General features: G+C 34.0%; 4 protein-coding genes and 3 long non-coding RNA genes across 7 annotated transcripts in view; 2 read left to right on the top strand and 5 right to left on the bottom strand.

The window, feature by feature from the left end:
* The first annotated feature begins 21 nt into the window (after positions 1-21).
* LOC138337876 (uncharacterized) lies at positions 22-513 on the top strand. Its single transcript, XM_069288313.1, has 2 exons — positions 22-277; positions 392-513. Exons 1-2 carry the CDS (start codon positions 22-24, stop codon positions 511-513), a joined length of 378 nt encoding a protein of 125 aa, XP_069144414.1.
* Positions 514-16,376: 15,863 nt separating this feature from the next.
* Positions 16,377-18,395, bottom strand: LOC101264539 (U-box domain-containing protein 4-like). Its single transcript, XM_004244902.4, has 2 exons — positions 17,589-18,395; positions 16,377-17,504 (listed from the first exon to the last, which is right to left on the bottom strand). Exons 1-2 carry the CDS (start codon positions 18,128-18,130, stop codon positions 16,604-16,606), a joined length of 1,443 nt encoding a protein of 480 aa, XP_004244950.1. The 5' UTR covers positions 18,131-18,395; the 3' UTR covers positions 16,377-16,603.
* Positions 18,396-33,100: 14,705 nt separating this feature from the next.
* LOC104648735 (uncharacterized) lies at positions 33,101-36,539 on the bottom strand. Its single transcript, XR_742699.4, has 2 exons — positions 35,992-36,539; positions 33,101-33,989 (listed from the first exon to the last, which is right to left on the bottom strand). It is a non-coding gene; the product is annotated as an uncharacterized lncRNA (long non-coding RNA).
* A 3,584-nt stretch (positions 36,540-40,123) lies between these two features.
* On the bottom strand, positions 40,124-40,553 carry LOC138337877 (uncharacterized). Its single transcript, XM_069288314.1, has 2 exons — positions 40,284-40,553; positions 40,124-40,231 (listed from the first exon to the last, which is right to left on the bottom strand). Exons 1-2 carry the CDS (start codon positions 40,551-40,553, stop codon positions 40,124-40,126), a joined length of 378 nt encoding a protein of 125 aa, XP_069144415.1.
* Positions 40,554-56,033: 15,480 nt separating this feature from the next.
* LOC138337726 (uncharacterized) lies at positions 56,034-57,942 on the bottom strand. Its single transcript, XR_011211115.1, has 2 exons — positions 57,400-57,942; positions 56,034-56,192 (listed from the first exon to the last, which is right to left on the bottom strand). It is a non-coding gene; the product is annotated as an uncharacterized lncRNA (long non-coding RNA).
* An 8,797-nt stretch (positions 57,943-66,739) lies between these two features.
* Positions 66,740-70,102, bottom strand: LOC101264351 (uncharacterized). Its single transcript, XR_742697.4, has 2 exons — positions 69,942-70,102; positions 66,740-67,020 (listed from the first exon to the last, which is right to left on the bottom strand). It is a non-coding gene; the product is annotated as an uncharacterized lncRNA (long non-coding RNA).
* A 1,921-nt stretch (positions 70,103-72,023) lies between these two features.
* LOC101264041 (protein MULTIPLE CHLOROPLAST DIVISION SITE 1) overlaps positions 72,024-72,089 on the top strand; it is an 8,847-nt gene continuing 8,781 nt past the window's right edge. The window contains exon 1 of the mRNA XM_004244901.5: positions 72,024-72,089. This exon is cut by the window's right edge and continues 406 nt beyond it. The gene's annotated coding sequence lies outside the window, so the exon portion shown is untranslated.

The raw sequence follows: 72,089 nt of genomic DNA on the forward strand, positions 1-72,089 counted from the left end.
AACTACCATTAGAGCATCCAAATGGCTATATATGAAGCTCTTTACAAGAGAAGATGCAGATCTCCTACTGGGTCATTCGAAGTCGGTGAAGCAGGATTGATAGGACCAGATCTAGTTCACCTAGCCACGGAGAAGGTGAAGGTGATTCAAGAGAGATTGAAGACAGCCCAAAGTCATCAAAATTCCTACACATATGTGAGGAAAAGGCCATTGAAGTTTGAAGTGGATGACTGGGTATATCTGCAAGTTTCACCCATGAAGGGTGTTGTGAGGTTCGGTAAGAAGGGAAAACTTAGTCCCCGGTATATTGGACCCTATAGAATATCCAAGAGAATTGGAAATGTAGTTTATTAGATGGAGCTACCACTAGAGTTAGCTGTGGTTTATCCAGAATTTCATGTCTCCGCGTTGAAGAAGTGCATGGGTGATCCTTCATTGATTGTGCCGACTGAGAATGTTAGGGTTGATGATAACTTATCCTATCAAGAGATTCTAGTTCAGATTTTAAATTGACAAGTTCGCAAGTTAAGAACAAAGAAGGTTGCAGCAGTCAAGGTCCTTTAGAGGAACCAATTTGTTAAAGAGGCGACTTGGGAAGCTGAGGAGGATATGAAGAAGCGATATCCACGTATCTTTAAATCTGAGGAAAATGAATATCAAGTTACTAATTATCTCCTTTGTACTTTATAAACCATGAGTAAACATCATTGTTATTTGCTTTTGGATTGTTGAGTGTTAAACTTGATGTTACCCTTCTTAACATAGTAAAAGAAATTTCATTCGAGGATGAATATTACTAAGGGGGAGATTTATAACATTTCATAACTCGTAATACCTAAGAATAAGCTAAGAAACTAAAATTTATCACTGGTGGAAAGGAAAAGGAAAATCTGGAAAATTTCCTAAGTTTAAAAAGATGATTTTTGATCATTTTCAAACCGTCGTAACTTCTAGCTCAGAAAGAGTTAGAGTTAGTTCTTTATATGATTCAAAAGCACTTGGAAATATCTTTCCGGCGGTGCCAATTTTGCATATTTCGATATTGTATGAGAGAGATATGCCTCCCGAAAGTTGGTATATTGAAGTATGAAAAGTCCAATTCTGTATTTTAGTAAGGGCAGACTTGTCTTTTCACCCATCTATTTCCTCTTTCGTTATAAAGATTTATTTGGGGTTAAAATAAGTTGGAAATTCAGAATAGAAAGATTGTTTAGGCTTAGCGCTTGGAGAAGAGAAAAATGAAGAAGGAAAAGGGAGAAAGACCAAGGATTCATCAAGAACGCCAAGATCTTCTATTAGAATTCGCCAGGGGTGATCCCTATTAAGGTATGTGAGATCTTTCTGTTTTGGGTTAGTTCAGCAACACATCAAATTGATTAAATTCAGAGAATTTTGAGCAGATTGAATAATGAACACTGAAATTCTTGAAGAACAATGGTTGAATTTTAGTTGGTTGGGTTATAGTATGCCTTTAGTTGATTTGATTCGTTTTTTGGGTTGTTTCTTGAGTCTAATCTATTGGGTATTAAATTTATTAGTGATTAAGCGTTTGTGGAAAGATCCATGGATGTTTAAAAGGTTTAGAGATGAAAAACAGAGAAGAAAAGTTGAAATTCCCATCTCACTGACCCTGGGGCGCCGTGCCTGCTAGATACCTTCAAGTTAGGCTCTATACGACAAGCTCTGGCATGCCACGCAAGCCAAAACTCCTCTAGAAAGCCTCTGCCGTCAGGCTCTGGCGCTCCATGCCTCTCAGAGCGCAAAGGACGCCCGAAGAACCCATTCTTTCCCCATCTTTTCGTACAAGTTCCTAAGTGTAGCACTCATATTACTTAGTTGATTCTAACACTATAAGATATAACTAAACATCATGAAATCATCCATAAACATGAGATCATGAATCTTGAATCCATGATTCAGTTCATAGAAACTAAAGATCAAAGTCAAAGAAGTTAAGAGTCAAGTCTAAAAGTTAAGAAGCAAGTTAAAGTATATTCTGAAAAGTTGTCAAGAGTCTTAAAAAAATATTTTAACTTTGTTTTAAGGCTCCAGCTACACTTGAGCTAAGAGTAATGACTTTAGTAAAATTCTCAAAATTTATAAGGGAACTAAGTATTCCTTAAGAGTTAAGTTACAAACTGAGCAAACAGTAAGAGTTGAGTCCATTTCTCAAAAGTTATAAGGGAACTAAGTATTCTCTAAGAGTTACAAATGTTTTCACATTTTTTCGCAAGAAAGGAATCTAGACATCTAACAAAGCCTTTGGCTAGTTCAGTAAAGAGGAAACTATAATTTACAAGAGTTTAAAAAGCTATGTTTGAGCAAATTATCTCAAACTAGAGAAGAAGTTTTTTTTAAAATCATATGACCTAAGTATTTTGGGAGTAATATAGAGCACCCATATGGGGACGCGAGTTCATATTAACTCAAGCCCCCATAAACCATGTATACAACATGGAAATATGAAGGGTCATACATTTTAGATGATTCCTTAGTGCTTTTTAACATAGACTAGTGGATCCACGTAGTAGTTCAGGTTCTACACTGACGACATGGTACCAGACGGTCCTTTTACAACGTGAGTTAAGACATTTCACCATCATTTAGGCTCATAGTGATGATTGTCGATTAGAGATTCTCCTACAGAATTATATTACTTTCTTATATAAGAAAAGTTGAGTTTGTTATTGCATTTTTTTTAACAAACTAAGCTGTTTTACTAATTTACTATTTTACAAAGCTTTATATATATCGCATGTGTTTATTTGCCCCATATATATACATACATATATATATATATGTATTGAGTTTATTGTTCAGGAGTTGAGCAGAGCCAAGATAAGTTCTTTCTTATTCTTATCAAGCTTAAGTTGTTCTTAGCATTCCAGCTCGCTTACCAGTGTATTAAATGTGCTAATGTCAGTTGGTATGCATCATTTTATGATGCATACGGAGGTAATAGGGATTAGCAAACAGCACCTTGTTGATCCAATTTTGAGCATCCAAAGTCAGTGGTGAGCCTCGTTACATCCGAAGGACTCTTTTAATGCTTTCAGTCTTTTCATTTATAGAATGTTATGGGGTTTGTCCCAACATTCATCTTCGTATTGTAAAAGCTTCATAGACACATAGTCATTCAGATAGTTCAGTTTGGGTCTCTATTTATTTACTCATATTTTATTTTGAGACTTAAGTGCCATTTTTGCCAATTCAATTATCTGAAAGTTATTTATGATATCTTCCTGGTTTTACATAGAGTTGAGTCTTCCACCGAGTAAGGTAATCTAGGAAAAGGGTTCACTCATGATCAGTAATGATCTTTGGGTGTCAGCCACATCCAAGGTGTAGGATCGGGGCGTGACACTAGGTCATCACCAATGAAGCATGGGCAATGTGAACATGGTGACCGATTGATTATTCTCCATGAATGCAAAGGGAAAAATTTAATTGTACCTGGTGATGCACATCAACTATTTTTTACAACTCAAAATCTTCTATGTGGTTCTCAAAATTTATTCAAAACCTTGTGCATGCAAATAAGATATGCAGCCCTATGAATTTTACATACCAATTCCTATGGAACATTTGAAACTTCCATCCAAGCTCGTCTTGACAAAAACTAGGTCCCACACCTGAATTCTATCCTGAGCTACATCAACAAATGAGCGTGAGATTAGCCCAAAAGCCATCCCATGAAGGGTCAGTCTAGATCAAACTCGATACTTTAAAGTTAGCCACGCTGACAAAATTTTCATCTAAACATATTTATCAAGAATGGTGACCAAGGTCAAACTTAAGCCACAGCTTAAAATCTAAAATACCTATTGGCACAGACGCAAACCAAAAGCCTTAGGACTCAAGCCAACTATATTAATAACCTAAAATGACCCTTTCGAAGCTGATAGAACCCTCATAATTTCATTATGAGGTTGTCTTTATAAAATTTTGATCAAAATCAACCATTCAAGCTTTAAAATCTTCAAAACACAAAATTTCACGAAAAGATAAACAAACGACCAGGTGAGTTAAGTATTAATCCCAGCAAGTCATAATGACTTGGAGTCGCTAAAGGAATGATCTAAGTGGTGATAAGAAGGCATAAACATAGAAATTACCTAGAGGGTCATTAAACCATCCAATACTAAAAGGACTTTCGTCCATGAAATTAAGAGTCAAGAAGCACCTGAAGGTGCAAACAAGCCAGAAAAATGCTCTCCCATATAATGCTCAGTCTCCCATGTATCCTCTTGAACTAAAGATGCATCCAGTGGAACTTCACCATAGTATTGTCTCTCAAACGCAACTGTCGCACATCTCTATCTAGAATTTCAACTAGCTACTCCACAAAGGTCAAATGGACATCCAACTCAACCACATTATACTAGAGCATATGACATTCATTGGGAACATACCATTGCAACATCGAAACATGAAAAATAGGGTGAATATCAGAAAAAGATAGAGGTAGGTATAATTCATGAAAAAACTCACCAACTATCCTCAAAATGAGCCAATATACCTAAGCTTACCCCACCTCCTAAATCTAATCACACCCTTCATGGGAATAACATGAAGAAAAATCACTAATCGAAAAACTCAAAAGTCAACACCGACGATCAGCAAAAATTGTGGTCTACTTTGAATTGTCCTGAGACTATCCTAAATCACCCGCATTTTCTCAAAAGTCAATATCATGTGGTCTAGGCTTTGTATACTGAAGCCAACCAACCAAGAGTGGCAACACCTATTGTATAAGGCCTCAAATAGGGCTATTTGAATACTAGTAGGGTAGTTATTGTTGTACGAAAACTCTGGAAATGAAGGAATCGGTTCCACTAATGCCCAAACTCCAAAATAAAAGCTCACAACATATCCTCAAGAACTTAAATAGTATGCTCCGACTTCCCATCGGTCTATAGATGGAAAGTTGTGCTAAGGTCAATGCGAGTGCCCAACTCCTACTAAAAGTTCCTTAAAAAGGTAGAAGTGGACTGAACACTCTGGTCTTAGATAATAGCCACAGGCACACCATGAAGACAAACCACATCGGCGATGAATGAAGACTGAACCTAAAAAAAGTGTGCTGAATTAGTCTGTTGATCGATGATGACCTACATCTTTTCAAAAACTTTGGAAGTCTGAGGTAAACCCACAATGAAATTCATAATAATGTGATCACGCTTCCAATATACAATGGGTAACCTCTAAAACTCTAATTGGTAACCCCTAAAACTAAACATTATGCCTCAAATGCTTGGTCGTTACCTGCTGGCAACACAAGCAGCAAGACACGAAGTCTACATTATCTCTTTTCATGATACTCTACTAATAGTGTTGTCTCAAGTCATGATACATCTTTGTGGTTATTGAAGGGATAAAATAGCAACCATGAATCCACTCAAGAAATGTACACTGAACCCTCACATAATCTAAAACATGCCTAGAATCTAAAATATCCAACTGAATCATCCTATTACCTAAGGACTAAATGTCAAAAGCCATAGTTCGCTCCATAGTAGATAGAAAATCTAGACTAACCATACTCACCACCTTCCGCCCTCAGGAGTCTGCCATCATATTTTCCTTTCCTCAATGATAAATAATAGAAAGGTCATAGTCCTTCAGAAGCTCAATCCATCAATATTGCCGTTAATAAGGTCCCTCAAGCTCCTAATTTACGAAAGATTCCTTTGATCAATTTTGATCTCACAACTCCATATTATTAGTTCCTCCAAATCATAAGCGCAAAAACTACCACCACAAACTCCAAGTCATGAGTGGGGAAGTTGTTCTTATGCAACTTAAGATGCCACGATGCATATGCTATAAGCCAGAGCCACTGCATCAATATACAACCCAACCTACATTGTACGTATCACAATACATAGTGAACCGCTCGCTCTCAACTGGAAAATTCAATATATGATCGATAATAAACAACTAATTCAGATTTTGAAATCTCAACTAACACTCCTCAGACAACTAAAATGGAACATCAAGACAAGTCAACCAGGTCAAAGGTGTTGCCACGGTAGAGAATCTTCCATAATTTTTCTATAGTGGCGTGGTAATCACATGAATCTCCAAATCTCAATAAATATAGTGGGAATATCCCAATTACATATAGACTCAATATATACAAAATCTACCATAATGCCTCCTTGGAAATTACATCCCGGAGAATGCTACAGACTCAAGACAAAACTAATACTTTGAGAAATTGGCATTAAGTTGTTGATTTGTAGAACAATCCCCATATATATAGGTCAAAATCTCTCTTGCTCTGCGAGTATACCATAATATCATCAGTTAACACTAGTCCATAGATGTTGCAGGGGCAGTAATCAACCCAAAAGACATTACAAGGAACTTATAATGTCTATAAGTAGCCCTACATACGGTCTTAGGGATATTTTCTTCACTAATCCTCATCTAATGATAACGGGATCTAAAATCAATATCCAAAAAAATTGTGGAACTCTAAAGCTGGTAAAATAGTTCATCAATATGAGTCATGGGTAACGGTTTTTCAGTATTACCTTATTCAGCTACCTATAGTCAATACACATCTATAGCATACTGTTATTCTTCTTCACAAAGAGGACGAAAGCACTCTATGGTGATACAACACTAGGACAAATGATTCCCTTACTCAAGAAATCCTAAAGCTAAATACCGAGCTCTTTTATCTCTAAGAGAGTCATCAAATAAGGCAGAATAGAGATAGAACGAGTACTTGACTCAATGGCAATAGAAAAATAAATATTATGATCTGGGGTTGGCCATGTATATTAGTAGAAAACACATGCACAAATTCACAGACAATAGAATCCAACTCAACTAAAGGAACCTTTCGAATCGCATCGCACACATAAGCCAAGTAATATAAACAACCGCCACTAAACTTCAAGCTTGAATAGATGAGATAACTCCATCTGTTGTAATACTAAAAGAGACCTGCCACACCACCCAGGGAATACAATTAATGTCTATAGTAATGGTCTTAGCAAAGTAATGTAAGACCATGCAGTAGGAGAATAATCAGTCGATGCACATAATCATTTCAAATTATAGTATATCAAGCAATATAGTGTTAGCCCAAGTGTCATACCCTTAGATAGTCACCAAATAATATCAAAATTCCTAATTATATATACTAAAAAGTCACCCACGCGGACAAGAAATAATGATGCCAAAGACTATGAAATCATATTCAAATGAGAAATATAATGTACATGCACATATAAAAAGGTAGAGCCTGGATAAAATAAAGTTGAGGTGGGTTGATGGTGTAAGAGAATTGCACCTATGATTATATATTTGATGCCCAAAACTCAACCTTCGTTGGAGTCGCATACAAGTGGGCATGTCTGCCTCTACCCTATCCTACCACCTAGACTTACCTTCTTGAGACCACCACGACAGTCCTAACCCTAGCCTCTGCCTCTAATTGGATGTGTTGTGAGCTAGTAGAGCTTTTTGTGGTGATAAAGCAAACCACTAATGCAAAAGGAAATATATGGACCAATGATAAAATGATAGAGCAAGTACATATGATCTTTGATGGAAGGAGTTACGATTTACATTCACCGTCTTCTACTAGTAAGACTTATGATATGTTGTCTTAACCCTCTTATTACGGATCTTTTTCTTGTCTTTCAATGTATCCTCATATACCTACTGTAGATGAATCATAACCCTAGTTATGTTTTTTCCGCTATAAACATAGTTTTCTTACCATCCATACTATATAAATGGGATCTCCCAAATACAAATAAACTCATTTTGCTCCTCATATCAGCTACCATCTCTAGAGCATAGCGGGATAGTTGAGTAAACTTGATGTTATACTCTTGCATAGTTATAGACCATGCTTTAGATTAAGATTCTCTTTGACCTTTTCTTCCCTAAGATCTTGGGGACAGAAACACCTCAAGAAAACATTCTCAAACACAATCCAACCAAAGGGTGGTTCACCTTTTCTTTTAGTCTTTTTCCATTGGTCGTACCATATACGATAACACCCTTATTGGTATATGGCTAACTCCACACACCCATCATCAAAACATGCATCACCTTAAATACCTCTAAAGCTCATCTATAAAGTTTTTAGGATCATAATTGAGCTTTGACCGAGTGAAATCTGGGAATTATTCTTATAAATTTTGGACTTTGGACGTATCATTCACATCCTGACATCCGGCTCCTTGGAGACTAACTTGTGATGTTACCATTGAGTCAATATCTTAATAACATTCCTTAAATCAGCATTAGTGACATCTCCTTGAGGGGGTTACAGTTCTTAGTGCATTGGAAGCTTCTTCACCTTGAGGATTAACTTTTCTCCTAGCAAGACGTCCTCGAACAACTATTCATGGAGGCATGATCTGAAAATAAGCACTTAAGTATGAATTAGAAGAATTGAGGAACTTTTTATAAAGTTGAATTTTATCACACGAAAGGAGTAAAAAAGAAAGTGAATTTTCATGACCCAAGGGACCCCCTAGACGTAACAAGGCACATAGAACCCCAAAAGGTCCCATGTAAGCCACTTAACATATCATAACATAAGCATAAAACAATGAAGAGAAAATACATTTCAAGCCCAAAATTTTCATAAAAGAAAGTTGAAGTCTAGAGTTGTCTTGATTATTCATCTATTACAATACTTTAATCAAATAGGGTCATGGCCCATCATTAAATAATCCAAAAAGGCAATACAAGAATGAAACTACTAACTGAAAACATCCATCCTCGAATCATTATGACTCACCAAAAATCAAGGAGAAATGAGCAAATCTAAGTTTTAGCCACAATAGGGACCACCTTGAGAATCAAACCCTACATTTGGGAAAAAATGTATGAAAATACGGGGTAATACAGAAATGCACTAAGTATAATAGGAATGCATAAAGACCATGAAAACATGCTAAAAGGGACATTTTAGTTGAAAGTATGCAATTTACTAAGTTACAGCGTCATTTTGGAGATAATGGAAAAACATAGGTCATAAGCATAATCAACTCATAGATCATCATATCATAAGAGAAACATTCCATAATTACCCTCAAAGTATACTTGTGCAATGTACCCTCAGAGTATGCTTGTGAAATGCATGAGTAAGATCCCATAATCCCACATATGCTATGTAAAGCTTCTTGAGTAACCATAGTTCATAATTCATATTCTTGTTCATAGTGGGAATAAGCCTTAAACGACATAGACCATGTGAGCTTAATATGGAATCCAGTGTTACCCACACCAAAAAGGATTTTCTTACTTACCTAAGAAATACCACCATTTTTTAGCTTTTATATGGATCCACTAGATAAATATCCTATGGGGAACATATTATATGGGACAAGGAGATTGTTACCAAAAACCTAGACTTTCTTAACGGGGGAGCTTCCATCTCATGAGATTACTTCTGAAAATCCTGCCTTTGTTAACGGGGGAGTTTTCATCTCATATTTAATATCCACTCGGTGCTAAGAATTTATCCCACAAAGTACTTATTAGGTCATAACTTGTTTCATTAGGATATCTCATTAGATCATCCGTGAGAATAACCTTTCACCCCCCATGTCTACATATAACATTAGATTCACTTAAGTGAGAATTTTCTTTCAACCTATAATATCCATCATGTGAAAAAAAATTCACATTATGTTCATTATTTGTTCATGAGAATAGTCTTTCAATCAACAGAACAACATTATCATAATCATGGGCAATTCACTCTAAAAGTGTTCTTAAAGCATATACATAAATCTCATAGTCATGCAATTCTCATACTTTGACCTCCAAATACCATAGATAATATTCAATCAACACATATAGAATTAATTCATTATACATAGATATAATCATAATTCAAATAATTCAATTACTACAAGCACAATCTCATCATATCCTTCTTTGATCAGTTCACCCACATCACAAGGTCACAATTTGCGAATATGGGGATTTAATGGATTCTTGGGGTATTTCAACATAAAATCATGATAAATAATCAATTCAATCATAATATAAAGTAATTAAATCATTAGAATCATTTTTAAGGGAATCCATGACTTAGAGTAAAATCCTAACTCCTAGGGGATTACTATCTTAGAAATTGAGTTAGGAGGGATTCCATGGATGAATTCTATCCATGGATGAAGAGATATCATACCATAGACATGAATCTCCAAAGAATTTGAGTAGAAAAGTTTGTTCTTTCATACCCTAGCTCCAACTTCCTTCTTCTTCTTCCTTAAAGTTTTTGAGAGAATTTTTGGAGAGAATGAGTTCTTTTGGGATTTTAAAATAATGGATTTGATGACTTAAATTTGGTGACTTAAAAAACATATATAGTTAGCCAAATTTAGTGTAAAATGACTTTACTTAATATTAATGAAAATCGGGGAACCCCATAATGCCTCTAAGTGTAACTGCCAAAAGGCAGTTTCAAGTCTCACCACAACCGTGCGATCACGGTCCGTGGATCAACCCACGTGGCGTGCTGGTGAACCGTTAGTTGACGCTCTGAGGCTTGATTTTTCAGGCTCGACCTACGCCCCTCACTTATGGGGTATTGCCTGACGCACGAGGCGTGGGTCCCCTCCATGGGTCACTGACCAGGCAAATTTTAAGGGTCCTTCTCAAGGACCAATGGTTGGTCCTTGGGGACCGTATCTTGACATCGTAACACGAAATCCTATTTTTTTAGTTACATGGAGGTACATTTACGACTCGAACCCTCATGTAAGCTCTAGTTTATCCTACTATTTTCTGAAGTGTTACAACATCTCCCCCTTGGAAACATTCTCCCTCGAATGACGATCTAGATACCTTACGGAATTAAAAACTAAAAACTAGCAGCCCAATATGCATGAAACATCAAAATAATGCATAATTCAAAGGAGGAATCTTCAACTCCATCTAAAACTTAATCAATGCAATACAAGTAGGAACTACACCTAATATCCCATTATGCATGAAACTCAACATTTCTCATATTCATAGGAGGAATTACCTTATCAAACTAAAAGAATGATCAACACAATATCATGGAGCTAATTTGCAATTACTCTCAAAATCATAATAAAGCATGTTCATCAACTCATCTCATAAAGTCAAACAGGCAACTCATACTAAATGCTCAACCTTATGAGGAGTATAAATCATAAAAACTCATTTTTCTTACTAATCATGAATTTCTCAAGAACATGCATAACATAAGGAAATCTGGGAAAACTCACATAACACGGATAACTCCCAAAACACTAAAACTCAAGAGGAACTACTTAGCTCAAGCTTGAATAGGAGAAAAAGGAAATAGATGAGGATATCGGGACTTCGTATCGGCCTCGGCCTCCCAAGAAGCACCCTAAACTAAATAATTTCTCCATAAAACCTTCACGGAATCTATTTCTTTATTTCTCAATCTCTTGACTTGCCGGTCTAGGATCTCTACCAGAATCTCCTCATATGAAAGACTTTCATCGACTCCCAACCCTTATAGTGGAAAAATGGATACCGGATCTCCAATACACTTCTTAAGCATGAAACATGAAATACCGATGAACCAAGACCAACTTTTTTGGAAAATCCAACTCATAGGCAAGTTTACCAACTTTTTTCAAAATTTTGTATGGGTCTACATACCAGGGACTAATTTTCCATTTCTTTCCAAATCTCATCACACCCTTCATGGGTGAGATTTTAAATAGACTTAATCATTCATTTTAAACTTTAGATCCCTTCTTCTCACGAGTGACCTCAAGCTAACCTTGAATCTGGCATATCATAAGCATATTGAAAATAACTAGGTAAAACATGAACTAATGCGGATATGTAAAAATGGGAAAAACCCAAGAAATCAAAATATGTAAGACAAACTAAGTGTTTAGTGATAACTGAAACAATCACTTACAACTCAAGTTGGATCTACTACTATGTCTGAAAAGTCTCTAATTGAGTTGAGTTGTTGGGACATGCCCCCCATCTAACTCTAATAAAAAAAAAGTGAATACTGAATGAAAAGACTAAAATAGAAAGCATGTCTATTGCCCTTAAAGTATGAGGACTCACCACTGAAGTATAAAAGATATATATTTAAAGTTGAACACCTTGACAAAATTTATACCTTTGGTGTAGTTAATGTGTGTTCATTTGAATGAAATGGTTTTGGGTTCAAACCCCAAATAGTGCAAAAGTTTTTTATTTTGACATTCACACACCACTGCTCAAGAATCTTCAAGAAAACTAGGGTTCATCACCTCTAAGCTTTAAGTTCAAAGAATCTACAAATTTCCTTATAGGTATGTGAGATTTTGTCAATGGGTATGCTTCTACCCGCTGAGTCCGAAAATAAACATTATTCATCAATTAGTGATTTCGATAAAATTCAGAAAAAAATACTCAAGAACACAGTGTACACTTAAAAACACAAAAAATAATCAATATTTAACTACAAATTACTTTTAGATACGTAGAAAAAATTAGGCTAAATAGTTCAAGTAACAAGAAAATCATTAAAATAACAAATTGAAAGCTACATAAATCAAAATCCCATGATACTTATAGATTACCAAACAAATACATGAATATAATAAGGAAAAAAAATATTTAAAAAAATATGCATCCTGATAAAAGCTAAATTAAATTCTATAAGAGGCTATGAGCTTTGCTATCAACCAAAATTTTATTTTTTCTGCCATAATAGAAGTCGGTAACGTAATTCCAAGAATATAATTTATTACATTAAAGACGGCATATAATCAAAATTTATTTGAAATTCAATAGGAAAATGAAAATTTTATTTAACAGATGCGAGAAACCACCAAGGTTGGTGATTCATCACATAAGAAGTTAACATTGCTCATATCATATGTATATGTAAGTAAAATAATTGATTAGTTAAAGTTTGTTTGATATTATTGTTAGAGGTCAAAAGTATTTTTTTCAATAAAAGCTTTTCTTAAAATAAAATACTTTTTTTTTTCAAAAAAATAGTGTTCGAAAAATTCTCAAAACTGCTTTTTAATGGAAGCAGAAGCAGTTTTTTTGTTGCTGGAAAGAAGTTTAAAAACTTTTTCTAAAAAAAATAAATAGAAGCAGAGTAGAAAACTATTTTCTTGAAGACTAAAATATCCCTCTCATATATACATATTTACTATACCAATATATCACTTATTAATTAATCAACATTTATCATAAATTTGGTTAAGTTTCATACAAGAATCTTTTATTTTTTATTTTTATTTTATATAATAATTTTTTATTTTATGTTAATATACTACTTTTATTTTATATTTTATATATTATTTTATGTCTTATTTAACAGAATCAGAAATAAATGTAACAGCAACATTTTTATAGGATTAAAAATATGAAAGATTTTATTTATTTATGTGGTGAATTTTTCATATATAGTGGTTTGATTTGTGGAATAGTTTTTATTTTATTTTTTTGATATTATGAATTATATTTAAGTCATCATGCTGATATTATATTAATATGTAATTTATTTAATTATTTATGTATAATATTAATTGAAAATTTGAATATGCATATTTTCATTAAAAAAAATTCTAATAGATATTTAAAATAGTTTCTATTTATAAGATAATCTTAGTATTAAATGTACATTAATATTTATCCTTCTTCGTAATTTGATTCTCAGGAGTACTTCTTAAAAAGAACAATCAAACATAATTTGCTTATCAAAAGCACATTCCGAAAAAATTAACTAAACACAAATCACTTTTTTTTCAAAAAGAACTTTTTAAAAATCAATTTAAAGAATATTTTTAAAAATAAATAATATTTAGCAATGATATCAAACGGAATCTTGATGTAAAGAAATTAGAAGGTCCACATTATTAGAGATACAAGAAACTTTTGGTCTTTCATATGTACGTTTTCTTTTTTCTTTGAAGCAATACCAATTATTAAAAAAATTAAACACTTACTGCAAAAAAAAAACAATCAATTAGATAAAAATAAATTTTGTCGATAAATGATATCTTTGTAATAATATTTAAAAGTGAAAGTAATTCAAACGCGGGATGAATATAATGATTCATTAAAATGACTTGAAAATGATCAGTAAAAAGTTTTAAATTGTGAATATAAAAAACAATAAACAAAGAAGTGAGGATAAATTGTTTTTTTACTAGTGAGAAGATAAAACGATCTTCTCTTTATGGCAAGCGGTGTACTTTTTCTCTTACTGGATCAAATAGGAAAATTGCAAATAGATAAAAGGAAAAGCGGTTTGAAAAATATCTCAATTTTGGTTGAATTTATTTTTGTGATATTAAACCTTTAAGAAGATTTATTACTGATCTATTTAATAGTGTATTTTTACTCCCTGAATTATTTAATAATGTATCTAAAGGTATACGTTTATCCAGGTGGACACATTATTATTTATAAATTTGTATTATTTTTTATGTTCACATAAATAAATATATAGATTTAAAATACAGTATTAAATAGTCTATAAGAATTGAACTATTTTTCAGACTATTATCCCTAGTTAAAACAATCTTCTATTTATGGTATGAGGTCTACCTTTCTCCTTACTAGATCTGATTAAATAAGAAAATTCAAACAAAAAATACAGGAAAGGAAACCTTATTCGATGACCATCGTATTTTGTATATATGTAATTAAATATTTAATAGGAGGTTATTAGTAATTAATATTGAATTAGTTAAATGTTTTATTAATACTTTGATTTATAGTAGAAGTAAAATCATAATTTAACTTTGAAGATGAGAAATTTTGGCTTTTAGTATAATATTATTATAATCATACACCGGTAAAAAAATCTTAATAGCTTAATTCTTCAGTTATTTGAACTTTTATCTTGTTGGTGAGAATTCAATTCTCTATTTTATAACCTCCCACCCTCCATCAGCCCTTTCCTTACCCCCCCCCCCAATCCTCCCCCCCCCCCTTTTTATTTTTAAAATAATATTTTTTTTAATGAAAATTAATCTCGATCCTACTAAAACATTTGTGTCTTCAGTTATATTTTATGGAAAATTGTATATATCATGGCAAACTATAAATTTAAAATAAATGTTATAGCTACAGTTTCATTTATTTCAATGCGCACCAAACTTTTTGTCATTCCCCTCTATCCCGTCTCTCTAGAATCACACCCGTTACTCTCCTCTTTTCGAGTCTCTCTCACTTAATACAAACACAAATGTATAACTTATGTTTTGTGTTTGTTTAAAGCGAGAGTGATTGTATATACATATCTCTCCGTCATTTTACATTTGTAATTATACAAACTCACAAATCTTATCCTACCCAGTTATCTCTCTCTTTACACAAAACATAAATTATACAAATACAATATATAATTTGTGTTTGTATAAAGAGAGAGATCTAATATACAAATAGAAATGTTTTAACTTTGATTCAATTGTATATGAATTTAAATTTTATGCAAACATACAAACACAATCATTGATACATATATAGATTAGTTACATACATACAATTATCTAATTAATGTACGTATATAGTTCACCTCTCTCCACTCTTAGCCCACTCCCACTCGCCTTTCTCATCTCTCTCTCCCAATCTCGCCTGCCACTCTAACATAACACAGAGAACATCTACATATGCAAACGCAATTCTCGTACGCACAGATGAATCCTCGATTTATACAATTCTGATGTTCCATAGCAAACACAATTTGACTATGGAGCCGAAATAGCAAAACAGTAATTATAAAGCGCTAATATAATTTTTATCTTTGTTATGCTTCATATTTACTCTTATCTTTTATGACACATGTAGTATAAGATAGGAGTAGGCATTTCTTTTTGGGAGACCACTATATGTTAATTTTGGAGAAGAATAATTTGTTAGTTATTTTTAACGTAAGATATGACATCGTTGTGTAAATTAAATAGGAGATGTACAAGACCTATGTATGACTCTTTTTTCCCACCAAAATCAAGCAAACAACAAAGATGAATACAATTAATATTTTATTTTTCTTGTTTGCTCAAGAGTAGTTTGTAAGGTCCCTAGTGACTTGAGACAATGAAGCAAGGAAATAGCAGTGGGAGAGAAGTAATTGAAGCATGAGTAACTCATTGATTGACACCGACAGTGTTTGTGAGGTCAAAATTTGGAGATGGTAGATCTCAGATTTCCAGCTCCATTAAAGTTATCAATAACACCCACAGAAGTTGTCAGTACAGTACAGGGCACGCACATCACATTCAATTCCTATGCAAAGCATTTATAAGAACCAACCAATTGTTATTGAAGCAGGATCTCATCTAAAATATCTCTCTACATTAGTTTATGAATTGTTTCAAACTCATCACACACAGAGTGCAAGGACAATAAGCTGAATATTTGGCATCCAGATGAACATTATTTTTATTACCATGCGATGCAAGGTCTACATCAACTAAATCTAAACGAGTACAAACTCTCTCTAACAGTAGTAGATATCCATGAACTCGAAAGAAGGAACTAATATTAAAATTTACACACTATACTATAGTTATCCGACATACGAGACAAAACCATACCATACCTTAAATAGAAAATCTCAAGCTACCAAATATTCAGTGTCACCTCAAAATGGCACGCTCTTAGAAGTTGAGCTTGACGTGAAGGTCTTCAAATGATCAGAAGGAACAAATTCATGGGGTAGGTTAGCCCTTTTAACTATCCTCTTCATGTTATTCTGCAGGCTCTGCTGGACTAATTGTTTCACTGCTTTTTTCTCTTCACTCATCATATCATCATCCTCCATCCCATCTTTCAATTCAACACTCGAACAATATGTTGTACAATCTTGTGGGGCAGATATCGTGGTGCTCATACCACCATAATTATCAGAAACTTGCTTTCCTTTGTCCACCCTCAAGCATTCCAAGATTCTAGATGCCCGCTTTTGAGCCAATGTGCTTCCTAGAAGGGTCAATTCAAGCAGGGCTGAAGCAACTCCAGCTTCAATCAATGCCTGTCTATCTCCATACGATTTGTGAGCCATCACCATCAAAATATAGGATGCTTTCTCTTGGCAACCTGGTGCATCTGTCCAACTCACAACATCAACCAACAAGGGGAACGCATCTGGTACACTACTAATTGCCTTTCGGGCCTCTGCTACTGATACTAGATTGCAAAGAATGGACAGAAATCTCTCGCTTACATCCATATCTCCTAGTTTGTTCATGATATACACTATTAGATCACTCTCAAGTATAGGGAAAACATTCAAAGGCGAGATGCTAAGGTTGTAAAGCGCTCTCAAAGAATCTTGTCGAGCTTGACAACTGTTTGTGTTGTCCAAATTCTTCACCAGGAATGGAATTGCTCCAGATGAACCAATTATGGGTTTATTGGAGTCTAAAGCACTCAACCCAAGAAAATTAGCAACTACAGCTTCAGCAATATCTGGATTAGGGGATTCATTAACTAGCTTGAGCATCTTATGAATAGCCCCTGCCTTAACGATAGCTGCTTTATTTCTACAGTTAAATAAAAATGCAAAAATGATTATCTACGATAACGTAACGCAAATCTGTACACTAAATAAAAATAAATAAACTTACGCATCATTGCCAATTGCAAGGTTAAGCAGAGCATAGAGAGCAGCGATCTGAGAAATGGAATCTTGCGAATCAAGCAGCGCCATAAGTGGTGGAATCGCTCCAAGTAAAGCTAGGGTGGTTCTAGCGTCGGAAACCTCTTTGGTTAGTCGCCGGACCTCCTTCGCTCCTTCCAAAACATTGCTACTCTGTAACCACTTGACTACTCTCTTCAACTCCTCCAACATTTGCACCTTATGCCGTACATCCTCCTCGTTCTCAGACGACTCGGAGAGCCTCAAGAGCTCCGACAACCTGTCGGATCCGGCAGGTTTCTTGTGTTGACAGTCAGATCTTACAACACTAGAACAAACAGGTTTGGGTGGCTGAGACTTGGAAGAAGGCTTATGACTTCTGCCGCCACATCGGACGGCGTCAAGGATCATGCGACGGAAGGATGCGCGAGAAAACGAAGACCAGAGCTTGAAGTGATCATGTCCGGTAGTGGAAACAGGAGGGTCGAGGACGACGGATGCGACATCGTTGCCGCGATGACACTTGCCCATTATGTTCAATATCCGGCCAGTCGGCAATGCTGCATTACAGAGAGGATGGAGGCGCGTATATCTATTTTCTCCGACTACACAAACTTCGAAGAGTGAGCTGTTGAGCACTTAGATATGGTGTTGGAAGTTGGGTATGCTGGAGGAGTGGAGTGTTGTTGAGCTGGGTAGACTGCTAATTAATACTATTTGCATTTATATTATTATATATATCAGAAGAAATGAAATGGGGAGAAAGAGGGACAGGGATAGTGACGAAAGTAATAATAATGATGCCGCAAACAAAGAGGCCTACATATATTTCCCAAAGTTTGACCAAAATATCACCAAAAAAATAATTAAGTTTTTGCCTGTTATAAAATAATTAGCTAACAAATTACCTGTTATAAAATAATTAGCTAACAAATTAATAATAATAATAATAAATTAAAGTAAGAATAGATAAAGAGAGAGTATAATAATGTATGTCAATTTTTTTTACTATTTTTGTGAAGAATACAATAGTTATTTATAGCCAATAGAAGAATATAAATTAAACATTTGACTATTGATAAACTATTTATTTGGCCAAGTAGTTACACCTCAAACATGGATGACCCCATATGTCATCATATTAATAGAGCAAAGGTTTAAGTCATCGATAGATCCTTAATATTGTCCGCATAATTCACTTAAACACCTCAATCGAGGTTTGTAGCTATTGAACACTTTGACTCTTTTGAATTTGAACCATTTAGACACATTGTGCACACGTGGCAGAAAAAGTGTATCCTATACCTTTTTAGGCGCGTGAATCATTTAACCCGTCCCTTTTTAGTTTTTTTTTTGTTTCTCATAGTATTTTTTTTTTAAAAAAAAAAGAAGAATCCTTCTTTCTTCTTTTTCTTTCTTCTTTCTATTTTAAAATTGCAGACATGCTGCCACCAATTATTCATAACAATAAAATCTATCATCTTACATTTTTTTTTATAGATTTATTTCTTCTGAACTTATGCTTAAATTTAATAAGAAATGTGAGCCCTTATTTCCTTTGTTATAAAAAACGAAAGAATATAATCTAAGTTTTCTTGCCGGAAAAAATGGAGATCATCATTTTTATTTTGTCGGAAAATATAGAGGCCACACTAGTAGCCTCAGGTTCACACCCCTTCTTTCTTCATTACGAAACAAGAACAAAAAGTAAATTTAAATCAAAACAAAAAGCCACTGAACATATTCTTTTTATAAGCAAAAATATACTATCAATTTTGAAATAGGAACAAAAAAAGAAAACATAAAGAGAAATAAAGAAAAAAAAGAAGATAAATTCATACTTAGTATATATTAAAATCTCCATTTGGAAAATAACTATGGTGGACAAGAGGTGATTTTAGTGAGAGAAGAAAAGGAAAGATTTGAGCTGGTGAGGATGCAGGTGGGTGTGAGGGTGGTAACATGAATTTTTCTTTTTTCTAAAAAAATTAAAATTCCTATTTTTTTTATTTAGATTCTTTTATTTTCAAAATTCATTTATAGAATTATTTTAAATTAAAATGCCACATGTCTTCATTTGATTTTTTATTTTGCCACATCAGTTGCATGTGCATTACACGCATTTTTTCTTTTGACCAGGTCTTAGAAAAATGTTTGATAGGTACTTATTTTTCAAGATTTGAGTGTCTAATAGAAAAATAGACATGTTAAGGTGTCTAAGTGAATTTTGCGGACAACTTTAAGGGGCCGCAGATGACTTAAGCCCTAAAGCAAATGATGACTCTTTAAAGGATGACCACATGGCATCCATTTGGTTTTACAACACTCTCCTTGAATGTCTATGTAAATGAAAAGTTCAAAACTAATATGCATAGACATTCACAATACGTTTTATTTGTTGCCTGATTAAAAACCTTTCTAGGAAAACCCAGTAGAACAAAATCTAGGCTAAGAAAAAAAGAGTGTAATACGTATTTTACTCTCCCAGACAAAGACCACGATTCAAATGCTTAAGTCTTCGCATTCCGATCTTTTGTATCATCTTCAAGAGCTAAGGCTGGTAAAGGTTTGATGAATAAATATGCTGGATTATCACTTGAATTAATGTGTTGTATATCAATATCATTGTTCTTCTAGAGATCATGTGTAAAGAATAATTTTGGTGAAATATGTTTCGTTCTATCTCCTTTTATGAAACCTCCTCTTAATTGAGCTATGTATGCAACATTGTCTTCAAAGAGCACTGTGGGTACCTTGACATCCCATTTCAAACCACATTTTTATTTGACAAAATGTATAACTGATTTCAACCATACACATTCTCTACTTGATTCATGAATGACTATTATCTCAATATGGTTTGAGAAGTAGCGAGTATGGACTATTTCGAAGATCGCCATGATATAACAGTACCTCCATATGTGAACAATTAGTCTGTTTGAGATCAATTTTTATGTGGATCAAATAAATAACCTGCATCTTCATGACCAACAAGATCTGCACTATCTTTGTTAGTATAAAAAAGACACATATCATTAGTCCCTTTTAAATATCGCAATATATATTTAACTTCATTTCAATGTCTTTGTGTAGGAGAAGAACTAAATCTTGCTAATAATTAACAGAAATGCTATGTCAGGTCTCGTAGAATTAGCAAGATACATAAGTGCGTCAATCGCACTAACATAAGGTACTTCAGGACCAAGAAGTTCCTCATTTTCTTCTTGAGGTCGGAATGGATCTTTACTCACTTCAAGTGATTGTACAATCATTGGAGTACTTAATGGATGTTCTTTGCCCATGTAAAATCATTTCATGATTTTTTCAGTATAGGCAGATTGATGGATGAAGACTCCATCCGCTAAATGTTCAATTCGTAGACCAAGACAAAGTTTTGTCTTTCCAAGGACTTTCATCTCAAATTCTTTCTTTAGATATTCAATTGCCTTTTAGACCTCTTCTAGAGTTCCAATGAGATCAATGTCATCAACATAAACTGCAAGAATAACAAACCCTAATATTGTTTTCTTAATAAAAAGGTAAGGGCAAATGACATCATTAATATAATCTTGTTTTATCAAGTACTCACTGAGGCGATTATACCATATATATCCTGGTTGTTTTAAGTCATATAATTACTTTTTAATCTGATTGAACATATTTCCCGAGATTTTGAACTATACTCTTCAAGCATTGTAAGTCCCTCATTCATATAAATTTCATTATCAAGTGAACCATAGAGATAAGTTGTAACCATATCCATTTAATGTATTTTAAGATTTTCATGAACAACTAAACTAATGAGATATCAAAAAGTTATAACATCTATGACTGGTGAATATGTTTCTTCATAGTCGACACCAGGTCGTGAGAGAATCCTTGCGCAACTAGGTGTGCCTTTTATCTTACAATTTTAATTTTCTCATTTCACTTTCGCACAAAAACTCTTTTATAGCCAATTGATTCTACACCATTTGGGGTTTGGACTACAGGTCCAAAAACCTCACGTTTAGAAAGTGAGCCTAGGTCTAATTGAATTGCCTCTTGCCATTTTGACCAATCACATCTTCGTCGGCATTCTTCGATAGATAAGAATTCAAGATCATCACTGTCTTGCATAATGTTAAGTGCAATATTATATACGAAAACATTATCAACTATGATTTTAAATCGATCTAAACTTACCTCATCATCCGTAGAACTTATTGAAAGTTCTTCATTTACTTGATTCTCGAGTTCACTAATTTCTCCAGGAATATCAGGAATAATCAGATCTTGAATCTCTTCGTGAGATTCATTTTTCATAATTCTTTTCTAAGGTTTTTATCCTTTGAACTCAATGGTCTACCATGCTTCAAGCATGTGATTCAAAAGTCATGATACTTTAATAGTTCTTCTGGGACATCAATTCGGATGGGCACATTTACTGCAGGAGTATGTGATTTTGTTATCCTTTTCAAATTAATAAATGTGTCTGGCATTTGATTTTTCATGTTTTGCAATTGGATGATCTTCTGAACCTCATGTTCACACATGGGGGAACATGGATCAAAATGAGTAATGATGAAGATTTCCATGCAATTTCACTTTTAAGTTCCTTTTTCTCTTCCCCTAATTGCGAAAATTTTGTTTCTCAAATCGACAATCTGCAAATCTTGCGGTAAATAAATCTCGTGTCAATGGATCAAGATAGTGAATTATGGAGGGTGAATCAAACCCAACATATATGCCTAAACTTCTTTAGGGGTATATCTTAGCGCGCTTCAGTGGTGCTACTGACACATATACAGCACATCCAAAAATTTATAGATAAGCAATATTTGGTTCATGACCAAATACTAATTGTGATGGAGAATATTTATTATAATTAGTAGATCTATGACGAACAAGTGATGTTGCGTGTAAGATAACATGCCTCCAAACAATAGTAGGCAACTTACTTTTTTTCGTAAGTAGAGGTCTTGCTATAAATTGTAAGCGATTAATAAATGATTCAACAAGGCCATTTTTAGTATGAACATGAGTTACATGATGTTCAATTATTATCCCATTGATAAGAAATAATCATTAAAAGCTTGGGATGTGAATTCTCCAGCATTATCAAGGCGAATTGCCTTAACGGAATAATATGGAAATTGCGTTCTTCATCGTATTATTTGTGCCAATAATTTTGCAAACACCAGATTGCGAGATAATAAGAGGCAAACATGAGACCATCTTGAAGATGCATCTATTAGGACCATTAAATATCTAAACAACCTATAGATGGGTGAATAGGTCCACAGATATCCCCATGTAATCATTCGAAAAATTGAGGGGATTCAATGTTAACCTTCATTGGTGATGGCTTAGTAAACAATTTGCCTTGATAACAAGCAGCACATGAAAATTCATCACACGTAAGAATCTTCAGTCTCTTTAATGGATGTCCATTTGAGTTTTCAATAATTCGTCTCATCATTATTGATCCAGGATACCCCATTCGGTCATGCAAAAGCACAAAAGTTTTTAAGTCAGTAAAATTCTGGTTTACAATAGAATGTGCTTCAACTGTACTTATTTTGCATAATATAAGCCAGAAGATAAAGTTGATAATTTCTCAAACACATATTTCTGGTTTGAGACAATCTTGGTAATGCCAAGGTATTCAACATTCATTTAATTTATTGTCTCAATATGATATCCATTTCTACGAATATCTTTAAAACATAAAAAATTTATTGGGGATTTAGAAGAGAACAATGCATATTCTATAAAAAGTTTATCCCCTTAGGCAAGAACACAGTAGCTCTTCCGAAGTCTTCTATTAAGTTCGAATTACCAGAAGTTGTAATAACATTTCTTTTTCTTCTAAGCAAGTAAGAGAAGTATTTCTCATCTTTGAATATGGTGTGTGTTGTTTACTGTCAACTACACATATATTTTTATGATTGATCATTGTTTTAAACGAAGTTTGGGGCATATCCATATTCTCTTCAAAAACACATATAAACAAAGTAATTAAATATTACTATTAAACATAGTTATTATATTTACAAGGATGAGAAAAAAACAGACATACCAACTAATACAAATAAACAGAAAACAAAAATTATCTAGATTATTGCGGAATCGTCACTGATCATTTTTCTTTCAGGGAATACAAAGAAATCATCTAAATCCAAATGCATAGGCTCAACATTTTCTTCTGCATTATTATTCATCTTATGCATGGGCTCAACATTATCTTCTGAGATAAAGTTTGCTTCTGGATTATTATATCCCTTTTTTAAGGATGCTTGATAGAGTTGAACCAGACGCTTAGATGATCAGCAAGTACGCAATCAGTTCCCCATTCCTCCACATCTATGATGATCAGCAAGTACGCAATCAGTTCCCCATTCCTCCACATCTATGACATACATTTTATGAATTTTTCTTTTGTATCACTTCTTGTCTTTCACCCTTCCTTTTATAATTTTGTTCATTTTTAGGCCCAAGACGATCATCATGCTTATAATTTATTTTACGACCACGATCACGATCATGACCGGAGCCACGACCACGATAGGAACCACGACCTCTTTCTCGTTGGTGATAATTTGCCTGATTCACTTATGGGAGTGGTAAAGAACCAACAGGTCGACTTTCATGATTTTTTTATCAATAGGTCGTTATGTCATTCAAAAATAATGAGATGTGAAAGTAATTCAGAGTATTTTTTTAAAATCCATTCATCGATATTGTTGTTGCAGGTTCATACTCGAGGCAGGAAATGTGGAGTATATTTTCTCAAGCTTATCATGTTCAGTGACCTCTTCTCTGCATAAATTTATCTGCGATATAATTCTATAAATGGAAGATTTATATTAGTTATACTTTTAAAGTCAAATAATCTATCTTTTAAATTTTCCACAGTATAAGAGGGTCTTTTATAGTGAAATATTGCATTTAAATCCTTCGTCAATATGGTGACTGAGAAATATCATAGCTTTTGCATGTTCTTGACTGAATGTTTGATTATTATCAATGATTATTTCTACCAGACCCACTGTATCCAAGTGGATTTCAGCATCTAGTATCCAGGAGGTATATCCTTTATTCGATATATTCAAGGCAAAAAATTCAAGTTTAGAAATATTATACAAATTTTTTAGAAAAATAAAATTCTTACCCTGTTTACCTATTTAAAGTAGCTCAACTTGGCAGAGTCTCATGCTGATAACGTGTATAAAATAAGTAGCTAACAAATTAATAATAATAAACTAAAATAAGAACAAATAAAGAGAGAGTATAATAATGTATGCCAAATTTTTCTACTATCTTTGTTAAGAACACAATGACTATTTATAGCTAATAGGAGAACATAAATTAAATATTTGGCCATTGATAAACTATCCATTTGATCAAGTCGTTACACCTCAAACATGGATGACCCCACATGTCATCATATTAATAAAGCAAATGATGACTCTTTGAAGGATGGTCACATGTCATCCATTTATTTTTACAACATTGCCAAAATAATGTCTAAACTACCCTCTTAACTTAAATCAAGTCACTTCTTCCTATTTATGATTCTAAAATGGAAAATTCACTCCACATATATATTTAATGCTTAATATTGCAATCTTTAGATGTATTTTTTTTATATTATTACTTATAACAATTTAATTACGAGTATTAACAAATTAATTTTAATCTATAATATAGTTTAATTTATTTTATTAATTAGTTATTATCTTTATAATTATATTATAATTAATAATTAAGAGAAATAAAATTAATATTAGAGAATCAATTATCATTATCTCTTACACCATTTTAGGTATAACATTAATATTAGAGAATCAATTGTCATTTATCTCTTACACAATTTTAGAAATTTTTTTTCCAGTTTCACATCTTTCTCTTTTACCCACACCCCCACTCCACCCCCACGTTTCTCTTTTACGTAGAACTATTCTCTCTCTCTCTCTCTCTCTCTCTCTCTCTCTCTCTCTCTCATATTCTTCATTCAAAAAGAAAATCAGCAGAACTCTTCGCATGTATATGATTGAATGTTGGGTGGAAATTTACACACGAAGAATGTGGAGAAAGTCTAACAAGAATGCAATTACAGAAAAGGAGAAGAAAAGTGAAGCAGAGAAAATTGGAAGCCCTCGTAAACAAAAGGGATTAAAGAGGAAAGGGAAAATGGTGGAACTCTCTTCTGATTCGTACTCATATTTTATAAGAGAGAAAAAAATGGAAAAAATGAAAAAAATTAACAAATGTCGATATGTTATTTTAATTTTTATCTGATTTTGTAAGCGAGAAAATGCATTCTTTACATTTTTTTTGTTGATATATATTTATTCTTGCTACAGTTTTTTGCAACAATACAATATGCATTGTTTTATATTGTCAAATTTATTTCTTTTAGTAATTTATTTTCAACTTCATACAATTTTATTTTTGATTTGTCAAAAGTTTTCAAGTTAGATACCAAGTTTATACAATTTGGATAATAGCATTAGTCAGACATTCATTAGACTTTAGTTTTGAAAACACCTCATAAATATAGTACACCACAATTTTATAGGTTGTTACACTTAAATTTGTAAAATGGATATCAAATGAATAAGACATAACTAGTTTTATGTTTTGTTTCGTATAATTTTCCATCGGGACACCAATTGCATACAAAATGCATACCAATTGGATAGATCATTAACTAGTTTTAGTGTGGATAACTTGGTTTGAAATCTTAAATACGTTTGTTATCTCTATTTTGTTGGATTATAGTTCAAAACCAAATGGATATCAATTAAAATTACATATTGTTTTATATATATTTTTTCATGTCGAACACTAGGTGGATACCAAAAGAATACCAATTGAAACTTATAATAACTAGTATTTATGTAACTTAATTGCATACCAAATGAATAACAATTACATAGCAGCATTACTTAATCAATTGTTCACCATATATCTGAAAAATAATGAGCAATTGATTAAGTGATGTTGGTTTTTTGGCCTACATTGTATCTACTTGATGACCAAATTGAAAAATAAGGATGACATCAAATTGGTACCTAATTTGCATACATTTGAATTTTAACTTAAGAATTTAAGATGAAAATAAAAATATATATGAAATTGATATCTACCTTGTATAAATTTGGGATGAATGAAGCTCACAATGTAAAATAATGACCATACTATATTGTATTCACCTCAATTATATCTTATTTTTGTATATTTTTTCAAGTAGGACACAAGTACATACTAAAAGAACATCAATTGATAATTACAATAATTAGTATTTGTGTTACTTGAATTGCTTACCAAACGGATACAATGCATACTCGCATTACTTAATAAATTGTTCACTATATATTTGAAAAACAATGTATACATAAAAATGAATTTTACAATTTCATAATAAATGTTCTGAAACTTCATTAGCTTTAAAGACATAATGAATCAAAATAATTTATAATTTTTTTTGTGAAAGGTAATTTTATCATAAATGTCTTCCTGTTGTGACTCTCTCGACAACATGTACTGTATGTAGACCTCTTGAAATACACATAAGCAAAAACCTTTCAGCGTTCAAGTTTATTCACAAATTTCATACCTTTTCATGTCAAAATTCATCAATTATTCATACCAAGATCATGACACTATGATAATTTCTTGAATCTGAAAACCAACGTATTTCCCTGTCTCATTACAAAATCATAGTCAGTTTTAAATAAAATAAAAGTAAACAAATATGTGTTCGATACAAATTTCATCCATAAAAATCATTATAATAACAACAAAATTGTACACACTCGTCATTATTTTTCATACAAATATCATTCAAAAAGTACACTACAAAACAAATTACATAAAAAAAATTTCACCTTCATACCCATTTAATATACATTTCATACAAATGACCAGCATTCATATCAGATTTATATATTTCTCATACCAAATAGTTCATTCTTATCACACAAACTTATACACAAATGACAAAACTTATATAAACAATAAAATTTTAAATTTAATACCAACTTAAAATATTTTTCATACAATTCGCCAAAATTCTAAATAACTTTTTTTACAAATTACTGAACACACTGTCATACAAATTTCTTTCCATATCAAATTCTTCCAAAATTATATATTTAATTTGTAGATTTAGAAGAAAAGAAAACAATATTTAATATTATGTTTTTAATATACATACTCAATCTATAACGATAAAACTATTTATATTTTATCAATTTATACTCAATTTTTTCATATTTTACAACAGTATAAAAAAACAAAATCACTAATATTATACATTTCACAACAATTAACAAAAAATCATATCACCTTAGATAGTGATGATTTTTCATCGTTTTTTATTCATTTCGTTGTAATTCAAGTACAAACAATTACAACAATAAATACTAACTTGAAGGATCTCATCTTTCACCATGTTTAATTAATAATGATACATAGTTGTCCATCACAATAAAATTAATTTTTTTCAAAGAAAAAAACTTCAATTACTTGACATTGAGAAAATATTTGACAGAAAATTGAAGAGAAAGAAACATTGAAGACAAAAAGGATAAAATCTTATTTTTAATTAATTTTAACTAATTTAAGTGAATTAAGAATATTTAATATTCTTAATTAGTTTGTATCCCTTAATTTGTGCTTATTATTAATTATTTATACTCAATTCAAATTAAATTAATACTAACTTGAAGGATCTCATCTTTCACCATGTTTAATTAATAATGATACATAGTTGTCCATCACAATAAAAATGTTTTTTTCTATTTTTCTTTTTTATATTTTTATTTTTTAAAATAAATGTTTTCAATTATTAAAAATAAAATTTTAAAATAAATTTTTAGAACTTGAAATATTTAATGTTATAACTTGAAAATCTAAATCTATTGATATAACTTGGAAATATTAATATAATGTATGTCATATATGAAATTTTCACTTCTAAAATACGTCAAAAATATTATTATTGTTATAAACATATTTGTATTATAGTGAATGTTTAATTATGTGGAGTCCTTTTAGGGTATAGTGAGGAATCCTACTTGGGGACCAAGTTAGGCTTCCTTTATAAATAAAGGGGTTGTCCTTCATTGTAAATAAGATTCATGAATCCTGAATATACCTCAAAATGAGTAAGAAGTCTTTTCTCTTATCTCTACTTTACTCTTCTTCTTGTTTATATAGTTTCATAACATGTTATCAGCACGACTGGTCTACCCATTAATAATTATGGAGTGCTTCGTTATATTAAGAAGTACGAGAATAAAATTTTAGCTCCAACTCCAATATGACGTGAAAACATCAAAAGAATGTGGAAAATTATTGGCAAAAAATAGATATGACCAATACATGTAAATTCGATCATAAAAGGTACATGTTTTATTTGACTACATTTATGATTGTAATGTTGATTATATGTATTTTATATATGATCAGTTGTAACAAAATTTGTTGGCAATTTAAAGTGGTGATATTTTAAAAGGTTCGATGGTGAATCTTGATGTATTTTGACATAATATGTCATTGATTGTTGGGTAAGACGATGTATCTATGTCCAATCACATCAAAAGGGTAAGACAGTGAATTTACATCCAATCGCACCAAGAGAGTAAGACATTGGGTTAAAGTCTTGGTGCACCATGATGAAAATATATTGGTTTCAAGACCCATCGATTTATGGTCTAAGACACTTTTATATGAATAAGAAATTGGATTTGAGTCTTAATGCACCATATTGATGATATAATGATAACTAAAGAAAAACTAATGTGTTTTTTATGAGAAGACATGAATTTACTCAATTTGATCCATTACTTAAAGTGAATGTGGTAGTATATGTTCGAAAGAAGACAAGTTATTAAATAATGCACATGAATATAGAATGAGGCACTAAAACTATCATAAGATGATACACTCATATGATTGTGTTCCATTCATGAAGAATGAGATCTTTTTTTATTAAAAATATGTTTATCACTTTTGATAAATGCTAAAAATATAGATCCATTTTCTAAAGGAAATGAGATGTAAATCAGCATGTTAGGTGATACGCTCAAACTTACTTCTCAAATAAGAAGTAAAGCGGTCGTGTCAAGTAAATAACCCAACTAGTGAGGTTGGGATCGTTCCCGCGAGGAAAATAGTCTAGACTTAACTTCAATCTATTATTACTATTGTTCAGTCAATGACTTCCTTGGAAAGTAAAAACAATAAAAGGGGGGTTTCTATTTCTAAATGAATGAAAATAACTAACGTAATTGAAAGAGACACTTAACAACTTTGAATGTTGGATTTTAATCAATTAATCAAAGTAACTAGGGTTTACGTGTTCCCCACAGGTTCATAACTTGATAATTCTAACTATAACAATTCTTTCCTAGTATCTTGCATGTAAAGTGATAAGTTATGTATTTCTAAAACCTTGGTCCGGCATCTAGAAAATCTCACTCCGCACCTTGGTCCGGCTACGTGTATTGCTATCCTAACCCTTATCTTTACCTCATGTTAAGCATCGTATTTGATATTTGACTAAGTTATTACCTCGTACCAATCAATACTAGCCTATTAGATAGTATACAATAAATCTATGTTGATAATTCTTTTCCTATTATCTACCTCCTTGGTCCGGCAAGTAGCATTAAGGTGAGTTCTAACGTTGGCCATCCGTTAAAAGGACTTCTAAGCAAAATAATTATTAATACATGCAAGACACTATTCTAGAATCGTTATTTTAGTTAGGTTTTATCTCATTATTTGCCTATGGTTCCCACAACCCTAGTTATGGAGTTTAGTTACTCGTAGTCATAATCACAATATTCAAATATATTAAATAAGAATTCATGTACTTACTTCAATGAGAAAGAGTAAAATCCGAAAGTTTGCTTGATTAATCACCAATAATCACTTGCAAGAATCTCAAAGTAATCAACAATCTCACAAAAAGTCTAATGATTCTCAAAAGTCTAACAATACAGTGTCTACTAATATAATGTCTAACAATACGGAGTCTAACAATACGGAGTCTAACCTCAAAAATGAGGGTTTTCGAACTATTTATAAAAAATAAAAACCTAATTAAACAAGGACTCTATTTGCTGGAAATCTGCCAAAACGCGGCTGGGTCGACAGACCTCGCGACGGATCGTCGTGGTCACGACAGAACGTCATGGACTCCGTCGTCCCATTCTTATGCAATTTCTTCTGTTGCTCTCTTCATTACCCTTGACGGCAAGTATGACAGACCGTCATAGGCACAACGGTCCGTCGAGGGTCTTCGTTCCAAAACACTTCAACTCTTGGGATATGGGTACTGGGATTACTTCTCTGAACTTCATGACGAACCTGCTGGACGGACCGTCATAGACACAACGGACCGTCACAAGCTTCGTAACTCCAAACTTGGTCAGACTTCCCCATCTTCCTTCAGCAGCTGCACTACGCTGCCACCTACGGACCGTCACAAGCACGACGGACCATCATAAGCTCCGTAGTTGGTCTCTTCTGCATTTCTTCGCTCAAAATCTCCGCATTCATTTTTGGACAGATTTCCTGCAAAATAAAGAGAAACTTATATAAAAATTAGCACAAAAAGGCTTTTGGACACACTAAACTTAAGGAAAAAGTATTAATAATACCGTAAAACCATGGTATATCATTAGGCGTGAGAAAGACTGCGACCTTTGATCAATGATGTGGTATCACCCAGAATGTCTCTAACAAAGACATATATTATAGAAAAGTTTCATGATTTATCTTTTGGCTTGTATTGGACAAGAATTAATGCAATTGAGTCACATTCTAAGAAGTTTACTAATTCCAACATTTTTAGTTTGGTATGACTATTTGGGACATCATTAGTCTATAATGTTTAGATGAATTATCAAAAATTAAAATGGACATTCGTTAAAGAACCTAAAAATTCTTTTAAATTATGAATTTTCTTGTACTGCTTTTTAGCAAGGCAAGCTAATTGTGAGACCATCATAAACTAAAGTTGAGATTGAATCCCCTACTTTCTAGGAATGAATACAGATATTTGTGGACCTATTCATCCACCTAGTGGATTATTTAGATACTTAATGGTTCTAATAGATATTTTTTCTAGATGGTCTTATGTGTGTCTATTGTTATCTCGCAACTTGATGTTTGTACAAATGTAAGCACAAATAATATGATTACCTGCATAATTTTTTGATAATCAAATTAGTCCATTTAGTGATGGGATCATGTCACGCCCAAGCTACCCCGAGATGCAGACACGGGACCTAAGACTACAAGTGATCCCAAGTTAATGTTGGTAGCATGATCATGAGCATACTAAAGATAGTAAAATGATGCGGAAACTAAATCATAATTAAAATGAAAAGATGGAGAATACTCATATACTAACTGAGATATATGAAAACTGATGAGTTTAACACAAAGAAGATATTAATTCAATAGTAAGTTGAAACTAACTATGTTTGAAAATAATCTCTAACGGAGTAGAAATGTTGGGATAGGCCTAGCTAAGTCTAGCAAATTTGAAAGTTAAGGATTAAAAATACTGAAAAGAAATTCATGACTATTGTCCTCGGAGAATGAGGTCTCACCACTGATTTTGTTGAATTGATGATTGAGTACTTGAACCTACATCATGAGAAAATAGATTAAAGTTGAAATAATACATAACTGAATAAGAACAAAATCAAATGTAATATTTTGAACATGATATACTAAATGTTGAGCTAACTGGGTGCAATGAACAAATTTATAACATGTTGAGACTTAATATTGACTAAACTGTAAATTTGGTCAATGCAATAGAGTCTAACTGAACTATGAGAGCTACTAAGAACCAATGATAAAAACACATGAGATAAATGTGGAGTCCGACTGTATACGCCTCACCGAAATGACCCAGTATACCTACAAAAGGTATAAAGGCATGCTGACATAATCACTTAATTGATGTCCACAGAGGTAAGTTACAACCTACTTGGTTAGTAGTGTTTTTAACAGAAAAGGAAAATATATTTTTATAAAGTTTTAGACTTTTTAGAGTCGTCACTTAATTTTTAAAGAAAAATCAAGAAAACTTGGTTTTCAAAAGACTTAAATGGGAAACCAAGTGAAAACTTTAAAGGGGGTTCGGGGATTCCTATTAACTTCTTAGGAAGGTTTTGAAAGAACCTAAGACGTCCGCTTACTTCTGGTTATCCGACAACGAACTTGTTTGGCTAAAAATTGTTTAACTTATTTTTTGAATTGAAAATCTACTTAGTATTTGGTAAAAAAGTGTAATACTAGCCTATACTATTTAACTCGCAAAATTTATTTAATTCATTTCTTTTTTAAGTCTTTCAAAGTCGATCGATTTAATTTAAATCATTAGAACATAGTGGCGCCTTGCAAGGATTTGCAAATCTCTAACCTTAAAACTAGCGGCAATCAACCAACAAACTAAATATACGTGAAAGGAAAAATAGAGAGAGAGAGTTGGGTCCGAATCCGGTTTCTGTCTGCCTGGACCTATATTTGGATCCATTTGGCCTTTTGGAGGCCATTTCTTTTTGTACCTGTCCTAAACTAGTTATACAATAATAAGCAATAAATACGGAAAATAAAAGACGACAAGGGCTTAAGCCCAAAGATAACAAGATGCAAAATAAGTATAAAAAAATATTGGGACGCCTCAATTTCTTGTTTTTTCAGCTTCATGTCGGCTTCCCTTCCTACTTCAAGACATGTACGCCGGCTTGGGATTAACTCAAAACTAGGAATTTAAGCCTTTACGACTCTCTCGAAATGCAAGGGAAAGGGTAAGAGTTCATAATGAACTCAAACGGATTTCACATGCAAACAAAATGGGAGTAAAGATTAGTATCCAAAAAAATAGCAAAAAAGACACTTAGATAAAAATAAACTACACATAGATAAAAATAAACTAAGTTGAACTTAAATAACAGGTCCTAGACGAAGAGATACAAACTCAAATGAGACTAAATCCAAGGCACACTGATAATGAAATAATGGTCATTGGGGCCATTATTCCAACACTTAAAATCCACAACAAATAAATGTCATGTAAATTGGATGCTATTAAATAATGCCAACAATTAAAGTAATATTAGATAAAATTGGTAAGGTAGCAAATCTGTAACTAAAGTTGATATTTAAATACATTTCATAATTATTGAGTAGGGGACACATAGAAACGAAATATCTATTCAGACATTTAAGATGATACAATAACACATTTGATGAAGCGGTGTTAAACTTCAAGCCTGGTCATACAACAAATATACTTATCAATCCACAGAAAACTGCATATGCGAAAGGAACACTATTTTTGGAACAACGGGGGTTAGACAAACCGATCATGAATCTGCAATGCACCAAAATTTCAAATTGGACTATAAACATATTATATTAACTAAAAAAACGTATTTAAGCGATAACCAAAACTAGAAAATCTAAAGGAACTAAAAGAAGGAAATAGTAGCCTACAGGGGACAGAAGTGAATCTCTTCAGGCTCCAATGAGTTAGAAAAAGTAGTTTAAGCAAACGAAATATCCTTAGAAGAGGCAAAAGTAAAGGGTCGTAAATAATTAAATAAGTCAGTTCTATCGCCACACTAGCATGCTGGACACAAGCACAAATAGACATAAATACAATACACAAGGAGAAACGCATAGTCTAGTAACAACAAAAAAGAGCAAAAAATTGAAAGAAAGAAAAGAAAAAAAAGGCTAAGCTGAATAATGATTTACTCACAAAGGACGCTGTAGTTTAGACGAAAATGAAAGGGAGTTTTTTGGAAAACGAAAATAAGAGAAACTCGATTAAATCAATACATTATAAGGACGGAGCTATATTATCACGAGTGAAAGTCAAAGAGAAGAGGATATCAACCCAACTAGACGAGGATAGAGACCAGATACGCTTATTTCCCAAATTTGAACTAATGTTAACAAGAAACCTTCAAAACAAGGTTACCGAGGCAGATAGCCCAAACTATAGTCATATTCTTACTACACTTGAGAAAAGCTAAACCAAACAACATCTCAACACTTCACATACACACAACTATAGATCAACATGAAACTTACGACCAAAGAACAAATCACCAAAGCATGAACTCTTCAGGGAACTTTCAAATTCAAACAAAGAAGGATCTTTGATGAAATCTACAACAGAACAAAATAATACCAAAACCCAGGTAAAGAAGCTAAGTCCACATTCCGTTTGACAAGTGATCATATCCCAACACGAGTATGAGATGCCAATTTAGGGGAAGAAGGACCACGTAGAAATCTCTAAGAAACAACAAAATGAAAATTCATACACTGCAACAAACTTGACAATCCTGAGCATACTAATCAAAAGTAAACTCAGTAACAAATCATATAACAAACAAACTCCACATTAATTAATTTATGGATTATACTCCTATTTTGAAAAGAAAGTGACATTAACAGATCAAGTAGAAACGAAGCTTGCCCCATCCATCCAAGTCGATGTTGAGGCCACCAAATAATCGAGACAAAGTCAATAAACACAAATCAACCAAAAGAAGAGTTTGAAGATTCGTAAAGTTTTCAACCTAGTTTACTAGAAAGCAATTCATTTTTAAAAAAAAAATTGGACGACTAGAACGCATAAAAAAAGACAACCTTTTTGCAAACGAAAATCACGAATTAACATGAACGGGACCCTTTTCGTAAGGAGAAGATGTACCAACAACCCATTTCATTTTTCATACTAAATAAAGCACAAAATGAAAGATCAAGAATCCAAAGTGTGTTTACTTTGTGGTGTGCAACGAGGCAGGGACGGAACCAGCTTAAGGCGACGATATTCTCACTAGCGTACTAAAACTCAAGTATCCAATGAAAGAACAAAATTCGGCTGGAAGTTCAGACTCAAAGCACAGAAATCCGAACGCTTCTGCTCACAAACGTATTTAGAGTATTTTTTGACTTACCTAGTGCTTTCCTGGAAATCCCTCCCAAGCTTACAACTAAGAAAATAGAAATATTTCTTCTTAATTTTCCACTAAAAGTAAATCTCTCCCTTGAAATTTTCTGGAAAAAATCTCTTCCCCCCTTTTCTTCAAGAAGAAGAAAACCAAAAATCACCCCCCCAAATTATATATATATATATATATATATATATATATATATATATAGGATCTATTTACGGTTCCAAACTTGGGGGAAAATGGATAAAAACTGGATCAGCCCTAGGTCCATTTCGAATTAAAAATCCTCAGCCTTATCCCAAAAATCGAATATCCTTCTATTCCATATGATCGAATGAACTTGAGGTAAGACAGAAACACGAGATCAATTCTTTGTACTGAGAGGGCGACGTAGATTTATCTCACCTTGTCAAAGACGAAAGCGCGTCTGGCGTTGTTGCTATACATGTAAAGTTGTAGAGAGTATAAAAAGGAGATGGATACGTTAGTATGTTATCCTTCTCCGTCTCTTGTGAACCTTACATCTGTCCGGGGTGCACGCGCTTGCTTGGACGGTTGGTCCATCCTCGCTCCGTGAAAATCATCGCCAATTGCTGCTGCTAAGCGGGTGCATCGCTACTGCACGCATTTTGAGGGTTATGGGAAGCTTTCTCTTTGAGGATGAGAAGGGTCTGAGTTGGGTTAAGATGTGTTGGGCTGGGTCGGAGGAGACTGGGTTGGAGATGAGTGGAGTGGAGATTGGAGTGGGGTGAATTGGGCTGGACATTTTCAGCTAATTGGGAAAGGTTGGTAATGGATCGCTTAAATGGGTTGAAGAAATCCCAATATGGTCATAAAAAAATTGGAGTTGTCAAAACGTAAACAAAATTATAATCGCAAAATGGTCAAGTGAATTTCCATTAAGGCCAATTAGTGTTCGATTTTAAATCGTATTTGAGCTTAAATGACGACTTCGTTAAATTTCTACATAAGACGAATTTAATATTTAATTAATCTACGAGGTTCTTGATTTTAACATGATAAAAAAGCTAAATCAATTGTAAACTAAGGACTCGAAATATGAGATACTAATTTTGACAAAAATTAATTTAATAAGTAATAAGTAAAACTAAAATCTTTTGAAATGATTTTCGAGTATTTTACATATATATATATACATATGTATATATACATATATATGTACATATATATACATACATATATATTTACATATATATACACATATATATGTACATATATATGTATATATATATATCTATATATATATGTATATATATATGTATATATGTATATATATAGAAGACTAATTAATAAAATTATATTACTAAGAAAAAGGGACTATAGAAATCGATTAACGCTACTTCAAAATGATTTGAAAAATATTTTCGAATTTTATAAAGTCAACTATTTTAACTTGTTTGGAATTTAAAAAACTCGTAACTTAATTAACATCAGGGAGGGTCAAAAATTAGTGTCAACAAATGTCTCTTATTTTACTTGGATTGATGCAAGAAATTCGAGGAAAACAAAATTGACCAATCCAATTTTGATCGACCACAAATTAATCTCTTGGAAAAAGGACCTGGATGCAGGTTCCTTACATATGTCAAGCTATATGAGAATTCAGATCACTTATAGTTTAAAATGGTTGATTCGATGCACGATTTGAAAGAAATAAAAAGCCATCCCAATACCAAATTATGAAGGATCCGGAATGCTCAAAAATAAGATTAAAGAGTTGATGTTGGAATACAGTACAACTGAGTTTTAAACATCGATCCCGCCTACATATCCTTGAACTTAATGAATCGGGCTGCTTGTAGTTCGGTTCGATCGATTGAAAAGGAAATCCATTATGCTAGTTCGGTTCTGGATGAGTGACAAATTAAGTCGAGTATGAAAAGGAGGCTTGTAACCTCTTATCCATGAATTTGGCATGCTTCACACCCATAATTAAGAACTTACACGAACATAATTCCAAAGCTCTTGCTGTATCGTCACTCAAATTGGAAACTCGCATCTGGTAGATACCAAAATTTCTGGATGCGAGATTGAAACTGACAAAACCTAAAGAAAAACCCACATGCCTTCTGATAGGGGTGTGGTTTGATTGTGGTGGAAGTCGCTCCTCTACTCGCGTCCTAAGGGTTTGAACTCCTCTTTGGACGATGTCCAAGTTCGCTGCTAAGAAAAATTTTCACGTTGTGGTGCATCATTTTTATGTCGTACGCACCTGTCGTAAGTTTTTGGAGAATTCATCCTTCCGGATGCTCTTGACAAAGACTGAGATAAAACTCGTCAGTATAAAAAATGCAATTCAAATGTGAGATAAAGTCTTTTACCGTGTTGACACTTAATTGCTCTCCTTCAACATTTGACGTCAACACAATCAATTTGACGTAAAGCAAATAAAGCTTATATCTTGTACATGCAATATGATCTTTAATGTATTCCTTCAATTGATATCAAAATGAATAAAAGTTGATGCAGTGTTGATACTTCTCCTGGTGTCGTCTTTGATGATTTTCTTGGTGTTACTCTTGCCAAATAAAAATGCAGTTGATGTTGATGGACAAATATCCCTCTTGGGATGCACGACTTACTTCTCTTGCAGTAAATGCTTTCTCTTCCGAAATGCATGACTTTTTCGCGATGCATGAATTTTTTTCAATGCATGACTTCTTCTCCGCAATGCATGAGTTTTCCGCGATGCATAAATATTAATTTGTGATGCATGATTTACTACGATGCATGATTTTTCGCGAGGCATGAATATCTTCTCGCGGTGCATGATTTTTTTGCGAGGCATGACTTTTTGTGGGGCATGGATATATTCCAACGATGCCTGATTTTCTGCTAGGCATGAACATATTCCCGCGATGCATGAATATCGAATAGCGATTGTATGATTTTCCGCGATGCATGAATATTTACTCGCGATGCATGGTTTTCCGTGATGCATGGATATTAACTCGCGATGCTTGAATTTCTGTGATGCATGGATATTAACTCGCGATGCATGGTTTTCCGCAAGGCATGACCTTCTATGAGGCATTGATATCTTCCCACAATGCCTGATATTCTGCGAGGCATGAATATCTTCCCGCGATGCATGAATATCTTCTCGATGCATGAATATCGACTCGCGATTGCATGATTTTCAATGATGCATGATTTCTTGCGATGCATCAATTATCTCTTGATCGACAATACAAATATAATTACCATCTAGGTAGTGTATCATCTTGATCGACAATATAAATATAATGACCCTTTGGGTAGTAATACTATCACGTTTGATAAGATGATGCAGATGACGTCTTCGACGAAAAATCGTAAACTGTCCTTTTTGGGGTTTTCATTCAATCATTTTTGAATCAACCTGGACGCTCCTTATAAATTTCATGTTGTTGGAAGTAGAATGAAATAAAACCATTCATATTCCCAAGTCTTCGATATAAGCAATATAAAATAATTCTTGTATCCACAAAAGAATTTTGAATTTTGGGAGTGCTTTTTTCCTCTTTGACATTTCCATATTCGTCGATCAGAGGAATTTGTTGATTTCAGAGCAAAACTATAAACCTGCGTCCATAGAAAAACGTTAGTTTTAAAAACAAATTGATCTGTGTTGATTTCTTTAGTTGTCTGCTCTTTGTCCTTCTATTTCCAGTTGATTTTCTGCTCTCCCGACTCTTGATAGATAACATAAAATACTTTATGCCAAAACAAATGGAACATAAAGGAAAATTTTAAGAAAATTAAATTTTCGAAGTAGTAGTTTAAACAAGGTTATTGCCAAGTATCATGTCATGTCAGGCTTAGCGAACTTCTTTGAGTCTGATTCTTGGGGGCCTATCTGAACACTCGCTGGGTAGTATCCAGAGTCACTCTATACTGTCGATAACCCATTTGAAATTTTGAGGTCATCCTCAAAATTTGTGTCCCCAGTTAACTAGCTTCGTTCATCTTTAACTGCGGTGAGTAAATCGCAGAATGTTTGAGATTCTCCCAAACATTCTATCCCACTTGCAAGCTATAAAGTTACTTCAGACTCGAATTATTGAGGAAATTCTTCTTCTCGAGAATTTTTGAGTCCCTCTCAAAAATTCTATCTTAGTCTCTATTGCCAAAAAAAATAGAAATCTTATGGGAGATATGATCTAACTCTTGTGGCGCCTACGTAGTTCCCCTCACGGGTCAACAATGATAAGAAATTTATAAAGAAAACCGACCGAGGCTGACATAGGCCTCCTACGTATCTCATTCTTGAAAATTTAGGTCCAACATAGTTCAAATACAAAGAAATATTAAAAAGGGATAAATGGGGTGACCTAGGCCGTCATAGACCGCCTACGTATCTCATTATTTAAAATTCAAGTAAGACGTAGTTCATTTCAAAGAAATATTTAAAAGGGATAAAATTTTAAATAAATCAAATACAAGCAGATAGAACGATTACAAGGAAATAATAGAAATGTAAACTGAAGCTTCACACGTAACATCTCTTGACAGCGTCTGAGTTGATCGGTTTCGGTTATGCGGTGCCATCCATATCCAACAAGACCGAAGCACCTCCAGATAATACCTTGCAAACCATTATGGATCCTTGTCGATTTGGTGCAAATTTCCCTTTGTACTCATCCTGATGAGGAAAAATGCATTGAAGGACCAATTCCAAAAATTCTAGCTCTTACTCTTTTGTGGAAAGCACGAATCATTCTTTGTCGGTATAGTTGACCATGATAGACGACAACCATTTTCTTCTCATGAATCAAAGTTAACTGGTCAATCCCCTTGCTGACCCATTCAGCATTACTCAGTTCATCTTCTTGTATGTTTCTCAAGGACGATATCTCAACTTTAGCAGGTTTGACTGCTTCTGTTCCATACACTAGCAAGTATGGTGTAGCTCCTATCGACGTTCTGACAGTCGTTCGATAATCCAATAAAGCATATGTCAACATTTCATGCCAACCTCGGTGATTGTCACTTATTTTCCTCGGATCTTCTTGATATTTTTATTGGTGGCTCTACAACTCTATTCATTTGAGGACGATAAGCGGTTGAATTTCAATGAGTAATCTCAAAATGCTCACATATGTCTATCATCAAGTAACTATTGAGATTTTCTCCATTGTCAGTAATGATGGATTCTGGTACTCCAAACCTGCATATCAAATTGTTGCGAACAAAATCAACTACATCTTTCTTGGTCGTCGACTTGTACGAAGCTGCTTCCACCCACTTGGTGAAGTAGTCAATGCCAACCAAAATAAATTTGTGTCCATTGGAAGCAGCTAGCTCTATTAGACCAATGACATCCATTCCCCAAGCTACATATGGACAAGGTTAACTCATAGCATTAAGTTCGTGAGACAGCACTCTGATCGAATCTTCGTGCACTTGACATTTATGACATTTCTGCATAAACTTGCACAGTCATGTTCCATGGTCATCCAGAAATAACCAGCTCGAAGGACCTTCCTCGACAAAATGAGTCCATTCATGTGTTAACTACAAACTCCAGCATGTATCTGTTCAATAAGCTTTGCAGCTTTAATAGCATCGACAGACCTGAGAAGACTTAAATCTAGAGTCCTCTTGTAAAGGACTTCTCCACTTAGAAATAATTTGAGAGCCATACGGCGTAACGACTTCTTCTAGTTGGATGTTGCATCTTCAAGATCTCTCCCGGTCTCTAAATACTTTTTTATATCTAAATACCATGGAAACTCGTCTCATTCTACTTCAACATATAAATAATGGACCCGATGTTCTTTCAGCTCTATATCCATCGGACCAATATAATCAGTATCTGTATGCTTAGTCATTGAGGCGATAGTGGAAAGAGCATCATTCGACTAACTCTGTGTTCTGGAGTATGTCTGAACTCAATCTTACAAAATCTTTTGCACAACCTCTGTATATATTGCACATATGACCTGATCTTTGGGTTCTTCACGGCCCATTCTTCTTGAACCTGATGAATTAATAAATCTGAATCTCCAATAACCAACAACTCGTGGACATTATGTACATCTTCAAATTGAGGATACAAGCTTCATATTAAGCCTTGTTATTCGTGTAATTAAACTGGAGCTTAGCTGCCATAGGATAGTGCTGATCGGATTCTGACACTAAGACTACTCCGATATCTTTTCCTTGGTGATTTGCCGCTCCATCATAGAATAATCTCCAGCCAGGATATATTTCAGAAATATGTTTACCCACAAATGATACTTCTTCATCATGAAAATAAGTCTTAAGCAGTTCATACTCTTTATCTACGAGATTTTCCGCAACCAAGGCATGTTCTTTTATCTCCTTCTGAGTCACATACACAATATCAAATTCAGACAAAATCATCCGCCATTCGGCCAACTTTTCGGTCGGCATCGCTTCTGAAAAATATACTTCAGTGGGTGTATTCTAGATATGAGATATGTAGTATAAGAAGACAAATAATGCCTCAGTTTCTAGGCGATCCAAGTTAAAGCACACCACTTTCTTTCCAGAAGAGTGTAACGGTACTCGTAAGGAGTAAACTTGTTACTTATGTAATAAATAGCTCGCTCTTTCTTCCCTGTCTCGTCATGTTGACCAAGTACGCATCCAAATGAGTTGTCTGAGACAGACAAATACAACAACAATGGACTCCCTTTTCGCAAAGGAACCAATACTGGTGGATTGGACAAATAGTTCTTGATAGCATAAAAAGCAGTCTAACACTCTTTAGTCCACTTTGGCAAAGTGTATTTCTTCAACAACTTGAAGATAGGCGCACACACTACAGTTGATTGGGCCATGAATCGACTGATGTAGTTCAACCTTCTAAGAAACTCATCACTTCCTTCTTAGTCTTCGGAGGAGGTAACTCATGAATTGCCTTAATCTTGGAGGGATCGAGCTCAATACCCCTTCTACTGACTATAAATCCCAACAACTTGCTAGCTGGCACCCCAAAAGCACATTTGACGGGATTTAACTTCAAGTTATACCAACATAGGCGATCAAAGAACTTCTTTCAATGCGCCAAGTGGTCTGAACTCTCACGAGACTTGATTATGACGTCATATACGTACACCTCGATCTCTTTATGAATCATATCATGAAATATGGTCGTCATAGACCTCATATAAGTAGCACCGGCATTTTTGAGGCCAAATGACATCACCCTGTAATGATATACGATCCAAGGCGTAGTAAAAGTTGTCTTTTGTGCATTTTCTTCGTCCATCAGGATCAGATGATAACTTGCGTAACAATCCAGAAACGACTGCATTTCATGCTTAGCACAGTTGTCGATCAGAATGTGAATGTTCGGCAATGGAAAATTATCCTTTGGACTTGCTTTTTTGAGATCTCTGTAATCAACACATATTCTGATCTTCCCATCTTTTTTGGCGACGGGAACAATATTGGCCAACCAAGTTGGGTATCGCATCACTTACACTAATCGAGATTCAATATGTTTGGTGATATCTTCTTTAATCTTCAAACTTAACTCGGGCTTGAAATTCTGAGCCTTCTGTTTCACTGGACTAAGCCCTGGATTAATCGGCAACTTATGAGATACATCATTGGAACTCAGCCCTAGCATGTCACTGACCTCTCAGACGAACACATCAATGTATTCGATAAGCGAATCAATCATATCCTTTCTTTGAGCTTCATTTAAGTTGACGCTGATTTTGACCTCTTGGAAACACTCTTGGTCTCCCAAATTCACAGTTTCAGTTTTTTTGAAATTTGGCTTATTCTAATTTTTAAACTGTAGAAATTCCTCAGCAACATTTTCCAGTACCTCATTTTCCTTTTCGTATTCTTCACCTTCCTCATCATTTGCCTCATTTTGTTCGTTCAGATCGTGACATGACATGACATTTGTAGGTTTAAAATTACTATTACTGAAACCATAAACAGACAAAGTTAGGAAAATAATTATAGCAAATAATTAAATAGGTAAGTTTTCAATAAAAGAGGCTTCATTAAAAATGAGAAACAATGCAAACTTTGGCCATAACAAAGTGTCATGTTGCCTTTTTAAACATCAAGGGGAAATTTTGAAAATTCAAACAATTTAAAGAAAAGCAAAATGGTGGGTCTCGGACCTACTCCGGGTCACCACCAATTTCAAAATATGCATAAACAATGTCCTTCTACCAAGATGATCGGGGAATCAAGATTAGTGTAAAAGTCCAATTTTGCAACTGTTCTCCATGCTCAGCATCACGGATACAAAAATGTCACATATTCCTTCCCTCAGGCCATCATGATAGGCGTACTCCCGGAATGGAAATGATTGATACACATGTGGGATCGGCTTAGCCATTGCTGGATCACTACTCTTCTTCATCATAATCTTATCATCTGTAGAGATGTACCCCAAACCATATCTCGCTCCTTAAACGAGGACTGGAAAACGCTCAATAATCCCTTAGGAATTCCTTCCCAATCCGAAACCCAGTTCAAACTCATTCTGCAGCATCACAGTGTCGATCATCTTATACATGGCAGGCATAGGAGGCCGTGGGGCTAAATCAACACCGGTGGCATTTACCAGCTCCACCGTGTAGAAATTGGTACTTCGCGAGACTCCATCAATAATGGTCATTTGCGTGCCGGAGTGACTCCCTTCGCCATGAATAATTAGTTCTTCGTATTTCCAAATAAGTTTCACCATCTGGTGAAGAGTAGAAGGCATAACTCCAGCCATATAGATGAAAGGCTTTCCCAGAAGAAGGTTATTACTGGTGTCAATGTCCAAGACCTGAAACTGTGCACTGAACTTTGTCGGACCCATTTGGATGACCAAATTCACCGCTCGCAACGTATCTCTATGTACTCCATCGAAGGCTCTTACATTGACCTGGTTTTGTTCCAGCTTCCCCAAGTCAAAACTTAACTGCCTTAGAGTGGACAGTGGCCAAATGTTGAGACCAGACCCATCATCCACAAGGACACGGTCTACGATCCTTTCACGGCATATAACAGTGATATGTAATGCCTTGTTGTGCGACCTCCCTTCAAAGGGCAACTCTTTGTCACAAAAGTTAATTCGATGCCTTCGGATAACTTGATTGATCATAGCCGCTACATTATTTCTGCTTGTTCCCATGGCATATGTGTCGTCCAGAGCCATCATCAAGGCCTGCCTATGTAGCTGGGAGCTCATCAACAGGGACCACACAGAAATCTGAGTTGGGGAATTTCTCCAAATGCTTAACAATTGAGTAGTCCGTTAGCTCCATTTTTCTCCAGAATTCCTCTGTGTCGCCCTCACTTATCGGCCTTTTCCCTTTATCCTTCTTCTGTCCTCCAAAATCTAACTCTTCGGGATTATAACACCTCCCAGATTGGGTCATACCCTGAGCAGCAGCGGTTTCAATCACAAACTTTGGCCTAGTAGGAGCTTCGAATGGCACCAAAACAACCTTTGTGGGTGTCAGGATCACGAACTCAGCTTTGTCTTTAACGCTTAACGAGGCCATATCCCTTTCTAACTTATAATGAACAATCAGAGTTATTACATTAGTCACGCACAAGTCATCATCCGTCTCGATCATATTGACGCCTCCATGATTTGGAAAAGGATTGGTATTGACATTGGGTGCGGATGTTTGAAGAGACACCACTTCTTAGTCGATCAGATCTTGAATCTTGTGTTTGAGGTTGATACAATCCTAGATTTCATGTCCGACGTTGTTGGAGTGATACACATATCTTTGACCGGCTATGTAGAATTTGGAACTAGTATCCACTAGCTTTGGTCCTATCGGGGAACGTATCCAGCCAAAGCAAGTAGCTCGTATGGCTTTGTTCGGCTTTTATCAAGCGGTAAAGTTTCGGGGGAGGGGGGGCTTCTTCTTGAATCTGGGTCGAGGGGGATCATAGATGCCTTGTTGGGGAGGATATATTTATTGATAGTTTTGGGTATTTGGACGGGGAGTTTGGCTTCTTGGATAAGGATTTGTTTGGTAATTTGGTGATGAAGCTTGGTAGTTTGTGGGTGTATTTTGGTATAGTGGATCTTAGACTTCATATACTGGTGGGGGTGCTCTGTAGTTTGACTGCATATTGCCACAGTTAGGAGCAACATTTTGGTAAATGGGGGATGGAGTTTGGTAAAGATGAGGAGAATTTTGGTAAACGGGAGATGGAGTTTGGTAACTTGGAGGAGGGAAATTTTGGTATATGCAGGTAGCATTTTGGTAGACATGAGGATGAGTATGTGGATAACAAGCTTGCGTGTAGCAAGCCTAGTAAGAATTCTAGGAGGGTTGAGGACGACCTTGGTGGGATGATGATCTTCTGGGGGTCTTCTTTCCCTCGTAAGAGACACCAGAAACGTCATCCCTTTTCTTCTTCAATAAACCTGATGATCCAAACGACGCAGCAATACGGGCAATCTTCCTGGTTTTCAACCCATCCTCCAAAGTCTCACCAATTTTGGCTGTCTCAACAAATTTTGCTCCAACGAGTAATATGATTCTATCATAATATTCGGGCTCTTGCACCCGAACAAACACTTCAACTATTTCTTTTTCAGACATAGTAGGTCGTACTCTAACTTCTTCTTTTCTCCACCTGTATGCAAACTCTCTGTAGCTTTTAGTGGACTTTTGCTTCATCTTTTCTAGGGAGTAGCGATCAGGAATGATTTCCATGTTATAAGAAAATTGATCGATAAAATCCTTGGCTAGGGCATTCCAACTGGGACAATGTCTAGTCTTATGGGAAGTGAACCATTCTAGAGACTCCCGCATAGACTTCGGCTAAAGAGCCGCATCAGCAAAGCTTCATCTCTACCCACCCCGACAAGCAGGTCTTAGTAGGCTTTCAGATAGTCCATAAGTATCCCTACTCCTCTGAAAGTATCAAATTTTTGAATCTTGAACCCTTCTCGGAGGTCCAGATTCTAGTGAATGCACAAATCCTCATAGTTTAGACCATCAACGTCGGGGACGCATTGGAATTTCTTCACTGCTTTCCTGATCTCTTCCTTTATATCAACATTCGCCTTTTCCTTTGCCCTCCACTCTATTTCCTGCTCCTTGTAATGGTCTAGCTCAGAATCGTGCACATCGTGCTCAGTTGGGACAGGATCTGAAAAGTTGTTTTTAGGTAGTTGTGGAGCTATGGAAAGACTTTGGGAATTCTGTGTGGTTTGGTAGTTTTGTGGATAGTTTAGGGATTAGTATTTTGGTTTTGGTGGTGGTGAAGAGTTTGGGGGTGGAATGCATTTTGCTTTTGGCTTTGATTCTGGTATTGTGGTGGTGGAGAGGTTTGATGGTGGGTATTATGAGGATGAGGTGGTATTTGGGATGGTTGTTTTGAGGAGGTGGTGGAGTTTGGTAGGAGCGGAGGCATACAGAGGATTTTGGGTAGTCAAATCGATGACGGAGGGATTTTGAGCAGGAGTAGACGGCGGCATCTGAGCTTGATCTACGTTTGAAGAGGGGAAGTAGAGACAGGGTCTCCTATCAGCAATGTTAGGAGCAAAACCTGGTAGAGGCAAATCCTCTCACCTTTGCATTTCCACTCTCATTTCCACGATCTGTTCCATTATTTGCATAATCAGTTCATTCTGATCCGCTATAGTGGGTTAAGTCACCATAACGTTAGTAAGACTGATCTCTTCGTTATTATCTTCCATTACTACTTTTCCCTTACCTGAACTTTGGTCGGGAAAGGAATCTACGGGCCCTATAGATCTAGTGAAGTATGGATGATCAGAATATATAATGCAAGATATCACATAGAGAACAGATAAACACACAAAAGTTGTTATGTTTGAGGACATGCTAACCCAGAGTAAAGGGGAAATTGATTTTTTGAACAAGCAGGAGTTTGCCCGTTTTAATTTGGTAAAAATCTCATAAAGGTAAAATCACGTTGAGATAGGGTCTTCTTGCTGCATCCCTTTAACGTCCGTTGATCTGAGCTTCACTTTTCTTTGTAGAATGAAAGGGGGAGAATGAAAATTTTGAAAGATAGAGTCGGCCCCTGAAAGGCTGCCTACGTATCTCACAGGGAAAATTCAGGACCTATGTAGTTCGAGTAAAGGAAATACTTGTTCAAAATTCATTCATTCGTTACGATTACAAGAAAATTGAAAATAACAACAGAGCTTAAAAAGATAAATGGTGACTCCATCTCGACCATTCTTCTTCTCAACGTCACATCAGCCATGGGGAACCGACTCGACTCGAATCTTTCCCATTTTGGTGAGGGCTTCGCATCATAGAAAAATGTTAGGCACCTTGAGAGGCTATGATCTATTCCAGATCTTTACCTCTACGGGATCGAGTGCTTTGTCATTCTTCTTGATAAAGGCTAAAACCACACTATGAACCCAATCGCGATAGATTTCCAACAATGTCTTCTTGAATGGCGTGAAATAATGACAAATAAATTGGGTGTGCTCATTGGGATCTGACTAATCATAGGTGAGGACAGTGTTCCAGCCCAACAAGTGCGGGATGTTCCCAATGTCGATTAGATGACAGATCGTTGTTTAAGTTGTAAACATTCTTCTATAGTGTGTCCTCGCTTGTTTGGGTGGAAGGTGCACATATTTGAAGAGTTTTCATGCCCAAAGACTTAAGTTACTCCCTCATGAGGTTTCCACTCAAGATGTTCGTACAAAAGAGCGCACGACACAACCTTCACTCCCACGCTATGTGTCAGCTCATAAGCCAGGAGAGTGATCCATTTGTCTCCTCCTCTCACACGGCCGAGAAATGAGGCTTGTAGACAATTTCTTTGTCAATGTCTTCCCCAGTTGCTCCAGGGTGAGTGTCATCGGGACCACCACTAGCTTCTTGCTCGCAGATAGAGTATTTCCCGCGCATCTCCTAAAGTTTGGCGATCATGTCATTGTGGAAAGCTTTGTTTTTCTTCCTCATTTTGGCCATTATTTCCCTCATGGTAGTGAATTCTCCCATCTCCACTATCAATTTCTCATCAAGTGCCATATTTTTGGCCAGCATATTTGTGGTTTCTGAATCTATCTCTGCTTCTCTTGCTTCCCTTTCCTGAACCCTTAGTCGAAGTATGTCCAACTTCTTGCTTAAGTCCTCTCTCTTTACCTCAATGTCCTTTTTCTTCTTCATTTTGACACCAAATCCTCATCCAGCGCTGCAGTCGCGACTTTGTAGACTGATGCGGCAATTTTGACCCTGAGTCCTTCTTCTTTAACTTTTTGAATTTCCTACGTGATTTGTTCTATCTTTTTCTGTAACTCCTCTCCGGTGAGTTCCATCTTGATACTCTTGACCTTTCTCATAAGTGTGATTCTGCCTTTGCTAAGACGATAGAGTAGTGTTTTAGGATTTATTGATATGATTTTGCTTTGATTTGGAAAACTCAAGACTCGAAAAATTTGGTCGGACTTTGTAATAGTGACTTGTATATTTCTGGAAAATTCTAACAGGATTGGGTTAACAATGCCCTTATTCAAAACAACATATCACATAAACAAATTAGAACACATAAATTGCGTCCTAATCATGCATGTGACCCTTTTGTGCCAAGGATAGGCCTAGCGATCTGAAGGATGTATTGTGTCATTTAAAACAGATTATTACATCCCCAAAATAAGCTTCACAAATAATCATAGAATTCGTTACAAAGTTCTAATCAAAATGGGGTACATCTTTTGGGAAGGGGAATACACTGCAAATACAAATAGAAAACAATCCTACGCAGGGGAATAAGAGAGTCAACAATCCTGCTCCTCCTCTTGCTTTTTCTACATCTTTGTGGATGATGTACTTATTTGTTACCACGTACGGCTTGGAAAACATTGCTTTGGAAGATGGCGGCACGGCCCCGAGAGTGTTGATCTGCTCATCCAGGGTTGTATCTAGACGCATCAAACAGGCCCTCGCATCGGCTAACTCTTGTGACATCACATCTAAGGCCCTATGACTTTCAAATTCTCTTTATTGGTACTCTTGCTCCCTTCTAAAATTCTCGTTCCGTTTGGTCCCATTCTTGTTGAAAATGATATGCGTGGATTTGAATCCTCATTTGGACGTTTTCAATTTCTCGACCCACGTGTGGTGTCGGGTTCACTACACCGCGCAAATCATCCTGCAACCATGTTTTTGTACTCTTCAACATATCCAACTTCATACTAGTTTTCAGCAATACTTCCTTTCATGTTGACGCGCCCAACCCATTCTTGGAAGATGGTTTTGGCGAAAGATATTTTAATACACTCGTTGTAATCAATGATGAAGGAGCTATCATTCCCTTGGACAAGTGTGGTTTTTCTTCTACCGTATTGCTGCATCACCCTAGTTGGATTGTATGGTCGCATTCCTCTGATGCTGGGAAGGACTAGAAAAGGACGTTGGCTCCATGAGCTGCTATCTTCTCTTGAAGTTTTGGAACATCCATTGTATGTAACCTTCTCTTAGGTCATAGAATATGTTCGCCCACGCATCCCTCGTGCTGTGAATTGGGAACTTGTTGATGCTTAGATAAAACTCATAATTGTCAAGGGGATTCATCTTGCTCGGCTTGGTCAACTCTTGTTACTGGGCGCCGTCTTTTATACACAGATGTTTTGTCATCCACCACTGAAGCAGAATGTTTCACCCTTGGAAAAATAGGAATCCGTTCTTACACAAACTCCGAGCTCGATACATGTCAGCCAAAATAATCGCTGTCAAATTATAGTGTTTCTTTGCTTCTTGTCATTTACCAATCCCTCTTAAAATGGCGTCTACTACCATCACAACCCGGGTATAGATTTCTTTTCCTTTATCATAAGGGAACACCATCGTTCCTAAGAGGCACGGTGAGAACGCGATAGTCTGAGTTTGTCTCCAAGTATTGTGATCATGGAACTCGTTCAGAAATTTTTCGAAACAACTATTTTGTCCCCATCTTTCAAAAAACTTCATTAGTTGTATATTCTTAGCATCCAACCAATCTGCGTCCACTAGCAGTAACATGTTTTTCAATTTTAGACTAGTAGGCCTATCTGGTAGCAGGATGTCATGATCTGGATGTATTTCCTCTTACCACACATTCTAGTGGAGTCTAAAGAATCTTTTATCTCCTATAGTGTCGGTATTATTTCGACATCTCTAAATCATAAAACCATCCTTTTGTCGTCCAAGAATCAAGTAATTACCTCGATAAATGTGGGGCGAACCTTGAAATTCGTTATTGAAGGCAGGTGGCCCAAGTGAATTGAGATTTCTCTCTTTTGACAGTCTTTGAGGTTGTTCCACCACTCACAAAGAATATCTGGTGTCTCAGTGACCATTTTGAAGCTGAGAAATTGACTTGACATCTACAAAAACATACAAATAGTTAATTGCCACCCCCAAGACAAAACAATTCATAAAATACGCAAACATCCTTCAAATGGCATATAAGTATGATCAACCGATCGAGTCGTGGGCTCTTTGGACTCCGGTAGGTCTTTCTAATGGGTCCAACACTCATTGGGTGTTGGGTCATCTTAGGTCAATGCGCTACTCTCGTGATTTTATTTAACTATATCTTAGTTTGACTAGGAGTGGGTTTTATTTATAGTGGAAAGGGTGACACAAGCGGACTACTTAGGTTGGGAAAGTTAATGACCGTTGACTATCAAGTAGCCAATGACAATGGCTTAGGCCCAAATATAACAAAATACAAAATAAGTAAAAAAAAAATATTGGGACACCTCGATTTCTTGTTTTTTTAGCTGCAAGTCGGCTACCCTCCTACTTCGGGACCTATACGCCGGCTTGGGATTGACTCAAAACTAGGAATTTGAGCCTTTACAGCTCTCTCGAAATGCAAGGGAAGGGGTAAGAGTTCATAATGAACTCAAACGGATTTCACAAGCAAACAAAATGAGAGTAAAGATTAGTATCCAAAAAATATCAAAAAAACACTTAGATAAAAATAAACTAAGTTGAACTTAAACAACAGGGACCTAGATGAAGACATACAAACTCAAATTCAAATAAATCCCATGTAAATTGGACACTATTAAATGGTGCCAACAATTCAAATAATGTTAGATAAAATTGGTAAGGCATCAAATTTGTAACTAAAGTTGATATTTAAATAAATTTGGTAAGTATTGAGTAGGGGACACATAGAAACAAAATAGCTATTCTGACATTTAAGACGAGACAATAACACATTTGATGTAACGGTGTTAAACTTCAAGCCTGGTCATGCAACAAATATACTTATCAATCCACAAAAAAAACTGCATAAGCGAAAGTAACACTATTTTTTAAACAACGGGAGTTAGAACAACACAATCATGAATCTACAATGCACCAAAATTTCCAACTAGACTACAACCATACTATATTAACTAAAAAAATGTAGTTAAGTGATAACCAAAACAAGAAAAGCAAAAGGAACTATTTGAAGGAAATAGCGGACTACAGGGGACAGAAAGGTATCTCTTCAGGCTCCAATGAATTAGAAAACAGCTAGTTTAAGCAAACAAATTATCCTTAGAAGAGGCGAAAGCAAATGGTCGTAAATTATTTAATTAGACAGTCCTATTCCCACACTAGCATGCTGGACACAAGCACAAATAGACATAAATACAATACACAAAGAGAACCGCATAGTCGAGCAACAACAAAAAAAATTAAAAGAAAGAAAAGAAAGAAAAGAAAAAAAAGGCTAAGTTGAATAAAAATTTACTCACGAAGGACGCTACAGTTTAGACGAAAATGAAAGGGAGTTTCTTGGAAAATGAAAATAAGAGAAACTCGATCGAATACATACATTATAAGGACGAAGCTATACCATCACGAGTGAAAGTCAAAGAGCAGAGGATATCAACCCGACTAGACGAGGATAGAGACCAGATATGCTAAAATCCCAAATTTGAACTAGTGTTAACAAGAAACCTTCAAAATAAGAAGGACACCGAGGAAGATCACCCAAACTATGGTCGTATTCTTACTACACTTGAGAAAAGCTAAACCAAACAGCATCTCAACACTTCACATACACACAACTATCGATCAACATGAAACTTACGACGAAAGAGAAATCGTCAAAGCATGAACTCTACAAGGAACTTTCAAATTCAAATAAACATGGATCTTCGATGAAATCAACAACTAAACAAAATAATGGCATACCCAGGTATAGAAGCTAAGACCACATTCTATTTGACAGGGTGATCACACGGGTATGAGCGGCCAATTTAGGGGAAGAAGGACCAAGTAGAAATCTCTAAGAAACAACAGAAGGAAAATCCATACACTACAACAAACTCGACTATCCTGAGCATACTATTCAAAAGTAAAATCAGTAACAAATCACATAACAAACAAACTACACATTAATTAGTTTATTTGGATTATACTCATATTTTGAAAAGAAAGTGACATTAACAGATCAAGAAAGGGTCGGAATAGCAGCCACAAAACCTGCCCCATCCATCCAAACCGATGTTGAGGCCACGAAATAATAGAGACAAAGTCAATAAACACAAAACAACCAAAAGAAAGAATTTGAAGATTCGTAAAGTCTTCAACCTAGGTTGTTAGAAAGCAATTCATTTTTTTAAAAAAAAATGGACGAAAAGAACGCATAAGAAAAAGGAAACCTTTCTGCAGACGAAATCACGAACTAAATGAAAGGACCCATTTCATAAGGAGAAGATGAATCAACAAACCATTTCAATTTTCATACTAAATAATGCACCAAATGAAAGAGCAAGAATCCAAAGTGTGTTTACCTTGTGGGGTGCAGCTAGGTCGGGATGGAACAAGCTTACGGCTACGATATTCTCACCAACATATGAAAATTCAAGTCTCCAATGAAAGAACAAAATTCGGCTGAAGTTCAGACTCAAAACACATAAATCCAAACTCTTCTGCTCACAAACGTATTTAGAGTATTTTTTAACTTACCTAGTGCTTTCCTGGAAAACCCTCCCAAGCTTTCAACTAAGAAAATAGAAATATAACTTCTTAATTTTCCATTAAAAGTAAATCTCTCTCTTAAATTTTTTTCAAAAAATCTCCCCCCCCCTTTTTCAAGAAGAAGAAACCAAAAAATTCCCCCCTCCCCCAAATTGAACGCTAAGGAGAAATATATATAGAGGGTCTATTTAGGGTTCCAAACTTGGGGAAAATGGATATAAATTGGATCGGCCCTAGTCCGATTTCAAATTCAAAATCCTCGGTCTTATCCAAAGAAATTGAATATTCCTTATATTCAATATGATCGAATGAACTTGAGGTAAGGCGGAGGGACGAGATCAATTCTTTGTACTGGGTGGGCGACGTGGAGTCATCTCACCTTGTCAAGGACGAAAGCGCGTCTGGCATTGTTGTTATACATGTATGGCTGTAGAGAGCAGGAAAAGGAGATGGAGACGTTGGTATGTCGTTTTACTCCGTCTTATGTGAACCTTATAGTTGTTCGGGGTGAACACGCCTGCTTGGATGGTTGTTCCATCCTCGCACCGTGAAAATCGTCGCCTATTGCTTCTGCTAAGCACGTGCATCGCTACCGCCCGCATTTTGAGGGTTACGGAAAGCTTTCTCTTTGAGGGTGAGAAAGGGCCGGGTCGAAGGGGAAAGGGTTGGAGAGGAGTGGACTGGAAATTCGAATGGGGTGAATTGGGCTGGACATTTTAAGCTAATTGGGAAAGGTAGGTAATGGGTCATTGAAATGGGTTAAAGAAAGCCCAATATGGTTTTAAAAAAATGGAGTTGTCAAAACGTAACCAAAATTACAATCGCAAAATGGTCAAGTAAATTTCCATTAAGGAGAATTAGACTTGGGTTTTAATTAATCTACGAGCTTCTTAATTTTAACAAGATAAAATAGCTAAGTCAATTATAAACTTAATACTCGAGATATGAGATACTAATTTTGACAAAAATTAATTTAATAAAGCGTTAAGTAAAACTAAAATCTTTTGAGATGATTTTCGAGTATTTTACAGAATGAAGTAACTATAATATAGATAGATAGATAGATAGATAGATAGATAGAGATATAGATATAGATATATAAGTCTAACAAATTAAATTATATTACTAAGAAAAAAAGACTATAGAAATCGATTAACGCTACTTCAAAATGATTTGAAAAACATTTTTATATTTTATAAAGTCAACTATTTCAACTTGTTTGGAATTTAAGAAACTCAAAACTTAATTAACATCTGGGAGGGTCAAAAGTTTGTGTCAACAAGTAGTTCTGGGACTATTCGGGTACACTGAACCCTAGTCCAACTCGATATTATGTTACTCCCAATTAACTAAGTGATTAACAAATTATGACTGAGTTTTTGTAATACTGGATAGCTCAAAAATAAACATGTAAACTTAGAGTATAATAATTAATTTAATAATTATGCATTAATAACTAAGGCATATATAACTGAATGAGTGATATATCTAACCTAGTATGTGTAAATAAAGAACTAAAGAAATATAGAGATAGGGTTCTGAAATCCATGCAATAAACTTACTAGTAACATGATAATCTGATTTGGAACATATAACTAACTAATTCATTATGATCTGTTGTATTTTTAGAAATCGTAGGTCTATTCATAATAAGGTGATCAAGAAACTGACTGACTTCTAGGGACCTAATGGGATAAAGAAACCCACTAATGAAATCTCACATACCGTATCTCATGCAATTTATGTGGAAGTTACAAGAAGCAAATAAGCTCACATCATTATTTATTTAACTTATACATGCTAGATAGGTGATGACCATAATAAACAATTAAAACTACTTTATTTTTAATTAATTAATTAAGTAGGCGAGACTAGGTGATAACATAAATGAACAAATTATAGAGGATACTCGAGAAAGCATAAATTTCAAAAGTAAATATAGAATAGCATTTTAATTTTGTTTAAGGTATCCCATACAAATATAATTAAAACAAATAAAGGGAGGAGACTCTAAGAAACTTTACGGGTCAGCTCTACTTCTTTTATCTGGACAAACAAAATAAATGTTTGTCATTTTACGGCTCAAGGCAATGTCATCATCTTTGTGGAGCCCTTCTACCCCTATCCCACCACCACATGCATTTAATCCTAAAAGGTGCCTATCGTCCCTGCTAAAGTTCCAAGAGGCATTGGGCTCCTAGTAGAATAGTTTAGACTAAAAATAAAATATAATGCCCTCATAGACACCAAGTCAAACATATAGGACGTTCATTTAGCACGTAAATCTCATATTGGCATCTAAATTTTAATATTATCATGCAGATCCTAAAAGTCATGACTATAGCAAATTATGACCAATATTCATGATAAGTTGATTAATATGCCAAACTTATAAAACAAGATTGATTTTAGAACCGATTTAAAAATTCTTGCATGACTTGAGCAAATATAGATAGATTTTAGCAATCAATCATAATTAAATAAACTAAGCTAAGAAAAAGGAAAGAAAAATAATTATCACATATATCCACCTTTTCTTAGACGATCCCCAAATATTTCATATATAAATAGAGAGTTTGAGGGTTATACAAATATTACAAGCCAAAATAAATAATAAATATAAATTTAAAAATACAAAACTTAAATCAACTCATCTCATGGCAACTCTTCAACTTGAACTTCAAGTTCAACCTGTTGAACAAAATAACGCCCAACACGAGATCATAACCGATAGATGTAAACACAAACCTAATCACAACAAACATTACAAATTCAAACAATTCATATAAAATCACACATCGGAATGAGGGATAAGGAAACTGACTCAAATGCTTCCTTTTATTTATTTCAATCATACAATATTCATAATAGATGATGCAAGACGAAAATTCAAAACAATGAAATAATTACTAACTAATTAAGCAGAAATAATTATCAACAATAGAGTGCTTTTAAGGAGATACCCATAGAAACAACACAGCAATACTACAAAGAATGATCCAAAGTTTTGCTAGAGTTATTATTTTTCTTTTGGACAATAGAGAGCAATATACTTTTTTTTAATGATTATTCAAGAGTGGGCCAAAGTGAGAGGTGAGTCAATATCAATATGTGAGAGTGAATTATAATGAAGGGAGGGATCCTATTTATATAGTGAGAAAAAGGAGCATGATTTAGAAGGAAAGGGTATATTTTAGGAACCAATTAGATCACATTTTTCTTATTTTAAAGGAGAGAAAAAATTAAAATTGTTTCAAATTATTTTTACCAAATATGAAAACATGTAAGAGATTTGTCAATTTTAATTAAGGTAAAAGAAATTAATTAAGGTACAGATAATATACAAAAAAAAATTTTAAGACAAGTGATATTTGAAGGATAAGATTACTTAATTCTTACAATCAAATGTCAAAATCCCTGTGACAATAAAATGACCGTAAAATCAGAGAAATTAAAGATCTCTCCTAAATTAGAATACGGAAAGAAAACTTAACATGGAGGACGAATCAAGCAAGACCTTAAACAATAATATGCAAATAGTTGTTTAAAACTCAGAGAAAATCAATTTTTAAAAGATGATGGATGATGACACTGAATCAATATCTACCAAGAATCAAATATCATGTTGGAACTACCATAGGAGAGGAACAGTAAAACCTAACACAATTTTATCAAAATTAATTCCAATGCAAGATTATTCTAATTTGATCAAGCAACAATGAATTAGAGACGCCAAAATATATACTAGTATTCAACATTCACGAGTTGTAACTTGCCGAGCATTTTAACATCACAAAACTATAACAAGAACAAAAATACAGTAACTAACATCATTAGCAAGAATATCTGAATCGCATAAGATGAGTAGGTGGAGTAGTAGTAAAATGAGATAATGTACCGGGGACGAATCTGTTAGAGACCCGTCTTTTGACCAGCTTTAAGCTTTCAAATAGCTCCGCCGAAGTTCTTTTTTTTGTTGGCCGAAGCTACTGTTGCAGGCTGCTATCAATGGAGGTGCGTTGATCGCTTTTGCCTCTTGGCTCTCCTGGCTTATGTCTGTTGCTTTATTAGGAGAGAAGAGAAGAAGCGAGCGGAGAGAGAGGGAGAGAAGGTACTGGAGCTGCTTTTGCTTTTCGCCCTGCCGGAAAAGAGAAAGGAACGGAACAAAGGGAGGAACTAGGGTCATTACCGGCTGGCGCACATGGCTGCTGGTCGGAACCAGCTCTTCTGAGAAAGGCAGAAAAGGAGAAGAAGGAGAGAGAAAGAAGAGGATAGAAGAGAGAGGGCGTCGGAGATGGTGATGAAGGCTAGTGGTTGTCGTCCTCGCCCGTGGCTGTCTTGCTGGAAGAAACATAGGGGATAGAGAGGAGAAGTTGGGGATGGGTTGGTGAGAGGAGCAAGGGTGGGGCGGCTGATCTAGCCTTCTAGAGAAGGAGAGAATGAGAAAAACTTTAGGATTCGGGCTCTTTTAGGTGTCAAATTAGGAAAAAGGGTTGGTTAGATCTAGTCCTTTGATTTTATAAAAGATGAAGGGTTAGGATTTGAACTGAGGTTTTAACTAAAGGATGGACGGTTGAGATTAAAAGATAAGATCTTAAATCATATTGGATTGGATTTGGAATGGCCAAATTTAAAATAAAATGGGCTAGAATTGAAATGAAAGTGTGATTACTATTGAAATGAAATTAGAATTTGAGTGGCTATACTTGAAAGAAATTAGAATAGAATGGGTTAAAATTTAAATAATTTTGAGGAAAGAGAAATGTTATTCAATTAACATACTATAAATATTGTAATTATATTTTATATAGGGATAATTGTATATAATAGCAAACTAATAACCGAAAATGGAGTAGCTACGATTTGATTTAATTGTGCTCCATAGCAAACTTTAGCCAAAGTTTGTCAGTCGTCTCTCTCCAAAAAATCTCACTCGCCACTCTCCCATTCTCGCTCGCCACTCTCCCTCTGCTCGCCTCTCTCGCTTTATACACAGAAGTGTATAAATTGTGTTTCTATTTTGTATAAATTGAGAGAAAATTGTATATACACATGTAAAAATATATACTAGTATTCAACATTCACGAGTTGTAACTTGCCGAGCATTTTAACATCACAAAACTATAACAAGAACAAAAATACAGTAACTAACATCATTAGCAAGAATATTTGAATCGCATAAGATGAGTAGGTGGAGTAGTAGTAAAATGAGATAATGTATCGGGGACGAATTTGTTAGAGACCCGTATTTTGACTAGCTTTAAGCTTTCAAATAGCTCCGCCGAAGTTCTTTTTTTTTTTTTGTTGGACGAAGCTACTGTTGCAGGCTGCTATCAATGGAGGTGCGTTGATCGCTTTGGCCTCTTGGCTCTCCTGGCTTCTGTCTGTTGCTTTATTAGGAGAGAAGAGAAGAAGCGAGGGGAGAGAGAGGGCGAGAAGGTAATGGAGCTGCTTTTTCTTTTCGCCCTGCCGGAAAAGAGAAAGGAACGGAACGAAGGGAGGCACTAGGGCCATTACCGGCTGGCGCACATGGCTGCTGGTCAGAACCAGCTCTGCTGAGAAAGGAAGAAAAGGAGAAGAAGGAGAGAGAAAGAAGAGGATAGAAGAGAGAGGGCGTCGGAGATGGTGTTGAAGGCCAGTGGTTGTCGTCCTCGCCCGTGGATATCTTGCCGGAAAAAACATAGGGGATAGAGAGGAGAAGTTGGGGATGGGTTGGTGAGAGGAGCAAGGGTGGGGCGGCTGATCTAGCCTTCTAGAGAAGGAGAGAATGAGAAAAACTTTAGGGTTCGGGCTCTTTTAGGTGTCAAATTAGGAAAAAGGGTTGGGTAGATCTAGTCCTTTGATTTTATAAAAGATGAAGGATTAGGATTTGAACTGAGGTTTTAACTAAAGGATGGACGGTTGAGATTAAAAGATAAGATCTTAATTCATATTGGATTGGATTTGGAATGGCCAAAATTGAAATAAAATGGCTAGAATTGAAATGAAAGTGTGATTACTATTGAAATGAAATTAGAATTGGAGTGGCTATAATTGAAAGAAATTAGAATAGAATGGGTTAAAATTTAATTTTGAGAAAGAGAAATGTTATTTAATTAACATACTATAAATATTGTAATTATATTTTATATAGGGATAATTATATATAATAGCAAACTAATAACCTAAAATAAATGGAATAGCTACAATTTGATTTAATTGTGCTCCATAGCAAACTTTAGCCAAAGTTTGTCAGTCGTCTCTCTCCCAAAAATCGCACTCGCCACTCTCCCTCTGCTCGCCCCTCTCGCTTTAAACACAAAAGTGTATGAATTGTGTTTCCGTTTTGTATAAATCGAGAGAAAATTGTATATACACATGCAAAAATATATATCTTCGTGCTATACACTTAATTATACAATTTACAAACATGTTACTTCAATTCAATTGTAGACAAATGTAAATTTTATACAAATATTGCAGCGAAAAAGGCCAACAAATTATACAATTGCAGTGAAATACAATTTTCTCTCGCTTTATACAACAGAAGTATATATATTGTGTTTCTGTTTTTGTATAAAGCGAGAGAAAAATATATTTTTTTTCCTATACACTTATAATTATGCAATATACATACATTTTACTTTGATTCAATTGTATACAAAGCAAATTTTATACAAATATTGCAGCGAAATAGGCAGCGAATTATACAATTGTGCATTATACAATTGCTGTGAAATAGGATAGCGAATTATACAATTGCAGCGAAATAGGCCAGCGAATTATACAATTGTATATGTATAGCGAATTATACAGTTTTATGTTTGCTATGGAGCGCAATTATGCAAACTTTGCTATAGCATACAAATATAAATTTTTTGTTTGTTATATGTGAAAGTTACCCTTTTATATAATTAAAATCACTTAAATTTAAAATATTTCATAACATAATTATTTCGAATTTTACTAACAATATTTTAAAATATTTTAATAAATAATTACAAATATTTTATAAAGCAAGCATACAAAAACATATAATTTTTCGACAAAATCGACTAAAATTTTAAATTCAAAATAGTTTAAAAGTACATATTTAATCGAATAGCATTTCAAAAATGGTTAAAGATCAGTCAAAATTGGGTGTCAACAATAATAACGTGCAATATTGTAAAGTATTATTATGATATAAATTCTACAACTATTAAAGCATGTTGGTGTAGAAATAATTATAAAGTGAAAAGTGAAACAATGCGTCTTGGTAAGCGTAAAACTTAATTGACTTGCAATCTAGACACTAAAAGATGTCGTACATTTGTCACTCGAAAAATTGATATGAATATATCCATTAGGTTCAAAATCTAAAGCATATACAAGGTTTCAAAAAACTATTTTATCATCCTCATAAGGATTAAATAGATTCAAAAAGCACAAAGCATATACAAGTATTGTTATGCAAGTTAACGACTAGAATTGAAACTCTTGAAGAGTTTTCAAAAGACAATAGATTATTTGCTTAAAGAATTTGAAGTAAGGAACTTGCAGAAATCTTTGATCCTGAAGGGAAGATTCATAAACGGAGATAGAAGGAAACATATTTTGTCAAAGCTTTTCTACGGTCATGAGATCCCAAGAATGGTGATATCAACATGCAACATGTTTGTTCAAGTAATATAGTTGATTTATTCACCAAGCTCTACCAACTACAACTTTCAAGAAGATGGTGCACAAGCTTGAAAAATGAAGATTCTAGTCTCTCAATTGATGTTCTCACTAGGGGGAGTTAATACGCAATGTACTCTTTTTCCCTCACAAGGTTTTAACCCATTGGTTTCCCTTGTAAGGTTTTTAATGAGGTCATCCATAATGTATATTATTAGATGTGTACTCTTATATCTTCGCTAGATTTTTTTTCGATGGATTTTATCTAGTAAGGTTTTAACGAGACACATAATTTAATGACATTCAAGGGAGAGTATTATAAATATATTTGTATTATAGTGAATGTCTAATTATGTGAAGTCCTTTTAGGATATGGTTAGAAATCCTACTTGGGGACCAAGTTAAGTTTCCCCTATAAATAAAGGGTTTTTTTTTCATTGTGAATAAGATCCATGAATCATGAATATACTTCAAGATGAATAAAAAGTTTTTTCTCTTCTCTCTACTTTATTCTTCCTCTTGTTTATATAGTTTCATAACAATTATAGACTTTCTCAGCAATTGGGTTTAGCATTATGCAAAATGTTATCATTTGATAATTTATTGTCATTTATTTTTCATGTGAATTAATGTCAAAAATTAAGTGATGAATTATGTATCTTCTCAATTGAGTCAACAAGAAGCGACATTTGTTGGAGACTTTCACAACTAATAATAGAGAATGCAAATCAGAATTTTAATCGCTTCAATATTAGATTGCCCAAATAAATTATTAATCTAAATACAGTTGTCTTTGAAATAGGTGAAGATAAGCTTCAACTTCTTTCTGTTGGTAAAAGAAAAGGAGTGAATCATGTATCTCACACCTTCCTAACATTTTTTGAGTCAATAAGTAATTCTGTCCAAGATTTTTAATAATTTTTTTCATGAAACTTTTATCAGTAGGTAATAAAATTATGGGAAAATTTTTTTGTTGATAGTTACGTAAATGCTCATATTTTTTAAAACCCTTTAGTTTTTTTTGATAATTTCTAAGAAAAGGATGTATATTGTTATCTTTAAATACTTAAAGAAAGTTTTTTTGTTAAAAAGAATTTGTAATGATGTAGTTTACCTTTGGATTAAATTGAAGAAGATTTTCTGAAAAAATGAAAAAGAACTCAAAAATAAAGTGTACATTTTTTTAAGAGCAACTTCCATATATAACAAACACAAAATTTATATTGGTATATTATAGATATAGTTTGTATAATTGCGCTCCATGGCAAATATGTTATGACTATTTCTGCTATACGTATATACAAAAGAAGTTAGGCTATTTCGCTATACATATATACAAAAGAAAACAATTGTATAATTTGCTGACTTCTCTTTAGATTTGTATAATTTTTCTGGTAAACCATTTGTATAAATTGTTGACAGCCTCTCATTTATATAATTTGTTGGCTCCTTTTCATATTTGTATAATCTCGCTGACAGGTCATTTGTATAAATTTTAAGCAGCCTCTCGTCTGTACAAACGTTGACAGCCTCTCAATTCTTTTATGTGTTTGTATATGTGTCTAGAATTTGAATTTATATACAATTGAATCAAAATAAAATGTTTGTACATCAAATAACACACTCTCTCTCGCCTTGTACAAACATAAACTATACATTGTATTTTGTATAACCTGTGTTTGTATAAAGCAACAAAGAGAGAAAGACAAAAGAGAACTGGCAGGAGAATACTTGTATTATATAATTATAAGTTTATAGGACAAAGATATATGCATATGCATGAGTATATACAATTTTCTCCCCCTTTATACAAACAAAAATACAATTTATACATTTCTGATTGTATATTCGAGAGAGGCGACAGACAGAGGGAGCGAGCGAGAGAGGGAGAGTAGCGAGCGAGAGTTTGAGGGAGAGAGACGACTGACAAACAGTTTGTTAGAGAGCATAATCAAATCAAAGTGTGATTATAACATTTAATTTGAATTATTAGTTTGTCATTATATACATTTCCCCCCTTTTTTTAACATATAAATAAACTAATTTATTAGTTCGCTAAGTTGCAGCGAGGGCCGACTCTATGCTTTGGGAAATAAGGCTTTTGTCTTAGGCCCCAAAATTTCGGTGGGCCCAAATTTTTATCAAGACTTATGTGTTAAATTATTTACAGAAAAATTAATTATCTATGATAAAAGTATATTTTTTTTATAAAATATATTATTTTCTCCACTTTATTATCTTTTGTACTTTGTTAAAAATAAGAACTAATAGTGAAAAGTCTTGAATAAAGTGAATTGCAATTTTTTTTATTTCTCTTTAAATTTTAGTTTCAAGCATTACAACATGCATATTAAAATGGGGTATACCCAGACATCGACTTCTTGCATCAAATTTTATGGTTCTAAGTCTTATCTTTATTTAATATTTATCAATTTATTACTTATATAATTTTGTTAATAATTCATATAATAATTGTCTCACTAAAAGGATTTTTTTCAATGTTGAGTTGATAAAATCTTACCTAATACTAATTACCTAAAAAACAATACTAAAATAATAATAATTTTCATCTAAATAGTGTAAGAAAAATAAATTTTGAATAAATATATGTATGAAGTTTATGTATATTTAAGACCCCCAATTGACAATTCGATTTAGGCCCCCAAACATGTTGAGCCGCCCCTAATTCCAAGGAATTCTATGGTCATGAGAGGTTATATTGTCCACTAGATTAGTATGTTTTATGATGAATATAAAATAGGAGATTCTAGCACTTAATTTATATTTGAACTTGCAACATGAAGTCATAATATCACATTTTGATTTCAAATGAATATTTAGACATGCGATTTCAGATTATGATTTTCATGGTTTCACATCTTAAATTTTCTATAAATAAAAACATAATTTGAAATTATAAATCATGATTTTAAATAACAATTAAATGTGAAATTATCTCATAAGTTTATATTTCACAAAAAGGATCTCTCATTTTATCTTGTGCAAAAAATAATTTGTGTTCTGTGTGAAAAGATTGTTTGTACCATGTGAAATGATTATATTAAAGAATAACTATCTACTACAATTATTGACTTGTAGATCTCTATAAAATTATGTGTACTAAGAAGTTTACAATAAAGAAATTTATTTATAAACGAAACATGAAGATATGTGATTTATCAATGCGGCACTTTAGAATACTCTGATATTTTATTTATGAACTGTGATTTGCTCATCTAGTAAGATTGTATAAGAATTGGAAAAATATTAATAGTTTTAACTACTTATGCAGTTTTCATGTTAACGAGAAATAAATAACTTAGAAATGTTAATGCATGTGATTTATCAATGCGGCACTTTGGGATACTCTGATATTTTGTTTATGAACTGTGATTTGATCATCTAGTAAAATTGTATAACAATAGGAAAAATATTAATAGTTTTAACAACTTATGTAGTTTTCATGTTAACGAGAAAAAAAAAACTTTTAGAAATTTTTATGCATATCCAAACAAACATTAACTTCAACTTCAAATCATTATGATTTCATGTCATGATTTACATCGCATGCCCAAACGGGTCCTAAGATATTTTTTTGTAGGTTAATTTATAAACTCCATATTATTCTTTTATAGGTTAGGTTTAAGTGTGTTAAAGGATTCATTCTGTCTATCCTATTTTATGTTGATATTTAACTCGATAATTAGTAGTTAGTTGTATTAAACAATATAACTATAAATATGCTTAATGAATATGTTAATATCCAAATGAACTTGCTAAATAATTATTAGTTAGTTACTCCAATATGTATAGATATTTTCTTATACTATTAGTTGGGATGTCAAACATGTTAGTTAAAAATTGAATAATAGAAATTAAAATAATATTTATTACTAGGAAATGAGAGAAGGGTCAAACATACTCTTGTACTACAAGAAATAGTTTAAATATACTATTTGTTATACTTTAGATCCAAATATACTCCTCTCATTATACTTTTATACTTTAGATCCAAATATACTCCTCTCATTATACTTTTAATACAAATATACTCCTTTCATAATACCTTGGCACAAATCTATCCTTAATCTTGATGGAAAGACACACAACAAGCTTAGAATCAAATAGTTTACTCCCAATTTTCTTAGAAATCCACTCATTCCCTCATCTCGAACCCATTCCCTCCACTTTTGAGTTGCTTTAAAAATATCACCTCATATTTTATAATTATTTTTATATATATAGAGATGACGAACTATGTGTATCACGATTCACTCCACATTATTGTGCTACCCTTTTCTAGCACAAATTAAAGAAGACGACTTTTCGAAATTTTTCTATAATATAAAATTATTCACATCATTGGCATCTTCTTACGATATTTGTCACGCTCCGAGGCTATTCTGCATGTAAACACGGAACCAAGGATTACGAATGACCCCAATCTAATCCTAAGTTGGCGTATATTACGCAAACTGGACATACCTATGAAAACATGAACTAATGAGGAAGTTAAATCATGAAATAACTAAAGGATGGGGAATACCCAATACTATTCTGAATATATATAAAATTCTAAGAATTTAGTGATACTGAACAATCACTCAAAAATTAACGTTGAATCTTATACTATGTCGGAAAAGCCTCCACTAATTAGAGTTGCTCGGACATGTCCCCAACTAATCCTAGCAAAACTAAAACTGAAAAAAAATACTAAATTTGAAAACACGTCTATGAGGACTCACCACTAGCTAAGGACCTATGTGACACATAATTGTGAGATCTATAGATTACTTCTAGAATTAAGCCTTACCTAATGCATTGATATAGGGTTTCCATCTCATGAGTTCCCTTAGGATGACCCGAACTATTGAATTGACGTGAGGGTCTTTATTTCACTTTCTATATCCACTCGGTGCTAAGTATAATTTTCCAAATCACTTGTTTAGTCTTGAACTGAATTTACATGTTTGAAAGAATATGTTACCCTTCGTTCAACCTAACTCTTAAAATAGCTCATAGATTTAATTTAGGTGAAAACGAACTTTCAACCTTAGAATCGTCATTAGTATGTGAGAATAACTTTCACACCAAGATCATGTGTTCTCATGAGAATGGACGTTCAATCAACCCAATAGGATCACCATGATCATGTATATTTCATGCATAATAATGTGTAAAGGTGTGTATGAGAACTATACTTTCAATTGACACCAGAGATACATCATAATCGTGTTTATGCATGGAGTGTGTGTAATTGTCCTTGTAATGACACAACAACAGCAATATCATCGTAGAAACTTCCCTCTCAAAGTGTTCATAAGCATGTATAACATCACAATAATGCATAATTCACTTATATTGCATTCAAGGATAATATACCGTGTAAATCAACACATCCAACACTGACTATGATAGACATGGATGTAATCATACTTCAAGTAATTCTTTTATTGTATGTATAAACTCATAAACTCATATTGTCACGTGAGTAGGATCCTTTTCTTAATTGTCACAATCATAAAATGGACGTGATGACACTCATCTTATCCCATAAAGATAAGTCAGCATAAAATTCAACTAATATAGTGAATGCTGAATTAAAACATCAATAAAAGTCTAATATTGTAAAATACTGCGGAAAACAAGGTCATAATTAAACCCTTAAAACCTGGTTGTCACGTGTAAAAGCCTCTAAAGTATTACAACTGAATCAAAAGAAAAATACAAGTCTCACATGACATTGTTTCTAGAGTAGAACAAGATCATAAATAGGAGTAAGAAGGTCTACCAAATGACAAGTAACTAATCTCACAAACCTCCATAAGAAGCCTCAGACAAGGAGAAGAGAAAATATCACAAAGGTGTTCATGCTAATAACCTGCAAAAAATTGTAGAAGTAAGGGATGAGTACCAAACCACACGGTAATCAACAAGTAAACCTCCAAAAACAAGTTAAGGGGATAAATACGGGTACTCCTTACACCTCAACCGAACCTCTACAACTACAACCTGCATAAAATCAGCCCAACCTAATAGTTCACCATTTACAAGCACATATCTCACAACAACATTCTAACAATCACATATACTCAACAACAAGCTCAATATTCATCAATTATAACCTCCACAAAAAGACACTCACAATATCAGCAATACATACGATCAAGTTCATCAAATAGAGATAACCAAATATCAAGTACTTTTCAACCACCAATAAAATACATTATCATCAAGACTGAAGGATGTCAGGGGATACAATGCAATATGACACCATGAAATGATATGCCTCAAAATACCAAGTACTCGCTTAACCTTGTATACATGATACTCCTCAGGAATACATTGAGAGTTCATGACCCATGAGGGACTCAAGAGGTCCATATATCGGCACGGATGATCTCCACGTGTCTGTGCGGACGATCTCAACACACTATCATAAAATAAAACAATTCCCAGCACAGACGATCTCCACGTGCCCAACTTATAATCATAGACAATTTCCTCGCATGGATGATCTCCACGTGCCCAAATTATAATCACACTCGATCTCAACATGGACGATCTCTACGGGTTAGACCTTTTACTTATACTCAATCTCATGTCAATGCATGTGCACAATATGATATCAAATAAAGAGGAGATGCAATATCTCAATAAATTAAATGTCGTTATGACATATAATCACCTCAATTATCACAATGCTATGGGTTTAGTAAAGAACACAATTACACAAAATAAATCTAGTCAATAATATATAATATAATGTCCATATGTTTTGGCATTCTCATATTGCAATTCACATTCTATAGTAATAAACTTTGCTTTTATAACACTAATACTCGTACTATTCTCAAACCATCACATACAAACACTTAATCATTTGCCTTTTATCACTCCTTTTCATCATTAGAATTAATCAAGGTAGAAAAATCAACCCTTCACCAAGTCCCGTTACTCCCAACACATACCATAAGAAAATACACAATTTCATACACTTAACAAGGGTTTAGAAATTTCACTTGCCTCAAATAGTCGAACAATCGCTCTAGGATTTAAGACTTGTCGTTTCGTTGAAATTCCAAATAAATGCAATCTACTCAAATATGTAATCACCATAAGATTCCAAAACTAACAACACTCGGTGCTATATGTCTAGCTAAGACCCAAAAACTCATTCAAATATATAATCAAGTTCCTAATCTTGAATTCTTGATGTCAATTGGCATGTCAACTCTTATATTTCTAAATTTCAAGTCTAGGGTTTAGTTACAATTTCTTCAATATAATAATATTCATATAATACAATATATTTAATATTTAATTATCTATCTCAATATATCAAAATTTAATTTATTGAAATTATAGAAAAAAATTGAAATAAAAGTCAAAGTTACAAATAATTAAGCGTGTCAATTCGCTGAACAACAACAATTACCCAAACTCAATTCACATTCCTTAAAATCTTCAATATCCTCACAAGCCATCCTTACGTAAGCAATAACCTCAAACCTTATCCATCATTAGCCGATAATGGCTTAAGTCTCATCTCCTCAAATTGTCTGAAGAACTTACTGCAAAATTCTAAATTTCATTCTCAATTTTGTCGAATTTTCCTTCCTAATTCATTCCACTTTACAGTTTCTCCCCTAAGTTAGAGAACATGGCACCAATATAAATATAATTTGTAAATTTATCACACAATTCAACAAAAATAATAATAATCTAATCTCTACCATATCATTATACTATAACTAATGTAGGCACATACAAAAATGGAAGGCCGGGGGAACTCTTACCTGCAACCCTTCGTGTCCTTTTGTTTAGTATCCGAGGACACTTTTTCTTTAAATAATTAAGTATAAAATTAATAAACCCTATTACTTATTTTAATATATAGGCCAAGTTGAATATGATATTAAGGAAATTATGGATTTGGCCCATTAATCACCAACTAATAAAAAATTTATTTAATAAATACTCGTCATGTAAATAGCTTTAGTTTTCGAATAGTTCAAAAATTTTCAAACACACTTTATTGACTGGTCAGAAATAACTCGAGACAACTATCGAGAGGGATAAAACAATAATTTTATAAAGATTCCCAAGAATGAATTTTCAGGATAATACAATAATAATACCATATACAATTAAAAATGCACAATAAGTTAACACCTCTACCTTTCAAGTGGATCACCATATAATCTAACTTTCGAGGTTAACTAACCACATACTTCATTCTTACTATATTATAGTCATCAAGTAAACTCAATCTCAATACTATTTATCCATGATTCATCATATAAGACCTAATCAAGTTAGTTCATGTCTACAAGAATCAATCTTAAGCAATTCATGTCTAGATATTCTAATCCAAGGCAATTCATCAATTTTAGGAGTTCACATCTAACCCTCAATTTGCTTCTTCCATGACTTAATCCTAAGTTATATCAATTTCACCCTAGAATCTTTGGTTAATCAAGAATATAAGTAGATTCATACTTAAATCAAGTAATTACATCCTTATCAACTCTCATTCAATCAATTGAATCAACAACATTCATAATGTAGAGAAGAGTCAAAGCTAAGATAGGGGAAAACTTATGGATTCTTTGGAATTCAAGTTAAAATCATCTAAAATTTGTAGTATCATCAATAACCAACATAATTCAACCTTTTATAATAACTTTGAAAGAAATCTATGAGGTTGAATTGAAACCCTAGCTTTTCAAGATTTCTAGAATTGAATTAAAGCTTTTGAGAGGGCTCCATGGTGATAACTACCATGGATGAAAACTTTACCTTAGGTTTAGAATCCAATCAAATTCGTATATAAAATATCCAATCTTCAAGCCTTAGTTGATCTCTTTCTTGGTTCTTCAATGGAGGTTCTAGAGAGAAGATTTTTGGAGGGGAAAGTAGTTGAGTTTTGATTTGGGGTCTTGGGATATAATGAATTAATTAGGTGTTTAATGATATAAATTAGTTTATATAGGTCTGTTAAATCAGTATAAAATGACCCTAAACTAAAATAATCAAATTAGGAAAACTTACTTGTTGGACAAGATTTGGACAGCAAGTGCAGTGGTGAAATACGACCATGACCCACGAACCATGGGTCCATTCACGCCCCCGTCCTGTGGGTCTGTGGTTTGCACCTGAGTCTTTCCATGGCATGTCTTAATAGGCCTTGACCTATGCCCATGATCTAAGGGGCGTGGTTTGGTCTACTGGTCGTGGATGGTCATCCGTAGGTCACACATTTTCTTTTCCAAATTTAGGGACTGTTTTGGGTTCCTCCTCAAGGACCCATTGGGTGGTCTTTGGGGGGTCGTACCCAAAAGTTAAACACTTAAAACCCTTGTTCTAAGTATGATAAAAAAAAATAAAAAAAAAATTAAAAAAAAATTTAAAAAAAAATTTAAAAAAAAAAAAAAAAAGTATGATAATCGTTTCTACGAGTTTTGAGCCTCATACTACACTCCTAACCTCTTACGAAAGACACTGGAACTCACTAATTCAACTCTAAACTCATACATGAAACTAGGTCTTATTAGTTTCGACCTACAACATTGTCAAGCTACCATGTTAACTACCTTATTACCCAATGTATCAGCTACTACATAATTAGTTTTATTCGGATGATAAAAAATGATCAATCATAATCCATACGTAACTTTAAACACCATTGTTGTCTCAAATTGAGATCCCTCTTGCTAAAATTATCCTAAAAGCAACAGTGATATGTGAAAATCTCACTTTCCCTTCTAAAACTCATGCATAAGCTAATCACGTGTCTTGGTGCATTCATTGTAAGTTAATAAAAACACATCGTAAATAGCATGAAGAATATTCACAAAACACAAGATATATGGGCAAATAATAGTAAATAGACATATAAATACGCCCAAGATTACTTAACCTAGTCAAGTCATCCACTTCAATAAAACAACTACGATCCTTGACCCTCATAACACATGCATGATTCAAACTTTAGCTCTAATCAAGTATAGTTTCTCTTTTTCAAGCAGTCGAGCCTTAATCTATTCCATCATAAATGACTATACCTCAACACAACCAAGAACTCTGCCCTGAAGTATATATACCTCAACACAATCAAGAAATTTGTCTAGCTCTGAACTATATAGTCTCATAAAGCTATTACGCAAGTACTAAACATCTATATACAAATATCCCTCCTCGACCTGCAACATTGTCAAGCTACCACGTTAACTACCTTATGACCCTATACATTAGCTACTACATTAGTTTTATTAGAATGATAAAAAATGATCAATCATAATCCTTAATAACCCCAAACACTGTTGTCTCAAATTAAGACCCCTCTTGCTAAAAATTATCCTAGAAGTAACAATGATATGTGAAAATCTGACAATCTATACCATAGAGGTAATGCTTTCAAATCTTCGAAGAAAATCATATTGTTGCACACCTAGATCATGGGTAGAATAGTTTTTATCTCGTGAACCTTCAGCTCTCTCGAAGTAAGAACTATCACTTTTTTTTTCTTGCGTTTATGATGTTTGATCCTCAACCTTTCTCTTTGGCTTTTGTTGAATTCTGATATCTTTTTTTAAATTTTGAGGGAATTCTATTTATAGTTGTAGCATGAACAAATTGTGATAGGAACAAAATCTTTTCGACCAAATCATCTTGGAGTTGACACAATAACATTTGATTAGTTATCATAACAAATTACATGTACATATAACACATTTTCCTTGGCCTCAAAAAATTGACATACACATGAAACCAATTTAGGTATTAATATAAAATGACATTTTGTACTTGATAAAATGACATTTTGTACTTATCATTTGTAGTCCAATTAAATGAGCTAGTCGAATGTATTTATACCTTTTAAACGAAATCATATTTAATGAACTTAATTGAACAATTAATTATATTTTCCACTTATTAATTTGATTT

Source organism: Solanum lycopersicum, chromosome 8, assembly GCF_036512215.1.
Source record: "Solanum lycopersicum chromosome 8, SLM_r2.1".
Classification (NCBI taxonomy): domain Eukaryota; kingdom Viridiplantae; phylum Streptophyta; class Magnoliopsida; order Solanales; family Solanaceae; genus Solanum; species Solanum lycopersicum.

Coding starts and splice junctions, on each gene's coding strand:
- LOC138337876 (XM_069288313.1), top strand. CDS start 22: ATGGCTATATATGAAGCTCTTTACAAGAGAAGATGCAGATCTCCTACT. Junction 278..391: donor GAAGGGTGTTGTGAGGTTCG/GTAAGAAGGGAA, acceptor TGGTTTATCCAG/AATTTCATGTCTCCGCGTTG.
- LOC138337877 (XM_069288314.1), bottom strand. CDS start 40,553: ATGTTGACATATGCTTTATTGGATTATCGAACGACTGTCAGAACGTCG. Junction 40,232..40,283: donor TTCGTGCTTTCCACAAAAGA/GTAAGAGCTAGA, acceptor TTTCCTCATCAG/GATGAGTACAAAGGGAAATT.
- LOC101264539 (XM_004244902.4), bottom strand. CDS start 18,130: ATGGGCAAGTGTCATCGCGGCAACGATGTCGCATCCGTCGTCCTCGAC. Junction 17,505..17,588: donor CTTGCAATTGGCAATGATGC/GTAAGTTTATTT, acceptor ATTTAACTGTAG/AAATAAAGCAGCTATCGTTA.